At 38.5% G+C, this 60,948-nt stretch overlaps 1 long non-coding RNA gene across 2 annotated transcripts; it reads left to right on the forward strand.

Moving 5' to 3' along the window:
• Positions 1-13,050: 13,050 nt before the first annotated feature.
• On the forward strand, positions 13,051-56,887 carry LOC119877530. 2 transcript variants are annotated; one of them, XR_005378351.1, is made up of 4 exons: positions 13,051-13,260; positions 14,454-14,735; positions 36,505-36,584; positions 55,763-56,887. It is a non-coding gene; the product is annotated as an uncharacterized LOC119877530 (long non-coding RNA). The 2 variants fall into 2 exon arrangements; XR_005378350.1 differs by lacking the exon at positions 55,763-56,887 and adding an exon at positions 37,830-38,049.
• Positions 56,888-60,948: the final 4,061 nt, after the last annotated feature.

Genomic DNA, 60,948 nt, shown 5'->3' on the forward strand with positions numbered 1-60,948 from the left:
TAGACAGAAGGACACCTACAGCCTGAAAATAAAAGGTTGGAGAACCATTTACCATTCAGATGGTCCTCAAAAGAAAGCAGGGGTAGCCATCCTTATATCAGATAAACTAAAATTTACCCCAAAGACTGTAGTGAGAGATGAAGAGGGACACTATCTCATACTTAAAGGATCTATCCAACAAGAGGACTTAACAATCCTCAATATATATGCCCCGAATGTGGGAGCTGCCAAATATTTAAACCAATTAATAACCAAAGTGAATAAATACTTAGATAATAATACACTTATACTTGGTGACTTCAACCTAGCTCTATCTACCCTCGATAGGTCTTCTAAGCACAACATCTCCAAAGAAACGAGAGCTTTAAATGATACACTGGACCAGATGGATTTCACAGATATCTACAGAACTTTACATCCAAACTCAACTGAATACACATTCTTCTCAAGTGCACATGGAACTTTCTCCAGAATAGACCACATACTGGGTCAAAAATCGGGTCTGAACCTATACCAAAAGATTGGGATCGTCCCCCGCATATTCTCAGACCATAATGCCTTGAAATTAGAACTGAATCACAACAAGAAGTTTGGAAGGACCTCAAACACGTGGAGGTTAAGGACCATCCTGCTAAAAGATGAAAGGGTCATCCAGGAAATTACGTAAGAATTAAAAAGATTCATGGAAACTAATGAGAATGAAGATACAACCGTTCAAAATCTTTGGGATGCAGCAAAAGCAGTCCTAAGGGGGAAATACATCGCAATACAAGCATCCATTTAAAAAATGGAAAGAACTCAAATACAAAAGCTAACCTTACACATAAAGGGGCTAGAAAAAACACAGCAGATGGACCCCACGCCCAGCAGAAGAAGAGAGTTAATTAAAATTCGAGCAGAACTCAACGAAATTGAGACCAGAAGGACTGTGGAACAGATCAACAGAACCAGGAGTTGGTTCTTTGAAAGAATTAATAAGATAGATAAACCATTAGCCAGCCTTATTAAAAAGAAGAGAGAGGAGACTCAAATTAATAAAAACATGAATGAGAAAGGAGAGATCACTACCAACACCAAGGAAATACAAACGATTTTAAAAACGTATTATGAACAGCTATACGCCAATAAATTAAGCAATCTAGAAGAAATGGACGCATTCTGGAAAGCCACAAACTACCAAAACTGGAATGGGAAGAAATAGAAAACCTGAACAGGCCAATAACCAGGGAGGAAATTGAAGCAGTCATCAAAAACCTCCCAAGACACAAGAGTCCAGGACCAGATGGCTTCCTAGGGGAATTCTATCAAACGTTTAAAGAAGAAATCATACCTATTCTACTAAAGCTGTTTGGAAAGATAGAAAGAGATGGAGTACTTCCAAATTCGTTCTATGAGCCCAGCATCACCTTAATTCCAAAACCAAACCGAGACCCCACCAAAAAGGAGAATTACAGACCAATATCCCTGATGAACATGGATGCAAAAATTCTCAACAAGATACTAGCCAATAGGATCCAACAACACATTAAGAAAATTATTCACCATGACCAAGGAGGATTTATCCCCGGGACACAAGGCTGGTTCAACACTCGTAAAACAATCAGTGTGATTCATCATATCAGCAAGAGAAAAACCAAGAACCATATGATCCTCTCATTAGATGCAGAGAAAGCATTTGACAAAATACAGCATCCATTCCTGATCAAAAATCTTCAGAGTGTAGGGATAGAGAGAACTTTCCTCGACATCTTAAAAGCCATCTACGAAAAGCCCACAGCAAATATCATTCTCAATGGGGAAGCACTGGGAGCCTTTCCCCTAAGATCAGGAACAAGACAGGGATGTCCACTCTCACCACTGCTATTCAACATAGTATTGGAAGTCCTAGCCTCAGCAACCAGACAACAAAAAGACATTAAAGGCATTCAAATTGGCAAAGAAGAAGTCAAACCTCCCTCTTTGCCGATGACATGATACTCTACATAGAAAACCCAAAAGCCTCCAATCCAAGATTGCTAGAACTCATACAGCAGTTTGGTAGCGTGGCAGGATACAAAATCAATGCCCAGAAATCAATGGCATTTCTATACACTAACAATGAGTCTGAAGAAAGAGAAATTAAGGAGTCAATCCCATTTACAATTGCACCCAAAAGCATAAGATACCTAGGAATAAACCTAACCAAAGAGGTAAAGCATCTATACCCTAAAAACTATAGAACACTTCTGAAAGAAATTGAGGAAGACACAAAGAGATGGAAAAATATTCCATGCTCATGGATTGGCAGAATTAATATTGTGAAAATGTCAGTGTTACCCAGGGCAATTTACACGTTTAATGCAATCTCTATCAAAATACCATGGACTTTCTTCAGAGAGTTAGAACAAATTATTTTAAGATTTGTGTGGAATCAGAAAAGTCCCCAAATAGCCAGGTGAATTTTAAAAAAGAAAACCATATCTGGGGGCATCACAATGCCAGATTTCAGGTTGTACTACAAAGCTGTGGTCATCAAGACAGTGTGGTACTGGCACAAAAACAGACACATAGATCAGTGGAACAGAATAGAGAACCCAGAAGTGGACCCTCAACTTTATGGGCAACTAATATTCGATAAAGGAGGAAAAGACTATCCATTGGAAGAAAGACAGTCTCTTCAATAAATGGTGCTGGGAAAATTGGACATCCACATGCAGAAGAATGAAACTAGACCACTCTCTTTCACCATACACAAAGATAAACTCAAAATGGATGAAAGATCTAAATGTGAGACAAGATTCCATCAAAATCCTAGAGGAGAACACAGCCAACACCCTTTTTGAACTTGGCCACAGTAACTTCTTGCAAGATACATCCACGAAGGCAAAAGAAATAAAAACAAAAATGAACTCTTGGGACTTCATCAAGATAAGAAGCTTTTGCACAGCAAAGGATACAGTCAACAAAACTCAAAGACAACCTACAGAATGGGAGAAGATATTTGCAAATGATGTATCAGATAAAGGGTTAGTTTCCAAGATCTATAAAGAACTTCTTAAACTCAACACCAAAGAAACAAACAATCCAATCATGAAATGGGCAAAAGACATGAACAGAAATCTCACAGAGGAAGACATAGACTTGGCCAACAAGCACATGAGAAAATGCTCTGCATCACTTGCCATCAGGGAAATACAAATCAAAACCACAGTGAGATACCACCTCACATCAGTGAGAATGGGGAAAATTAACAAGGCAGGAAACAACAAATGTTGGAGAGGATGTGGAGAAAAGGGAACCCTCTTACGCTGTTGGTGGGAATGTGACCTGGTGCAGCCACTCTGGAAAACTGTGTGGAGGTTCCTCAAAGAGTTAAAAATAGACCTGCCCTACGACCCAGCAATTGCACTGTTGGGGATTTACCCCAACGATTCAGATGCAATGAAACGCCAGGACACCTGCACCCTGATGTTTATAGCAGGAATGTCCACAATAGCCAAACTGTGGATGGAGCCTCGGTGTCCATCGAAAGATGAATGGATAAAGAAGATGTGGTTTATGTATACAATGGAATATTCCTCAGCCATTAGAAATGACAAATACCCACCATTTGCTTCAACGTGGATGGAACTGGAGGGTATTATGCTGAGTGAAGTAAGTCAGTCGGAGAAGGACAAACAGTGTATGTTCTCATTCATTTGGGGACTATAAATAATAATGAAAGGGAATATAAGGGAAGGGAGAAGAAATGTGTGGGAAATATCAGAAAGGGAGACAGAACATAAAGACTGCTAACTCTGGGAAACGAACTAGGGGTGGTGGAAGGGGAGGAGGGCGGGGGGTGGGGGTGAGTGGGTGACGGGCACTGAGGGGGACACTTGACTGGATGAGCACTGGGTGTTATTCTGTATGTTGATAAATTGAACACCAATAAAAAATTATTTTATTAAAAAAAACAATAGATGTAGTCAATTAAAGATAGAACCCTGATACATTTACTTTAGAAATGCTTCTGAGTAATACTGACTGCCCATTTACCTCTCTCACTATATTCCTTATAACTCTGTCCCCCAAGGCTCATACACTTCTCCCACTGTTGGTAATCATTACTTTAAAATATGAATCTAAAGGTACCATGAAGAGGAAACAACCTGGCAATATAGGAGATCCCCAAACTCTTTCCTCCCATGGATTCACTGTATGTGTAACTATACAAGGAGCAATACCTTATGAGAGAAATCTAGAAACTAGATGAGCGACTATTACATGATGAAATGACCAACTAAAATGAGTAGGAAGGCTGAGACACGGTTTCATCATAAACCTCACCCCTAGCACAGCATATTCCTTTGGAAGGGAACCTCCAATTTCCAACTTCTTGAAAAGCCTGGTGTTTGGATCACACATCTAGCACCTCAAATTTTAGGGTACCTTCTGAGGGATGGGAACCCAAAACAGCTAGCTTTGGAAGTCAACCTGGCTTTTGTTCACAAGTATCACAAACCATAACAAAGAAGTAGTTTTCTTCCTCAGTTTTATTAAGATATAGATGGTATATAACATTGTATTAATCTTAGTGTACGAAATGATGGTTTGATACATGTATATATTGTAAAATGATTACCACAATAAAGTTAGTTAACATCCATCACCTCACATACATTTCAATTTTCTTTTCTTGTAATGAGAACTTTTAGGATTTACTCTCTTAGCAACTTTCAAATATATGATATAATAGCTTTAGTCACCATGCTATACATTTCATCCCTAGAACTTATTTATCTTAGAACTGGAAGTTTATACATTTTGACCACATTCACCCATTTTTGCCTACCTTCACCCATCTCCCACTTCCCCAGTTCTAGAAATCACAAATCTGTTTTCTGTATCTATGAGTTTGGGTATTTTTAAATTCTAAATGTAAGTGAGATGATGTTGAATTTGTCTTTCTCTGTCTGACTTATTTCACTTAGTACAATATTCTTAAGATCCACCCATATTTTTGCAAATGACAGGGTTTCCTTCTTTCATATCTGTTATATTTATAAAATATATTATAATTATAAATATTTATATAAATATTTGTATATAAAATTTCACACAGAAATAGAATTGTTGAAGTGTATGGTAGTTCTATTTTTAATTTCTTGATGAACCTCCACACTGTTTTCCAGAGTGGATGCACCAATTTACATTCCTGTCAACAATATATAAGGGTTCCCTTTTCTCCACATCCTTGCCAACACTTGTTATCTCTTATCTTGTTGATAACAAACATCCTAACAGGTGTGAAGTAATAGCTCATTGTGGTTTGATTTGCATTTCTCTGATGATTAGTGCATCTTTTCATGTACTTGTCCGCCACCTGAATGTCTTCTTTAGAAACATGTCTATTCACTTCCTCTGCCCATTTTTTAAATGGGGTTGTTTGTGTTTTTTTTGTTATTGAGTTGTATGGGTTCTCTGTATATCTTAGATATTAACCCTTATCAGAGATATGATTTGCATCAAAGGTATAGTTTTTTTTTTCTAAGATTTTATTTATTATTTATTTGAGAGAGAGAAAGGGAGAACACAAATGGTGGGGAGGGGCAAAGGGAGAAGGAGAAGCAGGCTCCCTGCTCAGGGACATGGGGCTCCCAACATGGAGCTTAATCCCAGGACCCTGAGATCATAACCTGAGCTGAAAGCAGATGCTTAACTGGATGGGCCACCAAGGTGCCCCTCAAAGAAATAGTTCTTAATGGATATGTAAGCACTCACTGCAGTTATCCCATTGCGTTCAATGCAGAGAGAGCAGGCAAAAATGCTCATTTCTCAGTCTTTCCTAGGAAGAGATTTGACTGCATATGTTTTAAGCTGCTGCCTGAATGTCTGGCCTCTAATTAACATGCATTTAAGTACTCACTGTGGTCCTCCCAAAAGCATCAAAGAGCTGATGGATACTTCCCCACCTTATCCCTCTGGCTTACTCCAACAGTAAAACCAAGTTTTCAGTATCTCTTTCGAAGGAGAATGTCACAAGGATCTTCCTGGAAGGAGAATGTCCACACATCTAGTGCCCAAACCTTTGTGTCTACCACCAAATGTGTAGGCCCCCAAATCGCCTACTTTTGATAGCCAATAGAGTTTGCATTAATGAATCCCACAGGTCTATAGCAAACAAAGAAGCAATTTTTAAACAGGTATAAGAGCAATCCCCATGGTAATATACCTGGCCTCAGCACCAAAGGAAAAGATAAAACCTACCTATATCCCAGTTCTCTCTGAAAGGGATTTAACCACATGTTTTCCCAGCAGCTGCCAGAGGGTCCAGTTTCTGACCAACATATATCTCGGTGATAACTGTGATCTTCATCTTTGGGACACCGACAGTTCTTGGTATACCTTCAGGTATTGGGAACCACTATGAGTAAAAACAGTGGAATGTACAATCACAAAGGTTTGAGGAGCAACCGGCAGCTCAAGCTAGGCAGATTGATGAAGATCAACTCCTACATGAGACCAGCCTGTCAAGACTAGAGAGTTGACTATTTTACTTAATACTGAGAAACCAACACACAGAGTCAAGGAAAATGAAGAAATGGAAATATGCTACAAAAAAATAATAATAATAACATGATAAATGTCCTGAAACAGATCTTAATGAAATGGAGAGAAGAGCTTTATCTGACAGTGAGTTCAAGATAATAGTCATAACAATGCTCACTTAGGTCAGGAGAGCAATACATGTACAAAGTAAACATTTCAGCAAAGATAAAATATTAAAAAGTACTAAACAGACATCATGAAGCTGAAGAAAAATAACTGGGCTGAAAAATTCAATAGAGAGATTCAGGAGTAAACCAGATCGAGCAGAAGAAAGGATCAGTGAAGTCAAAGTCAGGACAATGGAATCCATTCAATCAGGGGAGCAAAAAGAATGAAAAAGGGTGAAGATAGCTTAAAGAATTTATGGAACAACATCAAACAGAGCAATATTCACATTATAGGACTCCCAGAAAGAGAAGAGAGAGAAAGGAGCAGAGAGCGTATTTAAAGAAACAATGGCTGAAAATTTCCCTAGTGTAAGGAATGAAACAGACATCCAGATCAAGAAACCCAGTGCCAAAAAAGGTGAATCTAAAGAGACTCACACTGAAACATATTATAATTAAATTGTCAAAAGGGGAAGACAATGAAAGAATCTTTAAAAACTTCAAGATTATTAAAGCAGCACTTTATTATAAGGGAACCCCGTAGGACTATCTGCAGATTTTTCAACAGAAACTATAGACCTGGGCAGCCCCCGGTGGCTCAGCAGTTTAGCACCGCCTTCAGCCTGGGGCCTGATCCTGGAGGCCTGGGATCAAGTCCCCTATCGGGCTCCCTGCATGGAGCCTGCTTTTCCCTCTGCCTGTGTCTCTGCCTCTCTCTCTCTCTCTTTGTGTGTGTGTGTGTGTCTCATGAATAAATAAATAAAATCTAAAAAAAAAAAAAAAGAAAAAAAAAAGAAAAAAAAAGGAAACTACAGACCAAAGGGAGTGGGATGATATATTCAAAGTTCTGAAACCAAGAAAACTGCCAAACAAAAATACTTTGCCTGAAAAAGTTGTCCTTCAGGATTGAAGAAGAGATTAAGAGTTTTCCAAAGAAAAACTGAAAAGCTCATCAGCACTGGACCAGACTTCTGAGAAATGTTAAAGGAGTTCCTCAAGCTGAAATGAAAGGGGACTAGTTAGTAACATGAAAACATATAGCATGCTGGTAAAGGTAAATATATATGTTAGGCTACCAAACAAATCTTAATAAACTTGAGAAGATTAAAACCATACCAAGTATCTTTTCTAATCATAGTGGCATAAAACTAGAAATAAATTACAAGAAAAAATGGAAAATATGCAAATATATACTCTGGATGATTAATGGGTCAAGGAAGAAATCCAAAGAGAAGTTTTAAAAAATCTTGAGAGAAGTGAAAATGGAAATATAACATACCAAAACTTAAGAGATGCAGCAAAAGCAGTTCCAAGAGGAAAGTTTATACTGATAAATGCCTACCTGTGTTAAGTAAAAAGGAAGATCTTAAATAATATAACTTTACATCTCAAGGTACTAGAAAAAGAACAAACTAAGCCCAGAATTAGCAGATGAAAGGAAATCAAGATCAGAGCAGATATAAACTGATACCAGAAAAACAATAGAAAACATCAATGAAACTAAAAGCTGATGCTTTTAAGTTTCATTTATTTATTTTTTAGGGAGAGCGAGCAGGCCAGCAAGTATATACACCCACTGGAGTGGGTGGGGAGGGACAAAGTCTGAAGCAAGCTCCATGCCTAGTATAGAGCCCAACATGGAGCTCTATCTCAGACCCTGAGATCATGACCTGAGTTAAAACCAAGAGTTGGATGTTTAATAGACTGAGCCACCCAGGAGCCCCTAAAAGTTGATTTTTTAAAAATAAAAAATTGACAAATTTACCTAGACTAATGATTGTGACTTTTAAAATTAATATTTGCTAACTAGAGCCCCTGGATGTTGGATGGTGAACTGAGGTTAACAAAAGACCACAAGAGAATTAAAATAGAGAAGTTTGTTGCACAGAGATTCTAGAGGAAGTACATAGCATGCCTTGAGGGACTACATGAGAAAGTCAAAGCAGTAACAGGCAGAGAGGCAGGACTTGGGACACATGCCTTTATGAGAATCTGAGGGTGGAGCACTTTGGGATTCTTGATCTAAGGCCAGATTGGCCAATTGATTACAAAGAGTGGGGTTTTGGCAAGGTTTATGGAGGAGTTTATCATAATGATAATCACAAGATAATAAATGCATGTTTTAATGTCAGTTTAGGGCCTCTGGAGTCTACTTGGCCAAACAAAATGGATGCACCTGCAGCAAATACCATGGTGTAGCTTATCTAAACTTTTAACATTAACTTAGAAAAAGAAAGACTTAAATAAAATCAGAAACAAAAGAGGAAACATTAAAGCTGATAACTCAGAAGTACTAAGGATTATAAGAAATTATTATGAATAATTACATACTATATATAACAAATTACATAACCTATAAGAAATGAATAAATTCCTAGAAACAAACTCATTTTACAAGGCCAGCATTATCTGATGCCAAAGCCAGACAAAGACATTATATGAGAAGAAATTTAGAGGCCGATATCCTTGAGGAACATATACGCAAAAATCCTCAACAAAATATTAGCAAATCAGACTCAACAGATCATACACCATGATCAAATGGGATTTATCTCTGGGATTCAAGGATGGTACAACATATGCAAAATAATAAATATGATACATCACATTAACAAAATGAAGGATAAAAACCATATGATCATCTCAATAGATACATAAAAATTATTTGAAAAAATTCAACGTCTTTTTATGATAAAAACTCTCACCTGTAGATGGAAAATGCTTCAACACAATAAAGTCCATATATGACAAGCCTACAGCTAACATCATACTCCACAATGAAAAGCTGAAAGATTTTCTTCTGAGATCAGGAGCAAGACAAAGATGCCCACTCTCAGCAATTTTATTCAACATAGTAATGGAAGTTCTAGTCAGAGCAATCAGGCAAGACAAGAAAAAGGCACTCAAATTGGAAAGTGGGAAGTAAAATTTGCAGATGACATGATCTTATATATCAAAAACCCTAAAGACTCCACCAAAAACAATGACAAAACAAAACAAAACCCGATTAGAAATAATAAATTCAGTAAAGTTGCAATATATAAAATCAATCTGCAAAAGTCAGTTGCATTTCTATATACTAACAATGGACTATCAGAAAGAGAAATTAAGAAAACCATCTCATTTACAAAAGCTTCAAAATGAATAAAATCCTTAGGAATAAATTTAACCAGGGAGATGAAAGATCTGGACACTGAAAACTATAAAACATTAGTGAAAGAAATTAAAGAAAACACAAATAAATAAAATAATATTCCATGTTTAGAGATTGGAAAAATTAATATCATCAAAATGTCCATACTACCCAAAACAATTTACAGATTTAATACAATTGGTATCAAAATTCCAATGGTTTTTTTCACAGAAAGAGAAAAACAATTCCAAAATTTGTTTAGAACTACAAAAGATCTCAAATAGCCAAAGCAATCTTGAGAAAAAATAAAGCTGTAGGCATCACATTTCTTGAGCAAACTATATAATAAAGCTATAGTAATCAAAACAGTATAGTATTAGCATAAAACAGACACACAGATCAATGGAACAGAATGGAAAGCCCGGAAATAAACCCATGTATATATGGTCAATTAATTTCAACAAAGGAACTAATTATATACAATGGAGAAAGGAAAATCTCTTCAGTAAATGGTGCTGGGAAAACTGTATCCAATTTTCTGCTATCCAGAAGTAGCACATTCCTATGACCTTTTCATAAACTCCATGGCATAAGTCAAAGAAGCAATTACCATTAATGTATCTGAAAAAAATTGAAGTGTTCCCAGACCCAAAACATAACCTCTCTTAAGCTTTTCTGGTACCTTAGGACACATCTTGCTAATGGATGCACAAAATAAGTCAAGTTAAAACACAGATGCTCATGAACACAGTTCAAAGCTATGGCAGCTTGCTGCTGAGAAGCTGAGTGTAGTTCTGGGGAAGGAGCTTAGCGGGGCCACTCTAGCTGCTCAGGCTATGAGATGCATCTCCAATGGCTCACTGCAAAACCAACACTGAACACTATTTTTGCTTTTCACCTTTTTTCATAAAAGCAAAAATCCTCTTTGGATTTTTTTTTTTTTTTTTTTTTTGGCTAGTGAAAACAAGTACTAATGTAGATCTTTTGTAAAAATGAAATGTCATAATGTGAACTTTTGTAAAGCAGGGGCCATCTGTATCTCTATGCTAAAAGAATAAAGCTGGACCCCTATCTTACATCATACACAATAATCAACTCAAGAATGATTAGAATGATTAGAGACTTGAACATAAGACCAAAACCCACAAAACTCCTAGAGAAAATATTGGAGGTAAGCTCCTTAACATCAGCCTTTGGCAATACGTTTTTGTATTTGACAGCAAAAGCAAAGGCAAAAAATCATAAAAGCAAAAATCAACAAATGGGACTACATCAAACTAAAATGCTTCTATACAGTTAAGGAAACTATAAATAAAATTAAAAAGCAATCCATAGAACAGGAAAGAATATGTGCAAACAGTGCATCCGATAATGGGTTAATATTCAAACTATACAAAGAGTTCATACAACTCAATAGCAAAAAAAAAAAAAATTAAAAATTAAATGAGCAGAGAGCCTGAATAGACTTAACTTCAGTGAAGACATACAAATAGCAAACAGTACATGAAAAGGCAATCAACAACACTAATCATTAGGGAAATGCAAATCAAAATCACAATGAGCTATTACCCCTCACACCTGTTAGATTGTCTATTATCAAAAAAGATAATAGAAAGCAAATTATCTGACCCCAGATCATTGCAGCTTATGTAATATTACATGGATCAGGAGGTTCACGCAAATGGGCCCAGTAAATATACAGAACCATGAAGATAATACATAAGATGTTTTAAGCTTTTATGTTTGGGGGCAGTTTGCCATGCATCATGAATAACTTACATTGTTTTTCCTTTGTTCCCTTATTTCTTTGTATTTATCAATTTCTCAAATAGTCATAGAATCTTACAGTCACAACAAAGTTAATTCAATCGAAATCTCGTTTATTTTTTATTTTATTTTTAAATTTGTGGTGAGGACTCTCTCCAATTAGTACCAAAGCTATGTGTAAAAGAATGATTTCCATCCATTCTACTCCTTGGTCCCTTGAGCCCTAGTGGCAATATATGTTACTGGTTACCATGCTGCTCAGAGCTAAGTGAATTACCTTCACTCCCTCTGTTGATTTTGTGAAAGCAACATAAGATTTGAAGATGGCCAATTTATGTTGACTCTCAGCTGTACACTCATTATTGACCAAAACATTCCTAGAGACCTATAGATGGTCATAGGAAACATGAATGTTTAAAAAGCTTGGATTATGGCAGAAGGCAGTCAACTACTATAATGAAGAACATTGTTTTAAACAAATGCAAACTAAAAATCCATAATAGAATGAAATTGAAAAATATTAGAGAAAATAATCCTCATAAAAATATATCTAAACCAATTTTTCTTCCAAAGACTTGCTTTATCACTTTAATTTCACTGCATTTATAATACATATGTTACTTCTAGTTTTTAGTTTTTTTGCATATTCACTAATGCATTCAGCCAATATTTACTAAGTTCCTTTCCTGTGCCAAGCATGGACTGTGCTAGGTTGTAGAAATAAAAATATGAGTAAGAGAGTATTAGTTTAATGAAACAAGAACACACACAAAAAATCAAAATTCAATTTAGGGACTAAACTAAGAGAAAAATAAAGGATACTCTATAATAAAGGCAGCTTGAGAGGCTAAAGGAAATTCCCTGAGATGAAATGACTCAGACTGCAGCCAAGTCTTGAAAGATCAAAGGCTTTGCCTACCCATCTCGATCTTTGGTCCACAGTCTCCTTGCCAGGGTTCATCAGGCAGGGCAAATATTTATTGAGCATGTTTTCAGGGCTCTGGCCTTGGTCCCTGGTGACTCAGCACTCCTCTCCCTCAACAAGGATGAGTCCTCACTCACAAAGAGGGATCCTACACCCAGTCAGAGCTCATCCAGTGGCTCAGGAAGGATTGTACTGGTCAGACCATGAGGACTGAGTATTCCTAACTTTAGTTTTCTATTGACCAAGGAGAGAGTTATTTAGTCAACTTTGTTTGGCACACATCTCCAACCCACTGTATCAAAACATCTCTCTTTTATTGAGCAAGTCAATAAACTTTTCTTCCCCTCAACCAAACATAGCTACTTATCATAAGCTCTATTGGACCTTTTGCTTTTACTTTCAGTATTTCAATCTTGAGATAAGACTGGTAACATTGCATCTGATTGCTTTTGATATTCCTGGAACAACATTTTTTTCTCCCCCTATATGGGTTCTGCCTTTTTTCACTCATCAGATTCTTAGAATGCTAGTGATCTCATGGATTCCACACGAGTCCTATCCAAAGAAAATCAGTCATGTGAGGTCATCAATGGTGTGGACACTACCATAAAGCAGGGGAGTGAGGATCCCTAATTTCACCACAGAAGTACTAGGCAGCCTCTTATCTCGACTGCCAAGCATGCTGGAAGTTTCTCTAAGGGCCAATTTCCCTGGATTATTTATTTCCTAGCAGGAGAAGACTCAAGATCATCTATACTGTAAGTGCCACATTGGCAGCCTGCAGGGCAAATTTAACCAACAGATAGATTTTGCTGGGTATTCATGGCATTCATTAAACATTTTGAGTAAGGAGATTTCTAAAACTTAGATTTCACATAAAAATCTGAATTTCTAGCTTTTTAAAAATCAGAGGATTTGGTATAATTCATTCCATCACAAAATAGGATCAGTCACTGTGGAATAATAGTTACTTTTGAAATAGAGACCGGTGTTTTCCATCTCACTTTAGCCCAAAGTTCAGTTTGGCTGAACTTTGCATTTCCGTTTCTATTCCTGAACTAGTCCAACTCCTTCATTTTAGAGAAAATGAAACTGAAGTCCAGAGACTCCTGGGCTTACAGTTGGTTGTAAACCAGAGTCAGAACTTCAACATGGGTCTCTTTGTCCCACTCTCTACTTTAAGATGTTGCCTTTCTTTTATTTATACCCAGAACCAACTGCTCACCATGATTAATTGCTTCAGGCTAGAGTCCTCTAGGAAGGGCTGCAGAAAGGCCAAACAAACATCAAACTCTAAGCGGAGAGTAATCATGGCTCAAGTCTTAATATGGATTTTGAAGAGGTTTGATTATTTTGATGTATTTTTTTTCCACCCAATGCCTCTTTTCTTTTCTGTGGCACATTGTAGCAGGTGGATGCGAAAGTAAAACCAAATGTTTTCCTGGTCCCTGTACATCTATGTCACACGAGAGGACATGGACCTCCTCTTCACAATGACTTCTGGTTAGCTTGATATGGAAAGCCCTCTTGAAATATTATGTCAATGTCACGGGTTGATTTTATGACACAGATGCAGTAGATTTTTATTTTATCTTTGGGCTTGGTGCGGCCTAGTTAGCACACTTTATTGTACACTCATAATTGTGAACTTCCTGCCGATAAAACCTTCTGTCTGTTGTTAGGGAGTAGACACTTTTCTAAGAGGTGAGATGGAGCTCTAACTTTAGAGCCCTCTTCCCAGCAGGCAGGAGCATAGCAGAGTTCCAAGAGATAAGCTTTTCCTCTTATCTCAACATATTAATGAGTTGTTACAAGTCTTACTTGTTCCCCAGGAAGCTAACAGAAAAAATAATTCCCTATATTTTTAATGAATGAGAGGCCCATCCCAACAAAAGCATGAGAACTACAGATTGGCTAGAGCTGTTTTTAATAATCCTTTCTTTCCCCTAAGATTTGGCCGGGATCTCACAATGAGGTGCTTTGTGAGCCTCACGCCAGGGTTGATTTGGCACCTCCGTTACAAAGAGCATGTGCAGACTGTGACAGGCTTTCAGGAAAGCCACATCCCACATGTGCTCCTCTGGTTCCCTCATTGGTGTTCGGGAAGAGGAGGTTGGTTCCTCCCCGTGAGCTGGGTGCTATGACAGATTAGACTTTTATGCGAGAAAATAAATCCTGCACATTTGATGTACTACTTTAGACTTAAAGACCTCCTGGGACCTGAAATTGGAAGGTAAGCAGTGCTTTGCCACAATTCTTGAACTTTGAAACTGTGAATGTAATTTGAGGATGTTCCTTGAAATTCTTTGTTGTTTAATGTGAAACTTTAACATGCTGCCTCTCCTGCTGCCTTTAAGAATAACAGCTCACTGTCAAACATGCACATACAGCTCTGGTTTAAAAAAACCAAACCAAACCAAACCAAACCAAACCAAATCAAAACAACAAAGCCACTGCTTAAAGAAGAAAAATTCTTTCATAATGAAATTAGTCACGTTGATTTGTTGTACTTTTCAACTTGTGTGGAAGTGTCCAGGATGGGATGGGTTTTTCTCTCTGCTTTGAGGAATCAGTGTCCTTTAAAACAGGATTAAATTATCTTTGCCACTTGAAAATGGGTGTGTGTGGAGGATTAATTCTGTAGAGAGAAAAGCCCAGTGGAATTGCAACCAGATGTCAGTCCAGATCTGTGGGTCTTTGTCCCAAGTGTGGCTTGGTGCTTGCTGAGGCACGGGAAGGGATTAGAGAAACCCATCGCCACAGTTGTGTTAGCACCTCTCTGCAAGGCCTGGAGAATCTGTCGGGATCAGGTGTGGCTGTGTGTGGACCACTTCCTTGTGATTGTGGCAAATTAAGCTGGGAAGCTGGAAGTTATTACAATGCAAATTAAGAGCCAGTGGTTTGTCGGATATAAAATGATGTAGAGCAAGTTCAATCTATAAGGCAGTTCTGTGTCTAATGTTAATGAAATCCAGTCTTTTTGTAGAAATTTACAGGAACTTTAATGTTTCTGTTCAAATTTGATCAGACTCCAAGTCTATGCTTGTAGCTCTGTAAATACTCTATTTCTAAGAGGGCATCACTGTAAAATATTTCTCTGTTGTAGGAAGAAATGATGTTAAACCTTCTGTGTTCTGGAGACCATACAGGAGAAACCCTCCACTATAGTCACACTGTTTTTTTTTTTTCTTAAATCTTTGTCCAGATTTTTCTCCTGCTTTCCTACTTTGTCTCTTCCCTGCGGACTAAGTTATTGTGGAGATCTCAAGCTTCCCCTGAGGTCCCCAACCCCTTTCTGTGTTCTTCTCACTGTCAGCATCAACGGGGCATCCACACAAAACCTTCAGATTCTTGCTCACTATTGTATTTCTCACTCCAGCCCCCTAGGCACAGTCCTGTGATACAGGTTCCCTCTCAGTTTACAGGCTGAGAAGGTAAGGCCCAGAGGAGCTAGGGCACCCCACCTAAAGTCTGAAGGAACAGCAGTGGGGGAATGGCCTAGATGCCATTATCTCCCCTTCCCCAGGCTTTCTCCCTTCTAGGACGAAGCTGCCTCACTTGGCTCCAGGTATTTCCATGAGCCTACCCTTTGAGCCATATTACTGATTAGCTGCACACAGGTTAGGAGAGGTACTCATTCACTCCTAGGATCAGAATGTCGAAGCTACCTTTAGTCTGGAGGGAAGAAAATATCCCCCCCAAGCATGCAACAGGGAATGTGGGGGGGACGGGGTCTTCTGGAACCAAGAGTGGCTATCTTAGGCTTTTTCTCCTGCTCTTGTTACTCTGTTTCCTGCTAGTCTCAGCACACATTTTAGAAACAGCTCAAGCAAAAAAGGTGAAGATTCCTAAGGAAATGAGGCTGGGGTTGTTTACTTGGTACAGCTGGGAAACCCAGGATGCTGGTCTCAGAAAGATAAGCAGTGGGCTTGGATTAGCATTCCAATGTGCCATTGCCTTACAGAAAGAGTTATTTTTAACTTGACAACATTTCTACACATCTGCAATCCAAATACCGTGTACATGAGAATAAATATTTAGGCACTGTGTTAGCTTCATTAAGCAGACACTACATCAGAGCCATTCTTGTAATTCTTTTTCTTGTTTTAATAAAATTAAAAGGAAAAAAAAAGGAGGTTAGGGGTAGAAAATGGGCCAAAACAGAGGTGAAATATATTGTCAATAGCAGTTCAGGAGAAAAAATGACCTAATCAGAGACCAGAAATTTTTTTTTTCAAGATTTCTCTATTTCTTTTATCAAAGATGACATCTCTCCCTTGAAAAATTCACTCAGCTTCTTGGGTTTTTCATCTTTGATAGCCCTGAGTCTTTTCCTCATAGTTGCAATTCCCAAAAGGTAGACAAAGGCACTGGAATTATAGGTGCTAGGAATAAGAATTCTCTGTCGTTCTAACAACCAAATCCTGATGAAATCACCACCATTCTAGAACTCACATTTAAAGAATGTCTCATTTGTCTCTAGAACCAATCATTCCCTTTATGTTTGTTGTTATTACTTTTTCCTTTTCATTCATTACTGAATGAATGAAAGCCTGAAGGAATAGGAAATTAGCTGTGATGATTTCACATCCCTCAATCATTTTACAGGTTTCCACTGAGATTACATGGGCATGCCAGTCTATTGAACAAACACTGAGAGATATGGTTATTTTAAGCAAACCCTAGGAAGGCAAAGGCAACAATGTAAAAGTTAATGATACTGACTGAGTCCTTTTACAGAGAAGATAGAAAATAATTTAAATATTTTGTCTTATGTAATATGGTATATTACGCAAAATCATATAAAGTGCAACCTATCACCTATTTGCCTGGAAGCAGCACTTAGAAGGCTCAAGAAGGGTTGGCTGGCAACTAAGGAGCTTTTGGTGACTCCTTATACACTTTCCCTCTCAGACAACTATAAATATAGACCAGGAAGTAAGGGCAGGGCCAAGCAGGAATTATGGCCCCTGGAACCACACTGATTTTTAAAATAATAGTAATAATAGTTAAGGTGGGTTAAGAGAAAATAGCATGGGAAAACTATGGGGTGGGAGAATATGAAATGTATATCATATTCTTGAGTTCATTCTGTAGAGACACTAGGGGATGGATAAGTTGCACAATTTCCTTGAGAATAGGTCAATGTAAAATACTTAGAAGAGAGTGCTTGGACAGCCTCCTAGCTGAATTTATCAACATTTATTTTCAAGTAGGAGGTTATTCCCCATTGGTGTCTTCAGACAGCTTCGAAAGGAACTTATACATACTACTAAACTTTCTCAAACTGGCAAGATTCTAAAATGGGTTAGTAAAGGAATGGTTTGTAGAGTGTCCAAACGTGATGCCAGTGGATCCCTAGTATCCAGCATAGGTTCACTTAAAAGAGAATCATCAGGATAATTGCATCTTTTCCTCTAATGTATTACTGGCCTGGTAGATGGTAACATGTTATTTAGCCAAGAATAATTTGGTCAAAAGCAAATTGGTCAACACAACAAATTAGTGAAAATTAGTATCTTCAGTCATTATACATTCAGGTATGAATGATAAAACATGGGACAGGTTTACAGCACTGTAAGACTCTTTAAATGCTCTTTTATAGTTTCTAGAGTTCATCTTCAAACAATTGTTCTGTTTACACTGTGAAAAATTTAAACAATTAAGGAAATGTTTAGGGAATGAGAATCCAACAAAAGGAGCTAAATACTTGAAACAAATAGAGTGATTGAACAATTGACTACAAATGTGATTTATGATTTATGTATTACTTTAGACTTTTTAAGCAACACATGCTTGTTATAGAAAATTATAATACAAAAAAAGAAAATTATAATACAAACCAGGACAAATTTTTAAAGATAATTCCACTAAATAGTGTCAACCAATGATCGTGCATTAGTGTATAACAGCCTTCCATATGTATTTCCTATGGCTATATATGATATTTTACCTACCATATGGTATTTGAAACTTAGCACATTTTTAAAAACAATCATCCATTGTTGGAAAATTTGCATTCTTCTAATTAATTGCTGAACAATTATGTTATTTCAGTTAGTCTGCATTATAAGCAATGCTTGATAGAAACAATGGGAAATGAATTAGAAATTTTAAAAATCAAATTATTGAGAAAAAAACAAAATATTGACAAAAATATATAAAGCATAAAATGGGTCACAACTCTTTCCAGTAGTACACAAAAATGGCCAACCTTGAAAACACACTGATTGGTATTATTCTTCTTTATCTAGATCATTGTTTTGACAAAATTGTCTTCTTAACCAAATTGCTTTTTGTCAAATTGTTTTTAGTCAAAGTAAATCTGGCTGAATTAGTAGGAAACAATAGTTCAAGGAAATGGAACAGACAAAATGCTCATGAACTTCAGTGGGGCATTGTGTAATTTCTTCGTGATATAATTGGAGACAAGATTAAGAAATATGAGCTGAGTTAGTGCAATTAAGCAGATTAATAACTGGTTGAATGAACATACTTAGAAAGTGCTTCTTAGCAACCAGGAGTGTGTGTATGTGTGTGGGGGGCAGCCTCATGGCTTATAAAAAACTCTATTCTTAGTCCTATCCTAATAAATATTTTGGTCAGTGTCTTGGGTAAATGTATGTTAAACAGATTTCTGGATATAAAGCCAAAAAGAATGAATACATTAGTGTGTTGACATCATCAAAATCCAAACCGATTTTAACAGGTTGGAATAATGATCTGAATTTACCTAGACTATGCAACAGTGGTAAGTATAAGACTACTTTGACATCAATATAAATGCTCAAGTACTCATTGGAAGAACATGTACTTGTAAAATAAGACTTTAGGATTTTGGTTGATAGTAAATTCCATATGGTGAAGACAAAGAGGGCAATGTGCTTTTTGGTGACATTGCTAAAAGCATAGGGGAGGAGTGCAAATGGAAAATGCTATACCAAGCCCTGTGCTAGCTCTAGTACAAGCTTCTCATCATTATGCCATCCCCTGTGTGACTTCCACTGCTTCTTTTTTTTTTAAAGATTTTATTTATTTATTCATGAGAGACACAGAGAAAGAGCCCGAGACTCAGACAGAGGAAGAAGCAAGCTCCCTGCAGGGAGCCCAGTGTGGGACTCCATCCCAGGACCCAGCATCATACCCTGAGCCAAAGGCAGTTGACACTCAACCACTGAGCCACGTAGGCATCCCACTTCCATTGCTTGAGTACATGTGTCATCCTTGAACTACCCTCGAATTCCAAAGTCCAAATGATGGACCAATCAATACTTTCCAGTACAAAAGATCTCTTTATTTCAATGTTACTGAGGCACCTGTGGTAAATATGGAGAAGACGGCAGTACCTAGCCTATCAGGGTGGGAGAAATCTTCAGAGTCTCTACAAGATGGAGAATAATGGGGCAGCCTGGGTGGCTCAGTGGTTTAGTGCCGCCTTCAGCCCAGGGCCTGATCCTGGAGACCTGGGATCGAGTCCCACGTCAGGCTCCCTGAAGGGAGCTTGCTTCTCCCTCTGCCTGCGTCTCTGCTTCTCTCTCTTTTGGTATGTGTCTCTCATGAATAAATAAAATAAAATCTTTAAAAAAAAAAAAGATTGAGGATAATGATTAGATTTTGTAACAAAGCATGGTTGGACAGTTAGGGCCCTGCAGGGACAGAGTCATAAAAGAAAATACTCTTCATATCATGACAGTTAATGAGCATTAAGATTCTAGGTGGAGTGGAACAAGCTGAGGAAGTCTAGGAGGACCATGTTAGATCCAGGAGATGATGAGTACCACATCAGCTAAACCCAGGCATGAGAGGCTTGACAAAGTTTGAGCACATTCTGAAATGATTTAAAGACTCAGGAGAAAATGGAAACCATCCATGAGCTGGTCTCTTCTGCCTGTCCCGCTGCTAGAACTATGTTTATCTACTTGGGAAAGGTTTCTGTATTCCTTTTGATTTGTTTCTACAAGAGTTGCTTTCCTGAGCCTGTGCTCTTTTTCACTCATCTGTATCTGCTGATTATTGGCTTGAGGCTCTCTTTAGTTCTGGTCTGCAAGTGATTCTCAGCAGGCTATGATTACCATTGCTCTTAATCCGGTGTCCCTGGAAGGAAGGCAATACCTAGTGTGGTTTAAAGCATAGGTGTAGGACAGCCCGGGTGGCTCAGCAGTTTAGTGCCACCTTTGGTCCAGGGTGTGATCCTGGAGCCCCGGGATCGAGTCCCATATTGAGCTCCCTGCATGGAGCCTGCTTCTGTCTCTGCCTTTCTCTCTCTCTGTGTCTCTCATTAATAAATAAATAAAATCTTAAAAAAAAAATAAAGCATAGGTGTAGGGTTAGAGCCGGGCCCTGCCACTTGCCAACTTGGGGGAAATGCACTCATTTTCTTGGTCTGTTTCCTCACGGGTAAAAAATAAAATCATAATAGTATTAACAAGTTAGGGTTGTCGTCATGAGAATTAAATAAACTCATACATGGTAAGCCACTTACCATAGTGACTGGAACATTTTATTACATTTTAAATTTCTATTTCTGCTTTTAATTATCTTTTATACCAACCTTGTATACCCTCTGAAGATGACCAAATACTGATGTAAAGCAGCATGGTGGCCTTTAGGGCTAGAAGCAATTATAAGGACTAGCCAACTATCACTGTAATAAAAGGTAAGACCCAGGCAGCTTCAACAAAATATAAGGTTTTCAGATAGAAGATGAAGGACTAGCAATTAGCATACTTCACACTCACCTCATCACTCACAGCCCCAGGGAATACTCTTTACAGTCTCCATCTGGAAGCTACTACTATGAGCATAGAATGAACCTCTTCCATATAAGACGACCCAATCCTATTCATGAGGAGTTCTATTACTAATGCTTTATACACAATAATTTTTTTCTGAAATTTTAAGAAAATAGTATACCAAGCTCTCTTGTATCTTGCAATTCAACTTAAACAATTATCAATCCAGAGCCAATCTTGTTTTATCTATGTACTCCCACTGTGCCTACCTCAGATATTTTTGTGATGTTAATCCAAGACATCATCATTTCATCTATAACTATTTCAGTTTGTGCAGACTTGGTTTTAGCATTCTACTTTTTTCCCGGTCAGATGCCATTTTTGATGGATATTTGAAACAATTAGGTTCAAAGTGTTTCAGTGCAACAATTATTCAGCATCCATTAAAAACATAATTTGTAATGGGTTGTATGAAATTTTTGTTCACCAATGAAGAGTTCTCAAGTTCTTTTCATGTTTTTGCTTCTCTGAAATTTGGATGAATTTTAGTTGATGGCAAATGATTGTTTAATTGAATGTTGTTTTTCTTTCTTCATACAAAATCGAATGCTTTATCTCAGAGAACAATGTCTTAGAAATGAAGAAATGCAATAGTTGGGAAGGTAAATGGGCATCACACACACACACCCCTAAAGCTCCCTATTTATACACTTTCCTATATATTTCTATATAAACAAAAAATGAAAATAAATTAAGTTTATTTCATAAGTTCTGAGAGGTCAGGGTAAGTATTTCTGAACATGTTAGGGTACAATCTGGAAAGCCTGGAAAAGAAAAAATCCACAGAAACATTTTATCCCAACAGGTGCAGAAGCATAACTTACACGAAGCAGGAAGCTTACACTTCTCAAGATGAAGTTGTCTCTCCTTTAATAACATTCCCATAGTAAAAACCCTCCTTTCTTTATCATCACCATTGTCTTCACTCATCACTTTAGCTTTCAGAAGTTTGTTAAGTGGAGGTAACTGAAATGGCATTGTGTGATGAATGTGACAGGACAGGAAAATGGGATGTGTGGTGACCCCAGGGAAAGCACATGATGTAGATATGAAATATCCAATGCGTTTTTATGTGACTGCTCTGTTTCTGTATTAGCTAGTTTGACAATCAAACACATCTTCTGGACATTTTTTAAGCTGCATGGTAAACAAGGTTTTTAAAAATTCTCATATATCAGGGGATCACAAGATCTAGGACTAGCTGTGTACCTTTGGACAATTAGCTGAGGATTCTCTGAACCCCAGGTGAAAAAAGTAGACCAAAGAATTAACTCATTCATTACATTAGACTGTAGCCTTCATGAGATGAGGGACTTTTGACTCTTATGTTCCATGCTGTATTTCCAATACTTAGAGCAGTGGCTAGCACGTAGTAGGTGTTCAATAGATGCTGAATGGATAGATGAATCTTAGTTCCCAAATTCTGGGACAAAGGCTATAGGAGAGACAAATTATTTCTAGTGACTGCAACTGGTCTAAGAATGTTCACCGAACGCTGTGTGAACTGAATAGATAAATGTTTCCCATATAGGTGATTTACCACTTTTCAAACATACAAAGGTTCTTTTGTGGTTAATACAAATTTTAAACCACATAATTAATATTACGTGAAATTCTTCGATTATATGAGCAAACATTACATAGCACTTACTTTGACAGACACTCTAGGAACTTTACTCTTCACAATATCCTATGAATGTTGTACTTTAATTATCCCTATTTTGCATATGAGGTCACTGAGGTAGAGAGGTGAAGTGATGGAAATCCAAGCAACCTGAATACAGACGCCCTGCTTTTAACCACAATGCTCTATTAATATTGCCAAGGAGTCTTCTTTCTAGCTCAGCACGGTAACTCTTATACTAACATGATGTCTAAGATCATGTCTAGCCTATAAATGGTGTGATTCTATACAGGAAGTCCCGATCTATGTATTAGTAATGTTAAAACAGCAGCACAAAGTACTTCACAGAAGCTTTGGCCATTTCTTCTGGGATCCGTGGAGGAGATGTATAAATGTTCCTCCATTTAGAGATTAGGAAGGATTTCCTCCATTTAGAGGTTAAGAAACTGTGGCAAGCCATTCCAAGAAATTCTGCCAAAAAGTCCTGATGTTAAAGGAATGTTTACACCTTACCACATGACTCAGTCTCATTTTAGTAGCAGCTTCTCTTCCTTTAGGAGCACGTCAGGTTATTTTATGCCTTGATTTATTCCAGGTCCTTGTGGTCAAGGGCAAAATATACTGACACATTTAGCTCAATGACTTGCACTGACCCAGCAGAGTGACATTGACTTATGACCTTTTCCCTTGGGACCCTCATTAACCATAAGTTATGACACTCTAGAGAACCCTGGAGAGAGTCAAAGCTTGGAATTCATTTTATTTTTAGTCTAATGGTTCCTTCTTCTCTTATTTCAGATCAGTCCTTTCTCAATGGCTGCCTCTGAAAGCCAGCAAGCTTCTAGTTGGTTAAACATTACTTAGCCTTATTATTGAAACAAAAATAGGAGAGCCAAAATAAAGAAGCACTTTCTTCCATAAGAGAAAAAAATATTTGAGGTAGTAATTACTCCATTGTTTGAAATGATTCTGTAAGCCATTGTCTTTCTGTCAAAATTAGCCAGTACTAAGAAACTGGCAGGAGAAGGGAGTTGGTAGAAAAATATTGTTTTCTTTTTTTTAAAGATTTTATTTATTTATTCATGAGAGACACAGAGAGAGCAATAGAGATACAGGCAGAGGGCTCCCTGCAGGGAGTCTGATGCGGGACTCCATCCCAGGTCTTCAGGATCATGCCCTGGGCTAAAGGCGGCGCTAAATGACTGAGCCACCCGGGGATCCCCCAATTCTTGACTTTTTTGAGGGGGGGGGATCATACACTCCTTGAAAAATGCCTCAGGGTTACTACTTTGAAGACTTTTCATAAATTGCATAAAATGTCCAGAGGTTTAGGTATTCTCTTGTTCTAAGCCCCATCCAACAAGGAGTATTAAATAAAACACAATGAAGAACTGACTTAAATAAGAAGCAGGCCTTTGAGGAGCCTGGATCGTATTATTGGATGATTTCCTGATTGGCACTTGAACTTGAAACAAGTTGGATCAATAACAGGGACCCACCCCCTCTGGCCGTCCTTTATTTTCATCATTCAGACATTAACAAGATAGTTTATAAACAGTCTTTTGCATTGTTTCATGTTATTTTTTTGGCCAAGAGGAGAAAGCTGACTTTAAGTATGGTACCTGAGGTTCAAAGTGGGCAATGGACTTGCTCCAAGCAGTGGTAAGAACAAGAGAGAGCCCCAGCACTGAAGCCAAGTCTGTTGGATTTCTTCGCAGTGAGAGACAGCACTGTTAAGTCCATCAGATGCAGCAAGCTAGAAATGCCTTAAAAGGAATTTTCGTCCAATGCAAAATCAACATAGTTCCATAGTTCTCAGAAGGAAACCTCAAACGATACATGCTATTATATGGAACTCTTAGTGTTTTGTTCTTTCTCTCTGTGACACCAAAAATTCAACAATAGTAAAAACTCCATGAATGTGTCTGCTACTAAATCCTTACTTAGTGTAGTGTGATGTGTGACATGGGCCACAAAGAGGAAATAGGTAGAATGTAAAAAGCCTCCATGGGTAGTTTCACTGAGTGGAAGGGGCAGTAGAATAGAAATAATGGCATTGAAAAATTAGTGCCTCCTCAGCACTTTTCCTTTCAGATCCTCAGTGTTGACTGTAAAGGACTTGTGATTTCTTATGTCAAAGAAATTTCTGTATTTTATCTCTGAAGGGACTGGGGACAGCCACCAGTGTTCATATAACCCAGCTCCCATTCCTCCTGTAGAGGTAACACTTGGACACTTCCTTTCCTGTTACAAGCTGTCCAGCTCTCATCAGAGGGGTGAGGTGAGACTTTGTCATGGAGGAAGAACAGTTGCTGCAGCATCAGGCTTAGGCAAGTACAAAAAAGCTGACCTCCTCATTCAAAGGAGTTTGGAATCAAGAGCCTCTCATTTCCCTTTTGGTGAAACGATAAACTAGATCGGATCTGAGAGAGCCCATCTGCCTTCCTCCTTCCTGTTATCCCTCCTCCCTCTTCCTTTCCCACTTTCTCTCTCTCTCCCTGTTCAGAAATTATGAGCAGGGAATATATTTGTAGATAGTAAAGATCTGTTGGACTTCCTCTCTATGGTGACAGGCTAGATCTTTTTGAGGACCAGAATTTCACTACCTCATGATAGACAAGTTTCATTTTAAAGATTCAGGAGACAGGTGTTCCAAAGGTTAAGAGAGGGCCCAAAGTTACAGAGTCAGCTTGGGGGCTAGAAGTGATTCCTAGCGATGCCTTCCCTCAATTTCACCAAATTGCCTCCCTAGATATTGCTATTAGGAAGAGTGAAGGCTGATATGGAATGTGGAAATAAATGAAGACCACCCAAATGAGAAAAAATGGAAGTAATTTATTCGACATTTACTATAGCAGGAGAATCAGCCACCAATCACATGCATTTGGCAGAGATTCAAAGGCAAGCAGAGGAGTTGGGAAGCTTACAGGGGAAAAAAGAGAAGTCTCAGGGTATGACCCCATTGAAGGTTTTTGGCATGCTGAGGCTGGAGGAGGGCTAGCTAGAAGTGGACCTTCCTATATGATTGCTTAGAGGAGCATTTTTGGCTGATTAGTCCTGAGTTGAAGCAAGTATTAAAAATTGGGAAGCTGACAGTCACTGGCTAAGTCCCAACTGCTCTGGGCCATTGCTGCAGAGGCTATGGTTGGCTTCCTGCACTGTTTGCTGCAGAGAAGGTGCATCAGACCTCTTTTGTCACATACAACCTGGTCATTGTCACCTTGTATGTTCTGTCTCCTAGGAGGGATTGCTAACAAATACAGCCGTGCCTCAGTCTCTTGGAGGAGACGTATCAGTAATATCTTTGAGTCTTCCTTCCCCTTTGTTCTCTGTGTTTTATCTATCACAGTTCTTTCCTTGAGCAATCTCTCTGACAGTCACACATTTCCTCCCACCAAAGCCTTGTCCAGACATATCATGTTCTCTTCCAGAACTGCCAAAACTCTGACCTAGCTAAGTTCGTCCCTCCACTCACCTGACCCTTAAGTCCATCCAGCAAACAGGCCCCTCTTAGGCTAATGTCCCCAAACCAGCTGCCTTTTGTGACACTGAAGCCCAAAGCAAATGAAACAACACATCATAGCTTTATCCTAATAAGTCCAGGTCAAATTTGTAAAGCCTGACTTTCAAAGTCCCACATTACCAACCCCACTTTATTCCCCCCCCCATCCCTTGGGACAATGGCCTCCCTAGCTCACCAGCACTAGGGCAGGAACCTTTGCAAAGGAAGGCCCTGGAACAGGCTCCCAGGGAGTTAAGAGTTTGGTCCTCATTTAATCCATGTGCTTTATTTATGTTGCACGGCCGCAGACTGTACCCTTGTACCTGGTAGTCACCACATAGAAATATGTCATAAGATCAACTGCAACTCATCTTTTAGATTTTTAAGTATTTTTTGACTTAGAAGAAGTCATATGAAGGCATTCTTTATATTCATCCTTTCAGGTGATTATAACAAACCTGGGAGAAAGTTAGTGCAATATTGTCCCCATTTTATAGGTGAGAAAATTCATGCTTTCACAAATTAAGTGATTTACCCCAGAGTTACACAGATAGTAGATGTGAAGAATAAATGAGTAAACAATATTTTCATAGTCTCTATTCTTAAAACCATGCTCTGGGTATTCAGCTGACCACTTGTATGTATATTTTTTCTGACTGCTGTAGAACATTTGGGCAATATAGAAAAGAGTAAAAATCACTCTAGAAAGAAAGAAATCACCTAGAATCATACTCCCCTAAGAATAACCACTGTTAACATTTTGTGTATTTCTTTGCAGTTTCATGTTTACTATTTTGAAATAATTGATCCCAAAGTCTATATAGTTTGCATTCCTCTTTGTTAATTCAATATATGACTAAGGCATTTCCCCATGTTTAAAAATTCATAATAAAAAATTCATGACAAATATTCGATGCATAATACTTTCTCTTTTGCACATATAAAATATAATAAACTATCTCCGAGCAACTAAACCTTTGCTTAGTTTATGGAATTTGTATTTTTTAAAATGCTGCCTCAATATTTTGTTCATACACTATCTTGGACCCTTTACTAAGAATAGGTCTAAAAAAAATTAAAAATTAAAAAAAATAAAAAAAGAAAAAAAAAGAATAGGTCTAAGATTTCTATCATTGAAAACAATATTGTTTGATATTAGAAAGCTATTTTCTAGAAAAGGTACTTTAATTCAAACTACTATCAGCAGCAGAAGGTAATAAACACCTCATCACACTCTCATTGACCCTGAATTTGATGTGTTCTCAAAACCTTGCCAAGTTTATGGAGAAAACAGTGTCTCATTTTAACCTGTAGTATTATTTTTTGCTGCTATTGAGACCAATTTTTCTCTCATACATTTATCAGCTTTTTCTATTTCCTTTTTGGGAAAACTTTGTCTCCTTATCCATGATGGGATTGTGGCAGGTTTCAAATTAATGAGTATGAGCTTTAGAATTTATTTTTACCCCTTTGTGATCTCTTCTGAGGCAACTTTGAAGGAAGTATAATAGAGAATGGTGTGCCCACTATTTCTACAGATTTGTTGTTTTTCAAGAAAGCAGCTGAAAGCATGGAGGCCACATCTGGTACAGAGAGTGAGGGTTTTCTCAGTAAAACTGAATTGAAAGGACCTCAAGAACAGTCGTTCTATCTTTTTTTTTTTTTATATATATATCCTTAATAGAGGCTTAACCCACCCAAGGCCACACTGAAGTACATTAACAAACACGTGGTTTATCAGCTTAGGAAAATGGGGAGAAATATAAAGGTCAAACAAAGGCCTGTGATTTGCCAGAGAGCAAATCAAGGTTATCCTGTACCCTTGACCAGCCACACACTAATTGGATTTCCTACCTCTTCTGGTCAAGTCTGTTTAAGAAGAGTATTAATGCTTTCAAACAGTATTTTTACATCTCTGATAGTCTTTCAATTACAAAGTTTTCAAAACAAAGCAAAATTTAACTTCATTTCATACATGCAATAGAGTTTCTACATATAATCAAGTTAACATGTAGAACTTCAAACTGATCAGGGCTCTCTGGTAAATAGTTTTGGGGCCTGGGCAAGAAATAAATGATGATATATCATCATTTGAGCCTGAATGTATATTAGAATTTAATCAGATTTGTTTTTCTTTCTGGGAGGTCATATTGTTCTTCTCTCCTACCCTTCCCATCACACAGACATATACTCCCTAGTAGAGTCCCTACCTACCCCCAAATTTTCAGGACTAACAACATTCAGTAAATGTCAGAGCTTGCCTTACCTTCTAACTTCCTCTTCCATTGACCAACTTTACAAACCCTGCTTTTCAGGTCAATCATTTGGGAAGGTGGACTTTATCAGTATTTGTTTCTAAAAGAGAACCAGAAGTTGAGAGGCAAATCCTTCATATCTCTTTTCTTGTAAACCAACATTGTGATTTGGTATCTGGCTTAGGTGATTCCAAATCACTAGGCTCAGACCCCTTTATTCTTACTGGCATTTGAACTTGCTTTCTGTATTTAGGAGCAGTTGATTCTGTTTTTATTGTGACACTATGAGCTCTGGCTCTTTGAGCAGTCTTCCTTGAGAAATCTAAAAAATAAAGTTGTCAGATAAAATACAAGGCACCCAGTTAAATTTTAATTTCAGGTAAATATCAAATAAATTTTTAGTATAAGTATGTCCCAAATATGGCATGGAACATACTTATAAAAAGTTATTTGTTGTTTTTCTGGAATTCAGTTTTATTTTATTTTTTTTTAATTTATTTATGATAGACACACAGAGAGAGAGAGAGAGAGAGAGAGAGAGAGGCAGAGACATAGGCAGAGGGAGAAGCAGGCTCCATGCACCGGGAGCCGACGTGGGATTCAATCCCGGGTCTCCAGGATCTCGCCCTGAGCCAAAGGCAGGCGCCAAACCGCTGCGCCACCCAGGGATCCCTGGAATTCAGTTTTAACTGGATATATTTTTATTTGCTAAATTTAACTACCCTATCAAGGAAGCAGCACCATTGAGGAACTAACAGCACAAATCAAATACTTATTTAGTGTCCTACCTCCCTGACACAGCAGTGAGAACCACCAGCAGGTGTTACCATCAAAGAAAAACAAGTGCACATCACAAGGATGTAGGCCTGATCAGGACCAGCAAATGAAGGTAGAACTTAGACAGCCAGGGAAACCAGAGGATTCAGGATGGCTCCCACTGACATAGGATTATTCTAATCAGAGAGATTTTAACAATTAGAGAAATTTTAATTGTCAGAAATCTCTTTTTAGACAGTGAAAAACTATAAGAACTAGCATAAATAATAGGGCCATTTTGAAAAAGAAAATCTGGCTTAATTTTATTGACATAAAGAAACATATAAATTTAGCAAAGAAAAAAACTGTGCAAATATGAATCAGCAACAAGAAAAATCCTGGTTCTACCTGGGCAGGAGCCTCACTGGGAAGAGCTTCACTGTGCACACACCGTTGCTGACCCTGCCCTGCCCACATACCTAGTCTCTACTCTCCTCCCTCAAAGGTCCTCAGAGGACCTCTCAACTTTTCAAAAGCTCTGTTCAAACAGAGCATTGGCATCTCTGGAATTTAATGAGGATGGTTATCCAAGAACAGAATGTGAAATCATATCAGGTGTGATTTAAGCCTGTGAGTAATCAAGATTTAAATATTTTGTTTGGGCAATAGTCTGGTTTCCCAGCTTATAGCATATGCAAAGTTTGAATTTATCAGCAATGGTATAGTTGGAGTGGGGTCAGGGGGTAAGAGGAACACCAAGTCTGGATTAGTTAGCCCAGAATGTCATTGTGCTAGAGAAACAACAGTTGCATCTGATGCCTGAAAGATACATTTTAAAAATTGATTTCCCCCCAAACTTTGGGCCTACTGATTTCTTTTAGCATGCCCAAGTAAAATAAGACTTTTGATCTGCTCTCCAATTGCATCTCAATGAGGATATTTTTACATCTCTGGTGTCTTCAGCTGGTGAAAAATCACTGGTGTGAAGAAGAAAAAGTATGTTGAGAAAAAGACACTTCAGGCTAAGAGGCAGAAACTGTCCCTGTGGCTTAACATCAATAATTTGGATTTCTTCTGTGCCAGAAGGGGAAAGTACTATCTACTCTATTTTCCACAGGGTTTATGAATTGTAGACATAAGAGTACTTTGCAAAGTTAAAAGTGCTCCGTAATAATCCTATCTGTACACTTCTGTTCATAGCCATGTGACTCATAATACCAAAGGGTGGAAACAATTCAAATGCCCATCAACTGATGAATGGATGCACAAAATACGGTAGACATGCAACTAAACATAATGTGGCCTTAGAAAGGGAGGAAATCCTGACATAGGCTACAACAAAATGAAATTTGAAGATGTTATAAGTAGAATAATCCACTTAGCAAAAGGATAAACATTGTGTGACTCCACTTATATTAAGGTACCTAGAGAAGTCAAATTCATAGAGATGGAAAGCAGAACAGTGGTTTTCTGGGACTGGGGGAGGAGGGAATGAGAAGTTATTGTTTAGAGGGGACAAAGTTTCAGTTTGGGAAGACGAAAAAGTTCTGTGGATGGATGGTGGTGATAGTTACACAACATGTGAATGTACTTAATGCCACTGACCTGTATGCTAAAAAATGGTCAAAAAGGTAAATTTTATTTTTTAATATTTTACCACATAAAAATAGATTATATATATTTTTTAACAGAAAAAAAATACAGTAATTAGAAGTAATAGTGAGCACCTGGGTGGCTCAGCTGGTGAAGCATCAATCTTCTGCTCAGGTCATGATCCTGGAGTCCTGGGATGAGCCCTGCATCAGGCTCCCTGCTGAGCGGGGAGTCTGCTCCTCCCTCTGCCCCTCTCCCCTGCTCATGTGCAGGCATGTGCACACACACACTATCTCTCTCTCAAATAAATAAAACCTTAAAAGAAAAAAAGAAGTGGCAGTAGGTTTACTGGAGTAATAGTATAGGTAGGTTGGAGAAAGCCTTCACATCGTATTGGGCTTATGTAAAAGGGTGGGCTCAGCTACTTACTTCAAAATATTATGGTATGTTTGAATATATAAAGTGAAGAGGCAATTTATGTCTAAATTTGCCTTTCAAGGCAAATTAAAGGATTCTAAAGAAAGTTTACATACCTATATTATAAGAATACGTTAAATAACTGCTTAATTTTCCCCAAAATTACCCCCCTAAGCAAGTCAGGGAAATGTTTTGAATATCTGCATATCAGGTACATGTTGAACTTTAAATCTGTAATTTCAGAGCCTCTGCTATATGTTTTGATACTCTGGGGCTTCCAGTAATTTAACATGTGTTTTACTAATCCTGCTGTGTCCTTTTCCTGCTAATCCTGGGAGGCGTGTGGTGACTTCTTCAGCATCCAATACATAGGTACCTGGCATAGGGCTGGGCTTTTAGTAGGCACTCAATAAATATTTGTGGAATGAGTGAGCAGATGTGCAGGGATAGTGGAATCATATGTTAAGCATATATATTTTTTTTAGCTAAATAGATCTTATAATTGTTATCACTCCAGAGTGTGAACATGTCCTAACATGTTTACACCCAAGACCCTCACTGGAGAGCTACAGGGTTCTGAGGGCTCTAGAAAAGTTCTTGGGACAACAGGACCAATACAGGGTTGGTCTAGGCACACCTGCCCTTCTCAGGTGAGCCCCAGGGGTCTCTGGTCTAAAAGAACCAGGATTTAAAGTCCTGGCCATTGTCTTCACATTGCAACCCCTTGAGAATATGGGTTTCCACAAGCATCTAAATTATCCTGGGGATAATTAAAAGTTCTCAAAAGCTCACAAGATACATTTTAGACTGATACTCTTTTTTTTCTTCCATTTCTCCTTTTTCCTCTCATTCCTTCATTTCCTCCTCCCCTTTTCCTTCCTTCCTTCCTTTCCTTCCAAATATTTATTGACCAGCTGGGACTATTTCTAGTATGAAATATAGAGCAAGGGAAAAACAGACTATATAAAATCAGAATTTAGATTCTGGTTAAGGCAAGAGGGGAGACAGGCAATAAACAAATACTTAGAATATGTAGTGATAATTGCTATGGAGAAAAATAAAGCAGCAAAGTGGGGGTAGGAAGTGGGATAAGATGCTGCAAATGTAAATAGAGTGGTGAGAGAAGAGCAAGGCAAAGCCAGAGTGTGGTTGGCATGGAACCAAGAGTGAATGGCATCACTAACTAACTTGCTTAAATTTTTCCATGCTAAGAACCTCTGCTTCAAATGTTTCTTATTTTTAAGCATATTATTGCAAGTCTCCCAGTGGGGTCCACACCAGCATTTCCTTAGAGACTTCAAACATACCTGAGTGCTACCACTCAGCAGTCTGGGAACAAACTCTGGAACATCTTTCTGGCTGCTTGCAATGCCTGTGTTCATATGGAAATTTACAAGCAATTTATATTTGTTAATTCATTCATTTACTTATTCATTAAACATCTATTGTGTGCCCATCACTCTATAGAATTCTGGGGAATTAGAGATGAAAAAACCCACAACCCATGCTGCCCAAGGGTTTGCATGTAGCAATAAGAAAAAAAAAAAAAGGTAAATATAAATAGATGAAATAAAGGGTCTCAGGTACACACACACACACACACACACACACACACACACCTGGGGAGATTAGGGTTGGAATGGGCTGGGAGACAAGAGAATAAAGATATCTTCATCTGAGAGCAAAACAGTGATTTATTTGCAAAGTCTCCATTTAGTATAGACTCACATGTCATTAATTGTTGACCACTATATATTAGCCTTCCGGATTGATGTATTAAAATTGTTATGGAAAAATGCCATCAATTCTTGCCAACAAATATATTTCTTCTCTGAAGGAATTATCCACTGTTGCAGGTCTGATTTCAGTTGTATAATACTTTGCCAGAATTTTAGTTCATGCAATTCAAAAGGAAAGTTTATTATTGTTGTTTATCTACTATAGAATAACATTTAAATTTGAATTAACCTCTCCCAAATAATTGTATCTGAATTTAGAAAGACATTAGGGATTAGGTGCGCATGCCCCATTAAAGTTAATTATAAGAAAGAAGGATTTCTATTATTAGCTTGTATTTCTAAGGCATTCAGAACTATAAAATGCCATGCAGTTATTTTGTGTATCCTCATTCTCAGCATTGCTCCCATGGGCTAAAGACAGGGCAAGCAGTCCCTTTTACAAAGAGAGAAATGAGTCTGGCTCAAGTGAGAAGTGGCTTGTCAAGGACCACAGGATGGGTATGGCAAGTAGGACAAGAAGCCACAAAGTTTGACTCCGGAGTAATATTCTTTCGATCAAAGCCTCCTTCCCTTCAGTCAGCTGCAGAAGACTTAGCACTATGCAAAATCCAGGTAGAAGTATTTCCAAAACTTTCACTTCTGACTAAGGTAAAATCATGAATTAACCTACTGGCTTTTGCACCACAGGCAGGATAGTTCACAGAAATTTACCTATATTAATTTTCAGCAAATTATATTTCAACTTTTTACCTTACTCTATTGCATTTTTGAGATACAATTTGCATACCATAAAAAATCACCCCTTTAAAGTGTACAATTCTGTGATTTTAGATTATATATGACATTGCTAAATCATCACTGCTAGTTCCAGAACATTTCCATTACCCCTGAAAAGAAACCCCATTCCCATTAGCAGATATCCTCCATTCTCCCCTTCCCTAGCCCCTGGCAACCAGCCAGCTATTCTCTGTGTCTATGGATTCGTCTATTCTGGACATTTCATATAAATGGAATCATACAATATGTAGGCTTCTGTGTCTAGCTTAAAGCAGCATAATATAAAGGTTCATCCATGTGGTAGTATTTAACAATATTTCATTCTTTTTAAAGCACTGGATAATAATTCCATTGTATAAATATATCACATTTTGTTTATCAATTCATCAACTAATGAACATTTAGATAATCTCTACTTTTTTGACAATAATGAACTTTGGTGTAAACATTTTTGCATGGGTATATGTTTCCATTTCTCCTGTTTTTACACTTAAGAATGAAATTTTTGGATCATAAGATAACTCTGCCAAACTATTTTTCCAAAGTGGCTGTACCATTTTACTAACCACCAGCAATGGATGTGGGATCCAATTTCTCCACATTCTGGCCAACACTTGTTACTGTCCGTCCTTTTTACTATAGTCATCTTAGTGAATGAGGAGTGGTATCTTATAGGGAGAAGTCTTGATTTGCATATCCCTAATGACTTATGAGGTTGAACATCTTTTGATATGCATGTTGGGCAGTTGTATATCTTCTTTGGAGGAATGCCTATTCAAATGCCTTGCCCATTTTAAATTTGGGTCATCTACCCTTTTATTGCTGAGTTTTAAATGTTTTTCGCATATTCTGAATGCTAATCCCTTATCAGATATGTGATTTGGAAATATTCCCCCAAATTTGTGATTTATCTTTTCGTTTTCTTGATAGTGCCGTTGGCAGCACAAAGATTTTTAATTTAGATGAAGTCCAGTCTTTTTTGTTTGCTGCCTGTGCTTCTGGTGTTATACCTAAGGATCCATTGCCTATTCTGAGGATACAATTTTCCCCAAGAGTTTTATAATTGTAGCTCCTACATCTAGATGTTTGACCCATTTTGAGTTAATTTCCAATTATGGTATAAGGTAGGTTCTAACTTCATTCTTTTGCTTGTGGATATCCAGTTGTCCTTGCACCATTTATTGGAAAGAATATTCTTTCCGCCACTGAATGGTCCTGGTACCCCAGTTGAAAAATCAGTTGACCATGGATATATGGGCTCATTTTTGGACCTAGTTAATTCTATTGATCTGTATGCCAATCATTATGCTATTAGCACATTGTTTTGATTATTGTAGGTTTGTAATAATTTTTAAAATTAGTAAATTTGAGTACTGTAAGTTTGTTCTTCTTCCTCAAGACTATTCTAGCTATTCACTTGCCTTTCCCTATGAATTTTAAAATCAGCTTGACAATTTCTGTAATATAGGCAATATGAATTTTGTTAGGAGTCTGTGGATTAATTTGAGGAGTATTACCATCTTAACAGTGTTAAGTCTTCCAGTCCATGAACAAGAGAGGTCTATTGACTTCTTTAATTTCTTTCAGTGATGTTTTCTGTTTGCAGTATACATGTCATACTCAACTTTTGTTGAATTTATTCCTAAATATTTAATTATTTTTGATGGTATAAATTAAAGATGTAATTGATACTATCATTAAAAAATAGATATTGTTACAACTAGATACCAGATATTGGACCAATCCATCGTCTCATTAGACCCACCCTACAACTCTTGGAGATGCTATTACTATTCTCAGTCTACAGATGAAAAAAAACAAAGCTCAAAGAAATGAAGTAATTTGCCCAAGATCATCGGAATAAGTGGTTTACTGGAATTAGAAAGCAAGTGTAACTGAGTCTAAATTGTATGCTACTAATGTAAAAATTTTTGTGCCCCATTAAGTTGTCTTTGAAGATGAATAGTTTGGGAATCCATGTGTTTTTATATCCAGTGAACCATGAAACTGTTATTAGTTTTACTTTCAGTACCCATATAAGGAGAAAATTGTTAACAGAGTATGGTATGACTCCAGGATGACTTTTAATGACACTTATTGTTTAGAAATCTAGAGATTATGGCTTATCAGCATCCATAATAGAAATGTGATCTTATCACATATACAATTATTAAATTATTGCTTAAATTAGTCTTCACCCAAATATTAACTTGACACAAAAAAATTAAGTTAAATTATTGAAATCCTTGTCTCTTATTTTTATCTTGTATGAATCTTAATTATGTGAAGCTGGAGTTGAAGAGGGCTAATATCAACAGCAGAGCCCCAGATGCCCACATTTGGAGCATTTTGGTCAATTCAAGTCTAGAAATATTTATAGATGGTTATTGTTTTGATTTTTCATTGTCGTATAACAAATATTTGGTAGCTTAAAACAAATAGTCATTTTATTATGTCTCATAATTTTGTGAGTCAGGAATTTAGGCAGCACTCAGCTGAACAATTATTATGTTCAACAAGTCACACCAAGTCATTTGTTTTTATCAGCTGCTGGTTGATCTGCTCTAGAGGGTCCAGGATGGCTTCACCCATATGCCTGATGCCCTAGTTGGTGAAGTAAGTAGAAGGTGAGCTCAGCAGAGCCCTTTTCCCACTCTTTTTTTAGCAGAGTAGAAAGAGTTCTTAAGACTGATTTAGGAATCCAGAGAGAGGGTAAAAGATAGTCTTGAAATGGACATTGAATGACTTCCAACATATTTTAATGTCCAAAGTCGTCAGGGATCAGCCAAGATTCAAGTAAAAGGGAACTGGAACCCACCTCTAAATGAGACCAATGCAAAGAATTTGTATGCCTCTTAAACCTGTACCAGACATGATATTAGGCTTCAGGGAAAGAGATTAGAATGCTTCTTTACCAAAGGCTCTCAAAGTTTAATGACTGTGGTTAGGGTAATCATATCATATAATTTATTGTCTAAGCCAGATACTTTTGAGAGTGCAAGGAGGTGCAAATAATTATTATGCTTGGATTAGAGGCATGACATGGAACTATCCCATGCAAACTGAAATGATAGTCATGCTAATTTGGGGTACATTGAAGCTTAGTATATCAAGATATTTGTGGAAAGCTTAAACTTTATTTTCCCTAGAAATTTCACCACTCTCTTAGTGCATGAACTTACTTTTATTTTTGAAAGAAAGTGTGTTGGGGAATGGTTTGAAACAATAATGAGACCACTGTGTGTACCCTAAATTGTCAATGATGAAGATCACATTCTGATATCAAGAAAAGCAGATCTGCATCCTCTGTCTAAAACTCTATGCTTCTTGCTACATACTTGACTTCTTTTCTTTTTAAGATTTTATTTATTTATTCATGAGAGGCACAGAGAGAGAGAGAGAGAGGCAGAGACACAGGCAGAGGGAGAAGCAGGCTCCACGCAGGGAGCCTGATGCAGGGACTTGATCCCCGGACCCCAGGATCATCCCCAGGGCTGAAGGCGGCAGGCGCTAAACCGCTGAGCCACCCAGGGATTCCCATACCTGACTTCTTAAAAAAAAAAAAAAAAAAAAAAAAGGACTGAAGAAAGTTGCTCAGTAAACTTGTGACAAAAGCCAATATTTATGAAGATGAACAAGTTCAAAATTATCCTTAGTATAATCTACTCCATCTGTCACATTGCTTCTTCTATTTTATTTCTGCCATGCCCATTACTGAATTTTATTTTTACCTAAATTCTTCTTTAGGCTAAAGTTTACTCTAAGAACTCAACCCTTAGGGTTCTCTAGGGTAAAGAGTGAAAAATAAATGCCCCAAAGGCTTACAACATTAAAAGGATTTTTTTTTTCTAATTTGCTCATTTCACATTCAGGTGTAAAGCCAAATAAGAAACACCTACTGGGCAAATGGCAGAGAGGCAGTGTCATTCTGCATCCCTATCAGAGGTTGTTGAGGCTGCAATCACTTTATGTGAGTCTCCAGATTTGGCACTCAAGTGGCAGGGAAGAAATTCTGTGAATAGGAGAAAAAGGAACATGAAACTTTCCTGGCAATGTGTTTCAAAGGAACTAAAACCACTGCGCTAAAAATAAAACTTCAGACAAGCTGTATTTCATAATGACTATTCTTGCTTGTATTAATTAGGAAGGTTTTTAAAATTCTTATTCCTTCTGATTAAGTATTTTAAAGTCAGTCACTCATAGCAGGTGAATGTACTGGCTTCACTTTCTATTTGAATGAGACATGGATTTCATTCCTGACCTCTCTACCCTGACCGCCAGGCCAATTACATATTTATTTTTCATTTGAAACCTAAATTGTCAAGCCCTCATCTGTATTTTAAAGTGTTTTGATATCTTTCAAGGAAAAGTGATGGATGGATGGATGGATGGATGGATGAATGGGTGGGAGGTGGAGGGTTAGGCTAGTAGAGATGTTCATTCAACCAGTATTTCTTTTGAACCTGCATCTATTAGGTGTCAGTCCCCGACTTAGTGCTGTGAATACCAAGATGAACAAATGCTGATGAGGTCCTTTTCATGGTATTTACGCTCTGGTGTAGCCAGAGAAACAGTAAACAGGTCAATTATAAACACAATAATTATAGATTGTATTAATTGCCTCTAAGGAAATACACAAGATGACATGATGGAAAGTAGCTGGCTGAGGTGGGAGGAAAGGCATGATTAAGCCTACCAGGAAAAGCCTCTTGAGGAGGTCATATTTGACTTTAGACCTGAAAGATGAGAAACAGAAAGCCATGAACTTAAGAAAAGTGCCTTTGAGACTAAGAAAATAGCAGCTATGAAGGCCCTTTTACACAGTAGCATATATGCAACAGATGCGTTAGGTGGCCTGGAATCCAAAAACAAACAAAATACACTAACTAGAATTTTGCTAATTATCTAGAATCTAGGCTATCTGGATTCTAGGTAGTTTGGTCAAACTAGGTCTGAGTCTCATTCCAATAACAAAATAAAAATGACTACAGAGAACACAAACTTCTTACCAACTATCTGTGATTTGAGGCAAGTCCCTTCTCTAGGTCTTAGTTTTCTTATGTATAAATCGAAAGAAACTGCCCTAGCTACTTTCTGAACTCTCTAGAGCTTGAAGACCTTTCTCAGAGAAGGAAACTGAGGCCCAGGCAAAGAGAAAACTGAAGGAACTAGCCTTCACTTAGGATTGAGGACTAGGACATGGGAAACGCTTTTCATACCATGTCCCATTCAATTCTCCAGGATTCTGGATTAAATACTATCTTCTCTGTATTACAAAGAGGAAACGAAAGCACAGAGAAGTAAGGTGACTTCCAAGTCTACCTAGCTAGTAAGTGGCAGAGCTGAGGTTGGGCCTTAGGGCTGCTGACATTAGATCTCACTGGAGTCTGAAAGGCATGGATTCAAATTCTGGCTCTGTTCATCAGCTGATGAGTCTGTGCAAATCCCTTAACCACATGGGACTTGGTTTCTGCCTTTGCACATAGAGATAATATTGTCTGCCTAATGGGACCACTGAAAAGATGAAAATAAAACTTGGCTTTTAAAGTACTCTGTAAGCTCCTTGTACAGAATGAGCTTTTAATAAATGTCAGCTGTTTTTATTTTATTTCCCTGAGATTGCATAGCAGATGGAATCAGATCTTGTCTTTTACATCCAAGAAGAGTCCTCTTATCATTCCCCATGTGAAGTAATATTGTATTAAAGAAGTAAATATATTCACTGAATACCTGACTAAATACAATAAAATAAAAATAATTAGGAATGAAAAGAATGAAGATGTCCACATGTCAGGAAAAGCTTTTGGATAGTATTTTGCCAGACACTATGACTGAATTCTGTGGGACCAAAATTTTTGCTAGATCTTTCCTGTTTATATCATCTTGAACATAAAATCACATTATGATTCATTAATCTAGATATGTCAGATTTGTTGTTCAAGGTCCTTCAAGATAATTTCTGGCTAATAGAACTATCATTGTCAGTATAAAAAATACAATTTGGATAAGTGTTTGAATTAATCAATTCCTAGAGGTAAACTACATGATTCAGGCCAAATAATTTCTTAGGCTAGAGGAGAGTAGTGGAGGTAGGGGGCTTCAGAATGACAACTTAGGGTCTGAGCTACTAGATTCTCATCCTGGACAGGGCAAAATTGAGATAAGCACACTATGGGAGCTGCTTGTTAAGTGTAGATATTAAAAATACTTCTCTATAATTATTAAATGCAAAATGAGAACCCACTGTGTATGAAGAACTTTCTTTCATATCATTAATTTCCTTATCAAATCCTTTATTTGCCCATAAAATGAATACTCTTTCAAAGTTTTGTTAAAAAGTCAACAAATAAATAAATTATTGCATTAGATAATACTTTTCTACATTTTGAAAGCATGTGCATGTAACATTTCACGGTTTAGAGTTCTGTGAGAATGTAATATTTCAACACCCTACCCCCACAGCTCTCCCTCCCCACCCTTCGGCTAGAATTTTGGAATAGTTGCAGTTGATCTAAAATTAATTTTCTTAAAATCAAACTGGAGTATGATTTCAAGGTGCAATACGGAGGCCTTGACACCTGTGTCTCACCCCTATTTTGCAAAAGCAAAATCATTTGTATGCCAGTACAAAGCACTGACATTTTTATCACCACAGATGCGGTGCCTGACTTTTCCCATTACAGAAGCCTCCTAGAGCCAAGGCAGGTGCTGAGAAGCTCCTAACCAAGATGTGTGGGAGTTTGAAGTATTCTTGGGCAGAGCTTCCTGGAGTCCTTGGATTCCTTTATATGGGATCGTGAGTGCTTAATGTAGTCTTCTCCACACATCCGCTGGACGTCAGGCAGAATGTTTTCTTCTACAAGCGGGACCCCTGATAGAGAGATGCAAGAAGAAGAGCTACAGGGTATTTGTTTTGCCATGTTTCACTTTAGGATTTTAGGTGAATTAGCATGGAGATGATTCTTCTCAGCCAGAGAGGAACATAAGTTGGGTGAGGACCAGTGGCATTCCAGTGTCAATGAAGAAGAACAGGACCATGCACCTGGCATACTCTCTCTTTGTGTATGCCAAGTCATCACATGAGGCTTTATTCTTGCAGTTGGATTTAAATGGATAAACACATTTTACATTTGGTCTTTTAAAAAATATTTATTTATTTGAGATAGAGAGCATGAGTGGGGAGGAAGCAGAGGCAGAGGGAGAGGGAGAAGCAGACTCCCCAGTGAGCAGGGAGCCGGATGTGGGGCTCAGTCCCAGGACCCCGGGATCCGACCTGAACTGAAGGAAGATGCTTAACTGACTGAGCCACCCAGGCACCCCTCACACTTGCTTTGATAAGCATTTTGTCAATTTTAAAAATCACTGCCATCTCTCAGACAGTAGCTGGCGTCTATTACTGCTCAGCTGTGTGCTCTGTGTAATATCCTCCAGCTTTGTCCCAGAATTCTCAATCAGTTGCCATAGTTGGCAAAAGGGAAAGAAAAGCGAAGAGCCTTATGTGATGTCACTGCTGATGCATGAAATAAAATCCATCTTAGGTTATCATGCTGGCTTGAAAAGTCTGCCCCCCTTCCCCCAGGCGTTCCTGTAGGCAGACTTTTTCACATATGACACAGCCCAAAGACCACATACTGCCACCCCACTGAAATGCCACTTCCCCATAGCTTTAGGGGGCAGAACCCCTGCTCTTCACGTTGCTTAACAATAAGATGTTGTCTTGTGACAACAAGCGGCTAACAACATAAGGAAGGTGGTGAGAAGAGCATCTTCAGTTCTACCACAGGCTAGTTATTTTAATGGCCAGCCCCCTTCCTCCTGCATAGTAGCAAATGAGGACCTGCTCTCAAGGAGGAAAGTGGTACATCGGGATCCCTGCATGGAGTCTGCTTCTCCCTCTGCCTGTGATTCATGGTCTCAGGGCCACACGGAGGAGAAAGCAGAGGCTACATAGACTCTTGAGGCAGAAGCTTGCAGATCATTTGACTCTACATCTATCACATTCTACTGGTCAACACAAGTCCCAGTGCCAGCCAAGAGTCAAGGGGAAGGGAGCTAGATTTCAGCTCTAGATCTTGATGGAAGAAGTGGCAAAGACACAATACAAAAGATTGTTGCATCTGTCTTTGCAAGTAGTCTACCACAAAGAGCTCAAAGCAGAGTATTTGTAATAAATCCATGGCAAGATTCTCAGCAGAAGGAAAATCTCCATGTGCTTCAATTTACTATTTCTGATCTGAGGGTTTTGTTCTCTAATGATGCAAATGCAAATCTAGCACATGCATATTGTTCTGCTGGAGCCATCTGAACATTTGAGTGTTAGTATTTCTAGAAAAGCCCATATTTAAGTTGCTGTATAGAGAATATCGTACATCCTCTGAAACAATTTAATGGTCAATCACTCAGGCAGTTTCACAAACACCATCAGGGAGGGCCTTAAAATATCTTTTTTCATAAAATAGCTGTTTGTTCCTCCTTCTATTTCTTTGGAGGTTTTTTTTTTAAAGTCTGACCTCAGGAACAGCTCAGGCACCCAAATGGGAGAGGTCTCCAGAGTTCTGATTGCCTCTTTTAGCTCTAAATATGGCAGAGGATGGCTGACCTCAGATATGTCCAGAGAAATTCCCTGGGAAAAAGTGGATTATTTCAGGAGATATTTTCACTGTTTTAGTTACACTTTTTTGGAACAGAGATTCACCCAAGTTGCTCAAGTAAATTGCTAGTGGGATCTTGTTTTGTTTTATTTTGTTTTGTCAGTTATAACCTGGGGATAGGAGGACAGCTGGAACTGGAAAGCTTTAAGCTGTCAACTCTAGGAACTGACTTCTCTCCCTCTTTTATGGCCTGATCTCTCTCTCTCTCATTTTTTTCCTGTCTCTGTCTCTCTCTAGCTCTCCTTCTCCCTCTCTCATATTATCTATTTTATCTGTCTGGTCTCTACCAATAGGTTTCTCTGTTTATTAATCTGCTTTTCTAGAATTTTGGCTAAAGCCTCAAAACTGGAGCTAACAGGTACAGAACCCCTGATTTTCAGAGATAATGTGGAAGAGCAGCCAGATGCCTCCTCCTCCAGCCCTTAACAGAGTCTTTTGACCCTTTTTCCTACCTTCATGTCATCTAGCCTCTCTATGTAGAAGACTACTAGAATTATCCAGGAGAGAGAGAAAGGGTAAGAGATTTCATTAATATAAAAGGTAGCTTGAATTGGAAAGTGTTGGTGAAGTATAGGAAGACGTGCAGTGTGAGATGCTCATTGGCCTTAAACCAAATGCAAGAAGCTTCAAGAGACACTGACATGTGCCCTCCCCCCTGCCCCCCCCAGCTAGAAGTCACTGAATTCCAGAATCAAAGACCCATGACAGCATAGTGACCAGAGTGCTGTACAGCAGGAGAGGTCTTGTGAAAGCTTACTGTGGTTCCCCCAGAGTTTAGGGGTACATGCTCGTAGGGCTTTTGCTGTTGCTTGTGGCCTGGAGATTGCTAAGGTGAAGGCTGACCCCAAAAGCTAGAGAGCATAAGTGAGCGGGGAGGACCATTGGACCAGTGGACCCCAGCCATGGGGCAGGGCAGAGAACTGAGGCTTCCCCACCTTCCAGTATGTACCACAACAGCTGGCTGGAAGTTCTCCCTTGCTGGATTCCTACCTATGAGGAGGGCCTAGGAGTGAGAAGCTATGGTGTCAACAGCCAAGGATTGGGGTTGAGAAGTGTTTCAGGAGGTCAGAGAGTGCATTGCCTAGGATAAGGGATGGGCAGTGTGAAAAACCTACAGATGTGCCCTGTGGGGAAAGAACAGAAAAATGCTACCAAAATGTGACAGCACCAACCACATACAAAATGTTTGTCCTTTAACTCTGTCCTTGCTCTGAAATCCCAGTACATTCCAGGGATGGAAGAGAGAGAAGGAGATACAAAGAGCAACAGTGAGGGAAAATACAGACCAGGCTTCCCTTTCTCACCACAGGAGCCCCATCTTCAGCTAGTCCCCTGCTGGGGTTTTGGGAGGGGTGTTATGTAATACCTTTGAATTAGATGTGAGGTTGAAATTTTAAAATTAGATTGTGCAGCACTTAATATATGAAAGTGAATCATAATTACTAAAAAGGGAGATAAGGCCTTTTAAAAATACCTGAAAGTAAGTAGAAACCTCTGGTGTCTGCCTGAGATATCATCAAGGGAAACACAAAAGGGAAATCCCAAGGAGGCACTGGTTGAAGAAAAAAATACTAATAAGGCTATTTCCTTTCTTGTACCTCAAGCAGAAACTGATATCAAGTATACATTTCTCAATTCACAGTCCCAAGAGAATCTTGATTGGCTTAGCTGGCCTTTTTTTTTTTTTTTAAGATTTATTTATTTATTCATAAGAGACACAGAGATAGAGGCAGACACACAGACAGAGGGAGAAGAAGGCTCCTCGCAGGGAGCCCGATGCAGGACCTCTATCCCCAACCTGGGACCACGCCCTGAGCCAAAGGCAGATGCTCAACTGTTGAGCCACCCAGGTGTCCCTTAGCTGGCCTTTATTTGAGGCCACCCCATAAATCCCTAGCCAGCCTACCGAATGGCTACAGGTGCCTGGGGACCCAGCTCCGGTCCAGTATGCTGCGGCCAGAGCTAGGTCAGAAGGCATCCGGGACCAGGCCTCTGCAGGTCTTCCCCTCACTAGGCAGGGGGGACAGGAAACTACCCCTATGGAGGTTTTAGGTTAGGCAAAGTAGGCAAATATTCAGCATTCTTGTCTCCTCTAGGGGCTGCTTAGAGGCTTCTGAAAGAGGACTAATCTTCCTGAATTGGACTCAGAATCAAAGAAGATGCTCATGCTTCCCCTAAACATCCCCTATGTGAATCTGTGTGTGTGTGTGTGTGTGTGTGTGTGTGTGTGTGTGTGTGTCTTTTGGCTGACAGTTTGGCATTTCTCTTCCCCAGAGTGCTGCACAGCACATACAAAGGTGGGTGTGTGCATGCATGCTCTATTTAAAATACCCAAGTTAGTTTACTGGCATTCAAGAGAATCTCAAGGTACAAGCAATACACATTATATAGATATATGTATACTTTTTTTTTTAGGTTTTATTTATCTATTCATGAGAGACAGAGAGACAGAGAGGCAGAGACATAGGCAGAGAGAGAAGCAGGCTCCCTGTGGGTTGCCCCATGGGGACTTGATCCCAGGACCCTGGGGTCACGACCTGAGCCACCCAGGTGTTCCTATATGTATACATTTGTACTAAGAAAGTCAGGCTCTCTAAACCAGTTGAAAGCAGAAATCTCTGCTTCCAGGTTAAGGGCTTAGGGTTATTGCTTAATAAATGTTTACTCTTTGCAATGACTCTGTCCCTGTACGTGAGTTCACCCTGACCTCTTGCCTCAGTCCAAATCTGATCTTGTTGATCCCAGCCTTATGCAGAGAGTCTATATTTGTTTATTTGTTCTCAGAGTTCCTGGACCTTTGGAAGTACCTGGGGGAGCTCACAGCCCCTACGGTCATACAGCCTTTGGGAAACACAGAGCTTTAGACAGAGCAGGGACTCCGGTGTCAGCCCCACGTTACTAAATCTGTACCACCTAATAGCTATGTGACTCAGAGTGGGTTACTTAAGGTCTCTGAACTTCTGTGTATTAAGTTGTAAAAGGAGACTTCAGTCGTCACTTCAGAGAGTTGTTTGGAAGACTTTGACAAAAAGTAGAGTTTCCATAGGGTGTCTAAAGGACACGAAATGCTTAATAACCTACCCAAACAGCCCCCTGCACGCTCTGCCCACAGACTTACTCTCCCTGGCAGGAGCTCCTCTACTGGCCCCCAGACTTTTGCTTAGATCCTTTCTATTTTTCTTAAAATGTCTTTATCATTTTGTGCAATTGGCCACTGAATGAGCCTGCTGCCTGCATTGCTAGGCATACCTCCCTCCTCTCAATAATTTCTAAACCCAGGTGTTTATTTTTTAAACTTTTACTTTATTCACAGCTCTTAACTCCCAAAGTCACTCTCCAGACTTCTGTCTTTCTTGCCTGCATAACTATAACAAAATCAAACCCTCAGCCCTCACTGATTTGTTAATTCAGTCATTTGTTTAACTATCTTCCTAAGTCATCTGTATGGATACCAACTTTTTCAGTGGAATTATGGAAAAGGAAAGAAGGAAAGGTATACAAATGATAAATTATTATTTTGTAGGAGCCTACGGTCTATTATGAGCACTTCATTGTTAGGGGATAGTTGTATCTGTTGTTGTTATGTGATAGTTGTGTCTTAAAATTAACACTTAAAGTCAGTATCTCTTTTTCCATTCTTTCTCTCTTTACAGATTAGCATACAAAAATATTACAATCTTGTTCATTTCTGTTTCAGTAGCTTTCTGGGACAGGCTATGTTTTGGGTATAGAAAGTTGCAAGGTCAAACGACTTGCATTTTTTGAAATTCACTTTTTTTTATCTCTACATATGGGGATAATAATCCATATCTGACAGGCTTTTCCTGAAAATCAAATAAGAGAAAACAAGCATCCAGCTTTGTTCCAGGAATACAGTAGGCACACAAAATGTGTGCCTCTTCCTGCATTACTTAATTGGCTTGGGGGGGGGGGGGGGGTGGAGGACAACTTCCTTTCTCCATTCTCATTCTTCTCTTCTTGATCTAAAATTGGGATCAGTCCCAACCAGGAACTCACTTCCTCTCATTTCCATAAGGGACTTCATCAAATCACATTGTTGAGCCGGACATTTACAAACCTGCCAGGGACCTAAGGATCTGCGGTCTGAAGGATTTCATGAGTAATTGACAAAATGACATTTATTTGATAAATAAGCCATCTGCCAAATCCATCATTAAATGGCAAAGACTTCCAGGTCTTGTGCTTAGTTAGAGAAGGAAGGGCCCTCTGTTTTCAGTGAAACATTGACTGGAACTGCCAGGCTGGAGGGTGAGTGAAGGAGAAGGCAGGACCATTAGTGCTGTTTTCCCTCCCTGATGCATAATATACTAACAGCCTCGTTTGCATGGACTATTAAGAGGTTATTTGTATTCTAATCAGAAGCTATTAAAATATTGCATTTATATTCTAATTGCATGATTTTTTGAAAGCTCATTTGTTTTCCAGAGGGGACTGAGGTTAAGGAGAAAGAAATGGGCAGTGGTCTGGAGCTTTGGTCACAACAGGACCCAGTGTTGAGAAATCAAAATGGGAGATAGTGCCTAAGAAACAGAAATCACTGACTCCTGTGGGTGTGTTAGGGGGAAATGAGGCAGAAGCAGAGAGATGTAGTTTTCACTGTAATTGAAAATAGCAACTCATTGTGAATTGGAGAACAGCTTTTGGAAACCAGCAATACAACCCACCAAGCATCCTTGAAACTACCCTCCCCCCCGCCGCAAGACCCAGACAAGATCTCCTAGTCATAGATACACAGATGAGAAAAAAATTATACACGTGTACAAATTAGTGTTTTAGGAAAAAAGATTTTGGATCAACGACTGGACTGAGTAAATGCATTTTCATAGAATATGTTGATCTTCTATACAGGGGCTCTGGATGGGACGTTGGAAGCGATTAAGAAGTTCAGTACAGAAGTACTATATTAAAAATATATGAAGTGTGCCAACTCTAAAGTGTCGGGCTCCCTTGGCTTTATCCAGGGAATGAATATTCTCTCAGCTGCCTCATTTTTCCCATCTCTTTTGTGTGTTCCACTGGGAATATGGTGAAAAACAATATATAAAAAAAACCAAACAAACAAAAAACCAAACACTGAATAAGGAGTTGAGAAACCCATGTTAGAGATTTGGCTTTGCCACTAATGAACTAGGTGGGCCTGGACAAATTCCTCGAGGCAGTCTCCTCTGACCAGTTGCTCTGCTCGTGGAGATTAGATCATTCCCTTCCTTCTGTTGCCATGATCATCATACTTGGAGGATGTTGCTATACTGCAATGACTTGCTCACACGGCTTATTTTCTTTGCCATTCATGAATTCCTTGAGGCAGGAACCTTATTTTCCTAGGAGACAGTGAACCTCATGAGAGCAAAGACCATAACTGTTCTTAGACACCTTTGAATCCCCCATCTCCAGCACAGCTCCGGCAAATAGCAGAATTCAAGGTCCTCGACCTGTTCCCCTCTCATCCCAGCGTGATCGTTGCCCAAGTGCTCCCAGAACTGATCTCCGCCGTCATTTCTCTTCCCTGCACACCTGCCTTAGATAGCCTCCTCTTGGTTACTCTCCAATGCTCCATCATACCACCCTCCTGTACCCTTGGTAGCATTTGTCATCATGTGTCACTGTCATATCTGTTCACTTATGTCTTGTTTATTTTATTTTCCCCTCAGACTAGAAACTCTATGAGCTCAGGGAGTTCCTCAACTGTATTCTTTATTTACCTCCAGAATTTAAAAAATATGTCCAGTTCACAAATATTTGCAGAATGAATGAAATGCAAATTAAGAAGCTCACTAAAGGCTCAGGTAGTTCCACTTCAAACAAAATCACTCCAATAATCTCTGACTTCAGGAAATGGAGAAGTGTCTCCCTTTCATAGAATACCTGACCTCTACAAATGTCTGAAGACAAATGTCTTTGGAGAAATAGTGATGATTTGCTGCAGGGCTTCACCCTACTAGAAATACTGTGTGGTGAGTACTTACCGCCTGCTGTCTTCATTGCTCATGGACCACATAACACTGCTGTATTTTAGTCTTCCATTTTAGAAACACATAACAAAAGCTATTATGTGAAATGTTATCTACACATCAGAATTTTGTATTATTATTAGTTTTTGTTGTTATTTGCTATCTCATTATCCCCCCTCTGCTACTGCTGCCTGATTTTTTGAGAGAGATTGAGGTTATAAGGGGACACTTAGATATAGTCAGTGGCTACAATACAATCATGTTGGATAGAATCTACGATTTCAACTATTATGGGAATGTCAGCCTAATATAATTTCTGCAGACCAGAATCATATCTTAACCTAAGTATTTCAAATAAATGAGTTGCCACTGTATTTCAGGAAGTGAAGCCTGTGTATAGAGTATTTCCAAATTTGTAATTAAGAAACCTTGGGGGAGGATCTATCTCACACTAAGTTTCCAAATCCAGCATTTGAATCAGGGTAAAATATAACAAATATGAGACAACACAGATTTAGCCAGGGACCTGAGAACTTGGTAAAAGAAGATGACAAGAGGAAGTATAGAAAGAAACTATTAGATGCTCCAAAATGGTTAGCTAAATAAAATGAATAAACGAGTGAATGAATGGATGAAAACATACACTTGGTTAAAAGCTGAAAATCAACAACTTCAAATCTAAAAAAAATAAAATTAAAGAGAGTACTAGCACTATGATTGAAGCAAATCAAATTCTTATTTGAAGGAGTCTGCAAAACTGAGTTCAATACATGATGTTTCATGAATTTTTTTTACCTGTTAATAAAATTGACTCTGCAAGAATCAAAATTCAAAACTCAGACCTATCTTCTTTAGATTTCATGTGAATCTTATGTAGCTCTGTAATTCAAATTGATTTAACTCATGTTTTTAAATTACTTCCTGGAAGCAAATTATGTGGGTTGATGTAAGTTTAGCTTCTTTGAATTTCTTTCCATACGATAAAATGTATGAGTTGATTAGAAACTGTCGTCTGGTCTTTGGCAAAGTAATTATCAATGCCCTTGAATGTGCTGCAAAATAATAAGCGTTAACTGCTAAGAAGTTTGGTAGAAAAAGTCGTGCAAGTGGAAAGTTTCATCACATGTTGGTGTTCATTGTACATTTGTGAGAATTTGAAATGAGTTTCTAATGAACAAAAGAGCAATCAGAATGATATTTATATTCCAGGACTTTCAAGTTGCCATACGGAAACTAAGCATTTTCCAGATGATTGTATGTTAAAAGGTATCTTGTAGATATTTATCCAACTGAGGGCAAGTTTGCTCTCTTTTACAACATAGGCCAGAAGATAGCAGTTTGAGGGTGTGGGCCACGGACATCACTCCTTCACTCTCTAAATTCTAAATGAATTCTGTTTCTTGCAATTCAGTGGTGGAGATTTGGGGTGCCTCTGCTGCCTCTCCTCTGTTCTAATGGCACAGGGTTAAGAACACAAACTTTGAAGTCCCACTCTTTCCATTCATAGCCACAATTTATTAATCGCAAGACCTTGATTAGTTACTTAACTTTGCTGTATCTCAGATTCCCCTCTTACCAAATGATGACAGTGCCTACCACAGAGGTTTGCCATGGGACTTCAATGAAACCATGGTGTTTAGCACGCGAAACACTCTCAATAAAGATAAATGAGTAATATTCATTCCTTCATGATACTTTCAGGAGGAGTGTGTTGCTCACAACCGGAACTGAATGCTACTTTTGGAAGGATGCAAAATCTGAGTTTAGAAATGATAATGTTACTGAAATTGATACACAGTACTACTCTGGGGCTCCAGGAGATTTAAAACAGCATTCTACACTGTTGGAGAGCTCAGAGGTCCCTAATCAAACTCCCTGGTTGTCTAGGTGGCATAACTGAAACCATGACTGTGATAACACAGCAGGTCAGGTCAATGTACCCAGGAATCCTGATGATCCAGGCAGTATTTTTGACATAGGCATATTAAAGCAGTAATGATGCCTGTTGTCTTGACTATTATTTATTTATTTATTTATTCTAATATTATTTATTTATTTATTCATGAGAGACACAGAAAGAGAGAGGCAGAGGCACAGGGAGAGGGAGAAGCAGACTCCTTATGAGGAGCCTGATGCGGGACTCGATCCAGGACTCCAGGACGCCAGGATCATGACCTGAGCCAAAGGTAGTTGCTCAACCACTGGGCCACCCAGGTGCCCCGATTAATTATTTTTAAATGGAGTATCTGGATAGAATAGCAAATGCACTTATTTCCTACTCTTCTTCAAATAGGAGAACAGACTTTTGTGAAAATTAGCACCTTTCCCTCCAATTTCAGGCTTTGAAACAGGAAGAAGGCTTATGATCTCAGCTTCTTAGATACTCCCATAATTAGGGTGCCCCACTCCCAGTTTTCCAAAGAGAGTCCAGTTTATGCCTATTGTCCTGGTATCCTATTGGATTAATACTCCATTTCACTCTCAAAAATGTCCTACTTTGGACAATGAATGTTAGATTTTCCTATCCCAGATGCAATCTCAAGTAATGGCAAGTGAAGTTGCTGAACCTCCAAGTCCTCCTTTCCAGGAGCAGAGGGAGAAATCCTATTTCTCATATCTTTTAAAATAGAAGGCTGGGGTGCCTGGATAGCTCAGCTGGTTAAGCATCCGACTCTTGATTTTGGCTCAGATCATGATCTCAGGGGTCGTGAAGGGCTAAGAAGAAGATACATGCCAGGGGCTACAGTAACGCCATAATCTTATTTACTACTACATATTGAGGTATTGAGCATTTATTATGAGCAATGATCTGTGCTTTGTGTGTTGCATCCATTTCCTTACAACTTTGTGAGGTAGGTATTTAATTTTCACTTAACGAGTCAGAAAATTAAACAAAGGATATAGAACAGGATATGGTAGGAGCCAGACTTAAACTCAGGACAGTTTGGCTCCATGGTCTGTTCTCTGCTCTGCTGTACTATTTATTCTTCAGTACATTTTGTACATGGAGTGAAGAGTTCACAAAGTGGGTACTGTAAAAGGTTTCTCTGAGCTTAGGGAAGCATTTTCTAAAGAAAAAGGAAGAACTGCGCTTAATTCATCCTTTTTGTTTTACCCTATAATTTATGGTAAAATAAAAACTGTATCTCAAACGTCCCTGTGTGGTAGCATCTCCAAAGGAGAGCTGGCTCATAGCTGCCCCCCACCTCTGCTCCCTGGACTGTGCATCTTGCATCTACCAGGAATTGGCAGGGAGAAATCCTGGGGGATGTGATGAGGCCAACTCAGAGCACACCCACTGTTTCACCACCTTGCTCCACCCTTCATTTGCAGCTACACCACTTTCCCTGGAGCCCAATGAACATTGTTTTTCTCTGTCAGAGGGGCAATCCAACCATGTGAAAGAGAAATAGGATAAAGGAAGTGAGTGAATGATTGTGTATGTGTGCGAGTGTTCAAAGAAAAACAACAGTAATTTAGGTCATTTAGTTCGGGTCCAATGTAGAAGCACTGTGTAGAATCCTTTCAGGATTTTAGACCTAGAGAAAGAAGGAACTTGATGACCCAAAATAGCTTTGAGGTATCTATTCCAATCCAACATCTGTAAAAAGAAAGAGAAAGAAAAGAGAAAGCTTTGGAATAGAAAATCTTTTAGGTGTCTATTTCTTTTGTAAATCAAACTTGAAAACACCATGGGGTTGTGCATTTAGGGACAGTTCAGAGGTTCTAGGAAATGCCCATTGGTAACAATGAGAACTATTCCGTGTATTTAACAAACAGCTTCTACCATTAGATCATTAAGGCATGCTTTAACTGTGAGGTCACTGATGTTGTGTAAGTCTAGAGTATGAAGTGAACCGTTCCTTAAAGAAGTTCTGACATGCCTTGGCAAAACTTTCAGATGCTATGGATTAATGCCACTCTGAGTTCTTAGCTCAGGGATATGACTCAGGTTATAGCATGAATAAGATAAAATTAGATGCCTAATTTTCTGATATAAGGTAAGAAGGAAATGAGATTATTTAAATACTCATGTTTATCAGGTGGCCATCTTTTAATGAAAATTCTTTTCAATATATGAAAAACTATCATTAAATTATTAAATGCAGTTTTGTCCCCTGAAAGACGAAAGAATAGTGTTTAGACTATCTGAAGAATCCATTTGACTGAACGATGCAAACACATGTGGTTTTGTTGTCATCTCTGGGTCCTTCTGAAAACCCTGTGTACAGAGTTCAGATTGGGAGTCAGGAGTGAAAATGAGTTCCCCACTGGGCCAGCTCATTTCCCAACACCACCCCAGGCTGAGATGCAGCGCCACAGGTCCTGACCCCAGATTATATCACCCTCTCCACCTGACCTTGCATGTCAGGCTAAACCCCTCCATTCTGCAATTGGCTTTTATATAACATGGGTGAATAATGAAATAGAACCAGCCTAAGAGGAAAGTATATACTAACATCTGACTTCTTTCCTTTTTAACGTTATTGTGAAGATACAATCAAACACAATCGACCTATTCTGTGCAGTGATTGCATTTTAAAAATTGTGCCAGTCATTCATGTAGAGCTCAACACAGGAGACTACAGATGCAATCTGTGAGGGACATTAAGCAAAGAATGCTTTTTTTCCCCATATTTTCCACAATTGAACATCCACTAAACTGGATAATGACTAAATAATATATATAAATATAAATATGTCAGTATTTTTGTTTCTTTGTCTTAGGTACATTCTTTGTATTAAGAACCTAAGCTCATCTTATAGATAAGGCAGATGCAGTATGGTACTATTTGCAAGAACCTGCTGCAAAGCCCTAGCATTCATTTAGGACTTCTATTTATGTGATGTGGAAAAAGAAAAAAGAAAAAGGTTATTGTATGATTAAAAGTAGCCACCAAATTCTTTTGTGAATAGCATTAGGCAGCATTTGGATGACAAGAGGAAATTAAAAGGTAAGGACTTTCTAAATGCCCAGAAGAGTTAAATGCAATGAATGACATTGCTGAATAATACAGCTGACATTATCAAGCACTGTTTTATCATCAATGTTATTTACAATTCAATACATGCTTCTCAATAGGAATTAAATGAATCTTTCGGAGAACTTCAGGATAAGTTCATTGTATGAAATTAAAAAAAATAGCAGCTTGGGTCCAACGACATTTTGCCCTTTTAAAGCAATGGGGTTGACATTTTCTAGCACTAATGCTTTATGTTTATTCAGGTCTTGGGTAATCATTTCATTGATTGTTATTCAGTTCTATGAATGATCACTGTGCTCTTAAAGACATTATGCCTTGTTCATTGCCCCTTAAATAGAAGTGAATACAGAACATTGTGACATAATGATCGATACATAGAAAACAATTGAGAATTTATCCTTGCAGAAAGTAGGTAGCTGATGTATTTATTTCTTTCTGAAATATGTTTTTCTAGCAGAGTAAAACTGTAAATAATAAGATCAGAAAATAAATACTGGTGAAGAGAAATACTTTTTTTGATATATAAATATATTAAAATAATTTTTGTTAATTATTTTGTCAATATCTTCCCCCCCCCCCAAAAAAAAAACAACAAAAGTTTTGACTCCCACTTTGATTCCAACCCATTTTCTGGTTTAAGGGATAAAATACTTCTACACCAGAGCAAAATTTCTTCTTAACTGCATCCAAGTTGATATAAAGATAGATAGGTAGACTGCAGAGACAGTGCAATGGAAGCTAGCTTACTGATGATTTTCTGAATAGGAATTTATATCAAAAAATGTCATTATAATAGGATGCCACAGACTAATTCACAAGGTCCTAAATAATATTATCTGGTCAGAGTAGTGCTGAGTATTGCTGATTAACTGGCTCACTAGTGCCAAAATGTGCAGGAACATATTCCATAGTGATGGGTAAGCAATAGAATGAGTCCAGAAATGACTATGCAAGGACTCAAAAGTCGATGTCTTAGCCTAGCCTCAATAACTCATACATTCTTTTGCTTTGTGTAAATTACCAATAATGTGCTGATTATATGTATTAGCTACAGATTGACAGTATCACAATCAACTTGCATCAGTGAATACCATTTGGCAAATTAAGCTGGTAAATGCAAATACCAACAATGTCATTATCATGACAAAACTTGGGTTCTTGGGGGCAACACTATGATCAGGAATCTTCCTGTGACCATTGCCTAACAAACTTTTTTTAGACTTTTGTGATGGATGATTTTCTCTTTATACTTCAAGTCTAGTGGAAATGTGTTATCGTGGCCACATTCTTTGTTTTCACTATCGTAACCATAATTTTTACTACAAATTACTTTTACTTGCTTACCAGAGGTCATGATAAGATTTTAACCTGATCCCTGAGTATAGCATTTTGAATACTGAAAGTGTTCCTATTTATAGAAACATCTAAAGAGATAAAGTAAAAGCAGCCTATATCATCTTAATTATCACTCTACTCTAGAAATCTAAAACTTCAACTACTTCAAGTGCAACAAATAGTGAGATTTGTTTAAAATAACGTGGCGGTTTGATTAAAATGAGAAGCAAACATAAGTAGTCCAGTTTATTCCCTACTTTCAGCATTTTTTGGTCCAAAGCTCATAGCTGTATCTACATATTTTGTACAATGCGGTGCAGGAGTTAGCGTTATGGCATGGAATGCTAGCACTTCCTCAGTCATCAACTGGATGAAGTCATATCTCTTGTATACTATTTACCAACGTAAGAACGCAAAGAAAATACTCTCAGTGCTTTGAGAAAAGAAAGCTGAAATCAAACTGTTTAATATCTATCTGATTTTAAGAATAGACTGGGTAATTGTGGTTTTAACTTAACACAATGCCTGGCTATTTTGGGAACTTGATAAGTGGTTTCATATAGATAGATGTCACCTGGTATTCCCATAGAAGGAGGGTAAGATATTTTGGATGGTGACTAAAATTACATGTGGTGTTATAAATCCCTAGTGCTTATGCTAGCCAAGGATTGCTGTGTAAGAAAGAGAATACCAAGTAAGTGCTGCTCCAAGCTCATAAAATCAGTGTGATTTAACACCGCCCTGGACTGGACCAACCACTGATCATTTCCACCAGTATATTACACACACTAGGATGTCAGCAGGGACTTGGCATCTGATTTACAGAGACTAGAACATCTTTTTTTTTTTTTTTTCAATCCAGGTTTATATCTCAAAGGGATTCGTAATGAATGCTGATTGAGTTCATTTTCACCTAAGAGGATCTGAATCTTTCTACCTCAGGAGTCTAGGATTGTATTCTCTACAAGAGGAAGACAAGGGAGGGATGCCTGTGTGGCCTTCCGCGCAGGTCGTGATCCTGGGGTCCTGGGATTGAGTCCTGTGCCAGGCTCCTCACAGGGAGCTGTGCCAGGCTCCTCACAGAGCTTCTCCCTCTGCCTGTCTCTGCCTCTCTCTCTCTCTGTGTCTGTCATGAATAAATAAATAAAATCTTATTAAAAAATAGGAAGACAAGGGATGGAGAGGTGTCAGGAGAGAGAAATTCTTTACTTGCATCTACCATGTTATAGCCAACAGAGTGTTGAGAGAAGATGAAGAAAGATTAGGACTGTGGGACTCACAGGTTCTCGGGATAGAATATGTATCAGAAAATGTGTGTCTGAGCAGGTAACGATACAGGCTGGAGCATATCTAGTACTATGACGAACAAGAGAACGTTTCACAGAGGTCTTCCTTGCTATTTAATTTTCGCCATGCTTTACCCTTGGATAAGACTCTATTAGCAAGTCAAAGGGAGTCAAGGTCATGAGGGACTAGTCCAATGCAATACTGCATCTGGGAGGGTGGATATGTTGAGTCTCTGAAGGAAAGGCACATAATCAGCATCTCTGAAGGGGAAAGTAATATGCAATGGCCACAGCAGGCCAATTAGAAATACGGATCAGCAAATTAACTTTTCCCTAGGCTTCAGAGTAAGTATTTCCTAGAGGCTAAGAAAGTGGTGGAGTGATTGGTAGAGGGTCTGAAAATCAGCCAAAAGGAGGTCTCGTGGGCTTCATTAAAATAAGTTAAGGGTAAGAAGCTTTTGGGGTGTGAAGAGATGAGAGGACTTAGTGGCTAATGAGTGAGGGACTAAGGGACAGGGAATTTGCAATCTGGATCAACGAAAGCTTTGCTGGGGTGCTCTGGGAAACTCGCTTCATTTCTTGATTCCTCTGGCCCCTTGCCTTGAAACCAAGCTACTCCAACTTACCTCATGGGGTGGCTGTGAGAAAGAGAATAAAAGCCAGCTCAAAGACTTTTGCAAATACACAAAAATATATGAAAGAAAAACAAGGACTGCTAGAACCTGTTATGTAAGTTATATGTGATTCAATAAAAGGCTCTCATTTGCCATTGATGTGCATTTTACTCCTTTTATATTCATAAAACAAATGTTCTTGGGCTTGTATAACTTATCTAAAAGACTGCAAACCTTCTGAGATTGTTGCCACATTAGAAGCAAATTAAAGATTTACAACGCAAGATAGTGTTTCTGATAGAATGAGGCCAGGGAGAGAGGCAATGAGACGGTATTGATTTTTTTTTTTTTTTTTTTTTTGTCCAGCAATTCCTTGGCTCTGGAGAGTTCAAAAAATGATGTTAAAACTCAGCAGTTTTTCTCTTCTGTTTATTTTATATTCTTACCCACATAAATGTACCTGTTTATAGGGTTTATGCTTATAACCAAAAGAAGAATGCCATATAATATCATCCCTAATTCTCATATATGTCACTTATCTCATTTAAAATAGATTTAACGGGCAGTCCGGGTGGCTCAGTAGTTTAGCGCCGCCTTGAGCCCAGGGTGTGATCCTGGAGACCCAGAATCGAGTCCAACGTTGGGCTCCCTGTGTGGGGCCTGCTTCTCCCTTTGCCTCTGTCTGTGCCTCTCTCTCTCTCTGTGTGTGTCTTTCATGAATAAATATAAAAAATAATAAAATAAAATAGATTTAACTTAGAAAATATAGTGTTTCCATAGCACACATGCATATTAGTTTCTAGAGTTTCATAGAGTGAAAGCCCAATAAAAATCCCCATGAAGCATTTGAGTATTTATTTGTAGCCAAGCCACAAATTTGGCTCTGTCTAGAAATCTGTAACAAACAAGCTGGAACATACAAAAACTTCTGACTGGTAACATTGTTTTCACTTATAATAAGACAACATGTAGGAACAGTGCTGGGCAATTTTGTTATTAGTTTAGCTGTGGAGGTTCAGGGTGGCTGTTGTAGTAAAAAGGGGTAGATTTCTTCTTAACCTTCCTACATCAGTCCTTTAAAGGGTCTTGATTTCTCTAAGATGCCCCTTCTGCACGCAGAATGAGTTGAGTTTTGCCAAACTTGACTCTGATTATGTAAGGTTCGTGCTGAGTGGAGCGGAAGTTAGTTACCTTACTGCCTATTAGAACAGGTTCATTTCAATGCAATTCTGAGAAAAGGAGAAAGGCCCCATTCTGATTCATACCTAATACTTCAACTTGAACTTTGAAGTTGCTCGGAAGCAACTTTCTGGTCTGGAGGGGGAAAATGGCTGGAAGAAAAGTGATTAGGCCATTCACTAATGAATAAACTTATTAGTGCCATGTGCAAAGTAGAAAGAATAAAGACAAGGCATCCCTCGTTTAGTTTTTGGAATAAAAAAAGGAAAACATTGGAAATGTGTGCATATGTGGGTGCATGTATGGGTGTACCCAGGAACAAGAAACTCATTTACTCATTACCCTGTAAATCTGAAAAACTACTGTTTTAAAAATAATCTAAAATTGTGCAAAATAAATCTAGGCTGGTTTACACCATAGTATGTTCTTTATGGACATTCAAAGGTTAATAATATACATGCAAAAGTAAATGCCAAATTGACACTGTGTAGATTTAAGCAGAAAAGTACACTGAAATATTAGAAAGTTTGTGAAATAAAATAGTTTAATGATTTTAAAAATAAAGAAGGGAGGAATATTGATAATGGCAGCAATGAGCTTATTCTGTTTTCCTTTATCAGAATCAATTTTATAATTATTTAAAGTTTATTGATCTTTTGGTCTTGATGGTCCTAATTCTTTTGGACTTAGGCAGGGTTAATGCAGTAATTTACATTTAATGCAGTAAAACATGGATTCAAATACAAATGAGTTGCTATGTTCCAGATTTGCCATTCTTTTTTTTTTTTTTTTTAAGATTTTATTTATTTATTCATGAGGGACACAGCAACAGAAGCAGAGACACAGGCAGAGGGAGAAGCAGGCTCCCAATGGGGAGCCTGATGTGGGAATCAATCTCAGGTCCCTGGGATCACACCCTGAGCCAAAGACAGATGTTCAACCACTGAGCCACCCAGGCGTCCCCAGATTTCCCATTCTTAAGTTGGGAAATATATCGGACTAAGCCATGCTTTTTTTTCTGGTGATGATAATATTCAGCCTGGTGGCATATAGTACTACTTGCAAAGATGTGAACGGAGAGTGGGTGACATATTACACCATTACAATGGCTTTGTTGGCTTCATGGAGTGGGCCAGGAAAATTATATGATTCCCCCTAATATTAATACTTCCCTATACATTCCAAAATTAGAGAGTCACTTGGAGCCAAAGTTCCTCTTTAGAGATGGAAGTGATAAGAGCTTTATTTTGTTTTAGATTTCACCAAGTGCTTTCATGTATATTGGAGGTTAAGCCCATTCATTGGTCATCCATGCGTTATTGCCTTTTCTTTAATCAGATTTATGTGTAGCTAAAGATCAGCTAGAGAGAAAAGAATATTTGATTGGGAGATGAAGGTGAAGCTCAGAGTACTGAAGGAAGATAAGGCCTATTAAGATGATGAAAATATTAGTTTGACTCTAACCCTTATACAAATCTCCCTTTCATTCCTTTCTCCTCCTCCTCCTCGTCTGTTTCTGGTGTTATCACATCTGATTTCTGCTGTTCCCAGAAATAGTTACAGCTTATCCATAAACTATGCCAAGAGCCTTCTGTATAAAAATTTTCCTATTTAAATTCTATAAGAAGCAATATACAAGGCCAAATCAGAACAGAATTATTTAAAATGGAATTTAAGATGACTATGAGTAGAACATGTATTTAGGAATTCTTATGGTACCATAACGTGAATGAAGTTGCCTTCTAACCAACAGAATTCTCAAAATTTCTAAATGTGTTCTTAGACACTATTATCCATTTTCTATGCTCACGTTTAGAATATATTTTTCCATTTTTGCTAAGGTTTTACTTGCAGTTAAGGACAGAATTGGTTTCTACCCACATCTTTATCTCTGGGAAGATGATTTCTTATTGCTTCCTCAATCATGAAGAGGCTTAAATGTCTCACCCTGCGTCAGTCTTCTCACTTCTCTCCCCAGGCTTGCCCCTGCTCAGGTCTCAGAAAAAGAGCTCTGCTCTGCCCCCACAACCAGGAAGCAACAGAGTAGCAACTGCTGTCCTCAGGATGGCACTTCCCACCTCACCTCCCACTGCTGCCTGCATGCTCCAGCCAAACAGGATGGCATCCTCCCTGCAGGGATTGTGACAGGTTGCACAGTTAGTAACCCAGCTCGCAACTCATCTGCCAGCCTCTTGGTGATAAAAACAAATATTGCAGTAGAAACCTAAACCAGCAGGCCAATTCTTCCATCCAGGCAATCAGAGTCACTTATTACCTCACAGACTCTACTGAATAACTAACTACAGTATTGACTTTAGGAAATGCAAAGGAGATGAAAGGTGCATCCGTAGTGTCCCTTTCATCTTTCACAATATTGACTGAGTTTAAACACAATGTCCTGCTGGGCCGGATGTTGGTGATACTGGGAAAGAAAGGAGTAAGACCATCACTGACTTCAAGGAGCTCCTGGTCTGGGGAGAGAGGTGGGAAAGAAAACCTATATTCACAATGCTCTGTTTTAAGCACAGTGACACAGATGAGCACAACTGGGGTACCACAGCGGGAAGAACGTGAGAGGCAGTGTCTACCTCTGCTTGTAGTGAGGCCAGTGGCTGTTGAAAATCTCTCTGAGGGTAGCAAACGCTGGAGCTGAGTCCAAAGAGAAGTTAGGTTGTTTTCACAAGTATTTACAGAGTATCTTCTCAGTACAGGCCTCCATAGTTCATTGGTTTGCATCGCTGACTAGTACTCCATTGTATGAATATACCACGATTTGTATATCCATTCTGTAGAAGGACATGTGGGTTATTTCTCGTGTGGGTTGCTCAGATTGTTTCTAGTTTGGGACCATTATGAATGAAGCAGCCATGGTTATGAGTAAGCCTTTGTGTAGGCATACATTTTTATTTCCAAGAATGGATTTTCAGGGTGGTGCAGTATATTTATTTTTATTTTTATTTAGTTCGTTA

Source organism: Canis lupus, chromosome 25 (assembly GCF_011100685.1).
Source record: "Canis lupus familiaris isolate Mischka breed German Shepherd chromosome 25, alternate assembly UU_Cfam_GSD_1.0, whole genome shotgun sequence".
In the NCBI taxonomy this organism is placed as follows: Eukaryota; Metazoa; Chordata; class Mammalia; order Carnivora; family Canidae; genus Canis; species Canis lupus.